This window comes from Pseudophryne corroboree, chromosome 2, assembly GCF_028390025.1.
Source record: "Pseudophryne corroboree isolate aPseCor3 chromosome 2, aPseCor3.hap2, whole genome shotgun sequence".
In the NCBI taxonomy this organism is placed as follows: domain Eukaryota; kingdom Metazoa; phylum Chordata; class Amphibia; order Anura; family Myobatrachidae; genus Pseudophryne; species Pseudophryne corroboree.
In genome coordinates, this window is record NC_086445.1 from 27572834 (window position 1) to 27644922 (window position 72089).

General features: G+C 51.2%; 2 protein-coding genes across 3 annotated transcripts; both read right to left on the reverse strand.

Moving 5' to 3' along the window:
• Window positions 1–8543: 8543 nt before the first annotated feature.
• On the reverse strand, window positions 8544–32172 carry KCNE3 (potassium voltage-gated channel subfamily E regulatory subunit 3). 2 transcript variants are annotated; one of them, XM_063950924.1, is made up of 2 exons: window positions 31842–32172; window positions 8544–9599 (listed from the first exon to the last, which is right to left on the reverse strand). In XM_063950924.1, the coding sequence occupies exon 2, from the start codon at window positions 9538–9540 to the stop codon at window positions 9238–9240; it is 303 nt and encodes a 100-aa protein (XP_063806994.1). In that variant the 5' UTR covers window positions 9541–9599; window positions 31842–32172; the 3' UTR covers window positions 8544–9237. The 2 variants fall into 2 exon arrangements, with proteins under 2 accessions (XP_063806994.1, XP_063806995.1); XM_063950925.1 differs by lacking the exon at window positions 31842–32172 and adding an exon at window positions 30057–30251.
• Window positions 32173–48660: 16488 nt separating this feature from the next.
• LIPT2 (lipoyl(octanoyl) transferase 2) lies at window positions 48661–56037 on the reverse strand. Its single transcript, XM_063950926.1, has 2 exons — window positions 55445–56037; window positions 48661–48945 (listed from the first exon to the last, which is right to left on the reverse strand). The coding sequence occupies exons 1-2, from the start codon at window positions 55887–55889 to the stop codon at window positions 48695–48697; spliced, it is 696 nt and encodes a 231-aa protein (XP_063806996.1). The 5' UTR covers window positions 55890–56037; the 3' UTR covers window positions 48661–48694.
• Between the last annotated feature and the right edge of the window lie 16052 nt (window positions 56038–72089).

Genomic DNA, 72089 nt, shown 5'->3' on the forward strand with positions numbered 1-72089 from the left:
CTAATACTGACCCAGTGCTCATACCTATGTCATACCTCCCAACATGACATCTCCAGGAGGACACAATGCTCTGCTCCTGCTCTTCCCTCTTACTGTATGATTACCATCACCTGTGCTGTACCCTAATACTGACCCAGTGCTCATACCTATGTCATACCTCCCAACATGACCTCTCCAGGAGGACACAATGCTCTGCTCCTGCTCTTCCCTCTTACTGTATGATTACCATCACCTGTGCTGTACCCTAATACTGACCCAGTGCTCATACCTATGTCATACCTCCCAACATGACCTCTCCAGGAGGACACAATGCTCTGTTCCTGTACTACCCTCTTACTGTATGATTACTATCACCTGTGCTGTACCCTAATACTGACCCAGTGCTCATACCTATGTCATACCTCCCAACATGACCTCTCCAGGAGGACACAATGCTCTGTTCCTGCTCTTCCCTCTTACTGTATGATTACCATCACCTGTGCTGTACACTAATACTGACCCAGTGCTCATACCTATGTCATACCTCCCAACATGACCTCTCCAGGAGGACACAATGCTCTGCTCCTGCTCTTCCCTCTTACTGTATGATTACCATCACCTGTGCTGTACCCTAATACTGACCCAGTGCTCATACCTATGTCATACCTTCCAACATGACCCTCTCCAGGAGGACACAATGCTCTGCTCCTGCTCTTCCCTCTTACTGTATGATTACCATCACCTGTGCTGTACCCTAATACTGACCCAGTGCTCATACCTATGTCATACCTCCCAACATGACCTCTCCAGGAGGACACAATGCTCTGCTCCTGCTCTTCCCTCTTACTGTATGATTACCATCACCTGTGCTGTACCCTAATACTGACCCAGTGCTCATACCTATGTCATACCTCCCAACATGACCTCTCCCGGAGGACACAATGCTCTGCTCCTGCTCTTCCCTCTTACTGTATGATTACCATCACCTGTGCTGTACCCTAATACTGACCCAGTGCTCATACCTATGTCATACCTCCCAACATAACCCTCTCCAGGAGGACACAGTGCTCTGCTCCTGCTCTTCCCTCTTACTGTATGATTACCATCACCTGTGCTGTACCCTAATACTGACCCAGTGCTCATACCTATGTCATACCTCCCAACATGACCTCTCCAGGAGGACACAATGCTCTGCTCCTGCTCTTCCCTCTTACTGTATGATTACCATCACCTGTGCTGTACCCTAATACTGACCCAGTGCTCATACCTATGTCATACCTCCCAACATGACCTCTCCAGGAGGACACAATGCTCTGTTCCTGTACTACCCTCTTACTGTATGATTACTATCACCTGTGCTGTACCCTAATACTGACCCAGTGCTCATACCTATGTCATACCTCCCAACATGACCTCTCCAGGAGGACACAATGCTCTGTTCCTGCTCTTCCCTCTTACTGTATGATTACCATCACCTGTGCTGTACACTAATACTGACCCAGTGCTCATACCTATGTCATACCTCCCAACATGACCTCTCCAGGAGGACACAATGCTCTGCTCCTGCTCTTCCCTCTTACTGTATGATTACCATCACCTGTGCTGTACCCTAATACTGACCCAGTGCTCATACCTATGTCATACCTTCCAACATGACCCTCTCCAGGAGGACACAATGCTCTGCTCCTTCTCTTCCCTCTTACTGTATGATTACCATCACCTGTGCTGTACCCTAATACTGACCCAGTGCTCATACCTATGTCATACCTCCCAACATGACCTCTCCAGGAGGACACAATGCTCTGCTCCTGCTCTTCCCTCTTACTGTATGATTACCATCACCTGTGCTGTACCCTAATACTGACCCAGTGCTCATACCTATGTCATACCTCCCAACATGACCTCTCCCGGAGGACACAATGCTCTTCCCTCTTACTGTATGATTACCATCACCTGTGCTGTACCCTAATACTGACCCAGTGCTCATACCTATGTCATACCTCCCAACATAACCCTCTCCAGGAGGACACAATGCTCTGCTCCTGCTCTTCCCTCTTACTGTATGATTACCATCACCTGTGCTGTACCCTAATACTGACCCAGTGCTCATACATATGTCATACCTCCCAATATGACCTCTCCAGGAGGACACAATGCTCTGCTCCTGCTCTTCCCTCTTACTGTATGATTACCATCACCTGTGCTGTATCCTAATACTGACCCAGTGCTCATACCTATGTCACACCTCCCAACATGACCTCTCCAGGAGGACACAATGCTCTGCTCCTGCACTTCCCTCTTACTGTATGATTACCATCACCTGTGCTGTATCCCTAATACTGACCCAGTGCTCATACCTATGTCATTACTCCCAACATGACCTCTCCAGGAGGACACAATGCTCTACTTTTCTTACTCATTAACCTGTTCAACACAGGTGCCTGCAAACAGAGGTGTCACCAGGTATGGTGACACCCGAAGCGCACCCTTCATATGCCAGTGCGCCAAAGGCGCACTTGTGGCAACAGGGGCATGGTCTCAAGGAAAGGGGCGTTGGATTGTGGGTCATCACTCCAGGGGCGAGCCCAGCATCTCCAGAGAGGCAGGGCTGTACCGGGCTGCCCTCGGAGACTGCAGCGCTGTCGGCTCCTCTGCTATGACAGGTGCCGGGTGCTGTAGTAGAATTTCACACTGCAGCACCTGGCTCCTGTCACTGCGGAGGAGCCCACAGTGTGGTGTCACCCCCTTCTAGGTGCCACACACCCCGCACCCGCCTTGTGACGCCACTGCCTGCAAATAATACATTAAGAGGGAAGTCCAGAAGCGCAGCGATCAGGTCCGGACTTTGCATGCGTATGCACTACAATGCGCAGGTGCGTCGTATGAGTGCAAAGCGGATCGGCGCCTAGCGATTGATTTAATTCGCACGGGCGATCGCAAGGTGATTGACAGGAAGAAGGCGTTTGTGGGTGGCTACTGACCGTTTTCTGGGAGTGTTTGGAAAAACGCAGGCGTGTTCAGGCGTTTGCAGGGCGGGTGTCTGACGTCAGTTCCGGGACCGGACAGACTGATGTGATGGCAGCGGCTGAGTGAGTTCTGGGCTGCGCAGAAACTGCACAAACTGTTTTTGTACCACACAAGCATTCGCACACTTGCAAAGCTAAAATACACTCCCCTATAGGCGGCGACTGTCTGATCGCTGCGCTGCAAAAAATTGCGAGTGATTAACTCAAAATGACCCCCCATAGTATATGCAGAAAAACCACAGAACTGTCAGGATTTACTATGAATAAAGTAGAATTATCTGAAATGTTGATTTGCACAGTAGTGGTCATCACCAGAATATATTGTTACATGAGTAAGTCCCGAGAGTGCCGCAGTATTTCTGCCTATAATACCTGTCATCCCACTTGGGCACCCGGGGTATTGTGCAGTATTTTAAACATATATAGATAATGATAGATAGATAGATAGATAGATAGATAGATAGATAGATAGATAGATAGATAGATAGATAGATAGATAGACAGACAGACAGACAGACAGACAGACAGACAGACAGACAGACAGACAGATAGATAGATAGTTAGATAGATACACCCACACACACACATGTATATACAGTATATAGATTCTGGCTGAGCCCAGGTACTTTTCAGGGGCAGTGGCCTAACCACAGGACGCGTGGTCATGCCCCCTTTGAAAAAAATACAGAAAAATTTAATTTTTAAGCGCCACCATGGTCACACTCCAGCCCAGCAGTCAGCAGCGTGTGCTGGGCTTAGGAGAAGAGCTGTAGTTGCTGCTGCTGCCAGTTAAGCGGGAGGAAGCCCGGGGCCCCCACTGGGCTCCTCCATCAGACCTGGGCCCGGGTAATTTGTACCCTCTCCCCTTCTCTCTCGACACCACTGCTTGCAGCTGACCAGGTGTCGCTGGGCGTGACTGAACATAGTCAAAGTGTTCTGGGAGTGTTCCCGTGGGCATGTAGGTAGTATCCAGAGATCCCATATGTCTATCTGATACCCAGATGTATCATTATTATTATCATCCTTTATTTATATGGCGCCACAAGGGATCCGCAGCGCCCAATTACAAAGTACGTAAACAAATAAGCAAAACAAGAAAACAGTGACTTACAGTTGAAGACAATATAGGACAAGTACAGTGTATATAAACATAGTTACATCAGCAGATGACACTGACATAAGTATCAGGGCAGCAGAAAACCGTGGGATGTAGTGCCGTCAACGGGAGTATGGAGTAGAAGATGGTTCAAGTAAGAGAAGGATATACACATGAGGGGAGAGGGACCTGCTCATGAGAGATTACATTCTAAAGGGGAGGGGTAGACAGACAGGGGTGACGCAGATGGGGTAGACAGCGTGGGACAGAGTATTAGGAGGAGAGTTGGCTGGGTTTGGTGAAGAAGTGAGTCTGAGGGGGAGAGGTAGAGAATTCCAGAGAAAAGGTGCAGCACGTGAGAAATCTTGGAGGTAGGAGTGAGAGGAAGTAATCAGAAGACAGGAGAGTCGGCGTGCATTAGCAGAGGGAAGAGGACGGGTGGGAGTGTAAAGGGAGATAAGGTCAGAGATGTAGATGGGAGAGGAGTGGGTGAGGGCTTTGTAAGTTACTGTGAGAAGCTTGAAGAGGATTCTGAAAGGGAAGGGGAGCCAGTGAAGGTCTTGTAGGAGAGGGGAGGTGGGCGTAGTGCGTTTGGTGAGGAAGATGATCCGGGCTGCAGCATTGAGGATAGATTGGAGTGGAGAGAGGCATTTTTCAGGGATGCCAGTCAGGAGGAGATTACAGTAGTCCACTCTGGAGATGACCAGTGAGTGGATAAGAGTCTTAGTAGCGTCCTGGGTGAGAAAGGGTCTGATCCTGGAGATGTTTATGAGATGAAAACGGCAGGTTTGTGAGAGGTGCTGAATGTGTGGTTTGAAGGAGAGGGAGGAGACAAGGATTACTCCAAGACAGTGCACTTGGGGGCTAGAGGAGACAGTAGTGCCATCAATAGATAATGAGATTGTAGGAGGTGAGGTTATGCGGGGGGGAGGGAAGATGATCAACTCAGTCTCAGACATGTTAAGTGTAAGAAAGCGCTGGGACATCCAGGAGGAGATAGCAGAGAGACAGTTGGAGATACGAGTGAGGAGACCAGGGGAGAGGTCAGGGGAGGAAAGGCAGATTTGAGTGTCGTCAGCTCAGAGATGATATTGTAAGTCAAAAGAGCTAATGAGTTCACCTAGGATGTATAGAGAGAAGAAAGGAGAGGACCAAGAACAGAACCTTGGGGGACACCTACAGTTAGTGGAAGTGGAGTCATGAGAGGAGACAGAGAAGGAACGGTCAGAGAGTTAGGAGGACAGCCACGTCAGGGAAAAATCATGCAGACCAAGGGAGTGAAGGATTTTCAGAAGGAGACGGTGGTCCACAGTGTCAAAAACAGCACAGAGGTCAAGGAGAATAAGCAGACAGTAGTGGTCAATGGATTTAGAAGAAAGGAGGTCATTGCAGACTTTGTGGGGGCAGTTTCAGTGGAGTGGAGAGGACGGAAGCCAGACTGGAATGGGTCAAGCAATGAGTGTGAGGAAAAGAAAGGAAGTAAGGCGGTTGTAGACAATATGCTCAAGGAGTTTGGCGGCAAAAGGGAGGATGTATCTTAACTTATCCTAATGCCTCAGGTATTTAATGCATCAGAATCAGTGGACAGTGGGCACCACGTAAAGGCATTCACGTCATGGCACACAGATAAAGCAATGCACAGTATTACAGAATCACCAATCTCAGTATATAACTTTTGGGTCACACAAGCAGCTCCTTGGAAACATCAGGAAATGGGAGAGGGATCTAATAGTAAAGTATCCAGAGATAACGCTGCACTATTCCATAAACAGGGGAACCGCAGCACACAAGCCGCAGCGGCCTTCTGGGAAAAGCAGCATTTAATGCACACATGGGGATGAACCTAAGGAATGTTCTAGGAGCAAGATAAGATTCCAGCCCTGAGGTGTTGTAAATGAGCCCCAGGCGACAATCACCTTGCGGGCAGAACAGAACTGGTGTAACGTGGACAGGTTTATCCTGTAATGTGATTTCACCTTTGGTTTCCATTCATTCATCTTTAATTGTTAAATGATTATGATTTCGGCATTTGGCAGGTTACAGTGTCAGTCCCATATAACCAGCGTAAACTGCCCAGCCGGAAAACTAGATCCCAGAGATTCCTGACTGTGGATAATAATTTACTAATCGCTCAGTTATAAGATGTACAGAGTGTTCTGTAACTGTTCCTTTCCCAAATCACAGTGTTCTCATTCACACAATTACTTATATATATTAATGTCAACCTTTACACCTGATGTTATCTCTACCTGGGACGCAGAGAACCATCAGCGAATTAGTTACAGTATACACTATGTCCCTCCTACTGTGAGCTGAACAGATAAGTACATAAGGGGTCCCCAAACTTGGTCCTCAAGACACCGTAACAGTCCAGATTTTAAGGAAATCCATGTTTGAGCACAGATGGTGTAAGCTCCAACACATGGAACAATCATTGACCAAAAAGTTGTTTTTTAATGCCAACAGGAGACAGTTCAGCGGTATTTTATGGAAAGTCAATAGGTAACAACCGGAACTGTAGAGAACTGGGTTGGGCCCATGTAGTACTGTAGGGGGTGTGGTCTAATTGTGTAGGCGTAGCCACACCCTAGTACAGTGGTTCTCAAACTCGGTCCTCAGGACCCCACACAGTGCATGTTTTGCAGGTAACCCAGCAAGTGCACAGGTGTATCAATTACTAACTGACACATTTTAAAAGGTCCACAGGTGGAACTAATTATGTCACTTGTGATATTGTGAGGAGACCTGCAAAACATGCACCGTGTGGGGTCCTGAGGACCGAGTTTGAGAACCTGTGCCCTAGTACAAAATGAAATTGGAAAAACAGCCTCCCTGGACCCACCACAGCTAAGGAGAGAGGCTGCTGCTGCTGACCGGTAAAACGTGGGTGGGGGGGAGGGAGTGTCGGACCCCCCTCCCTCTCGGCACCCGTGAAAACCACTGCACGCCTTATCCCTCATGAATCTCCTATGGAGAATGGACTTATTGGAGCAAATCTCCCTTCTAAGCTGGCCTTACAGCAAATACTGGAGATGACTGAATTCAGAACTGCACGGGCAGAAGCTAATCTTCTCCTATTACCGTGATGCCACATCTTTGATGATGGCTGTGCTTCCATATACTTTATTAAATCATGGGTGTTTTAACAGAGGAGGGGGTCCATGTACAGACTCTGGGTTAGCTCCCCCTCTACAGGGCGCAGTAGGCCCCCGCCACGTTCCGTAGAGTAATTTCACTACGCGCATGCGCGGCAGCCATTTTTGTTGTGATTTTTTTGCAGTGGCTGCAGCGCCCGACACGGGACCCTGGAAAGGTAAGTATAAAAACATGGGTGCAGTGTGTGCGCCCCGCCTGGGCTCAGGAACCCGTGTACACCGCACACATTACACCCATTGTAGAAACGCCAATGTATTAAATATATTTTTGAGAAAATGGATGTAGGTGAAGAAAGGCATATCTATAATGGGTGCATATAATCTCCAGAGGTGTATCTATAATGGCCGCACGACTTACCCTACGCCATAGGTGCAGTACATTCTGGCGCACTGTCAGAGCCTTCAGTACATGCGTCGCCGCACGGGTCATCACAGACAGTGTGCACAGGCCCCCTCCGCCCCTGGTTACCCTACATAGCATAGTGCCCCCCATGTGCGTGCCTCATTCTCTGGTTTTAAATTGTTAATCCAGAGAACTTTTTTTTCTGCTGTTGTTGAACTACGAGTTCCAGCATGCTCTGCCAGCAGGGCCGGTTCAGGGGCTTTTTGCGCCCCGGGCTGCGATAGGGGCGTGGCTTCATACAGGGGGCGTGGTCAGTTACGCCCCCTGTACTGTAGTAGCGCCGCTGAAATGATGTGTGGTGCACGATAACGTCAGTTCCCTTCGTGGAGAGGACCTTTGCTGTGCGGTGCGCGATGACGTCAACGCGCACCGCACATCATTACAGTAAAGGTCCTCTCCACGAAGGGAAACTAGACGCGTAGCTTCACAGCAGGCAGCGGCAGCGGGACAACGGGCAGCGGCAGAGGACAGAGTGGGCAGCGGGGGGCACAGCAGCAGCGGATCTTGCCATGGTGCGGCGCCCTCCGTGGCAAGATCCGCTACTGTCTGCCAGCCACACAAGTTGACCCGGCATTTCTGTGGCCTAACCAGTCAGTGTAAAGTGTGGTCCCCTGAGTGTTGTTGTATGCTGGCTTGTGTCTAAAAGAATACATGATGAGTTCTCTGCTTTATCTATAGGATGTTACATGAAGAGGTTAATACATCAATCCATAACTGTGCCCTGCTACTGGCTGGGCAGTGCCTGCTGGGACTTGTAGCTCCCCAACAGCTGAAAGGCCTTGTGTTGCCTAAGCTTGCTGTAGATATTTACTAAGGTACAATACTATTTCACAATGAACGCTTGTAGCTCAAAGTTGAAAAGGCAAAAGAGGAGAGGGCTCAACTTCCAGTTCATTATAATTTATTACATTGATTTCAAGTTAGGACATGTCGCCACTAATCAGACTCTTTATTCAGTGAATGCGGGCTCAGGACACGCTATTGTCAAGTAATCACAGCTCTGCTTTCTTGTTGGTCCCTGTTCCTGGGACGGTGACGCAGGAATCTTCTCCCACACAGACGCGTTAGAGGTACGTGATCTCTGGTTCCGCCGGGCACCGTGAGGTATTACAGTGTTAACACATATTGCCGCCTGGCCGCCTATGCTCAGCGTCTCTGTCGGTACGAAGGTGGCAGAGAATGTGCCCGGTACTCAGGTCTGCCTGCTGAGAGTCTTCCCTGGGGGGGACGGAGTGCATAAGGCCTGAGGTGCAGCTAATGCACAATATATGAGTTTGTGCGCGCGTTTAAAGTCCTGGTCATGTGACATGATCTTGGCTGAAACACTGCGTACATCCCATGTGTCATAGGGACGTCAGATCCTCACTACAATGTACCAAAAGTGTCGTTACCCCCTGAGTGCAAATGGACAAGGTCTGCCGGCGCCCGTCTCATGAGGGTACAAGGGTATGAAGTTTGACTCCCATGCCCGCTAACCCTAGTACTAAATCCTGACAGTTCCACATGTAACCTATCCGGTCATGGATCCTCGAAGACCATCATTGGTGTAGCTTCCCACAAACCCGTCTTCCAACCTCGTCATATTACCGAGACGCGACTGTTTTTAATATATACGTGGTATGGGTCACTGCGCTTATCCACTTTCTTAGACCTGGTGTATCCCAGGATTAAACTCCCCACAGTCACAGCGAAGAGAAACATGACGAAGACGATGAAGATGTAGGCGTTGTCATCCTTGTTGGGTTTGTCTAGTTTGGCGCTCGTCTCGTTCAGCTGCGGGTCCTCCGGCTGGTAGGGGGGGCTGTTTAGCGTCTTGTTTATGGCCTGGAGAACAGTGTGGAGGTTCTCTAGCAGCTTCTCCATCGGCCTGGCGGTCTCCATGACTGGGGTTTACCTGGACAGATGGAGGTCACACTTCAATGTTCTCCACTCAGTGGAATCTGGAGACAAGAGGACAAAGTTACCGTCAGTTCAATTTAGCACAGTCAGAGATACTGTCCTACTGTATTTGGTTAATATGTTTCATTTTTGGTGCTTACTTTGGCGATGTCAACTATAAATGTCCTTATTCTGAGCTTACTGCTGAGTTGTATTTACAACAGCAACCCCAGTAAAAAAATGTTACGATCTACACATATCCCTCTGTTTCTCACTTTGTAGACACACACACACACACACACACACACACACACACACACATATATACTTGCCTTGTTTGTTTTCTTCATGCTGCTATAAATGATTTACAGTTTGCTGAGTGTCATGTAGCTACCATGGCAACCACAGTCACATGGCACATGTTATAGAGAGCAGCGAGGCTTTTGGAATGACTTATTCTCAGCGCAATCGTCAGACCCTACTTTCCCATCATGCACATGCAGTCAAGTGACCCTGTACTCGAGAACGAGCTTGGGTGCTGAACTGTAAATGCATTGCCATTTCTAAAAAGCAAAATCTGCACCAAATGACCTTCACCCATGACCAACCCAGAAGCACACAGATTTTCCCAAATCCCACTCACTTTCTGATGGAGCAAGACGCTTTCTGGTTCCAAGAGTCCCAAGAAAGTGGCTATTACAGACAGTAATCGCTGTACGCGCCATATGCCGTAACATGAGTGGTCCTGTCATTAGTCTCCTGAGAATGCGGTTTCTTGCATCAAAATTTGGGACATGCATTTACTAACGCCCCTTATTTGTTGCCACGGAACACATTAAAGCTTCTTCCTGATTTTCTGCTAACCAAGGATGAGAATCTCGTCTCATGGCCGCACAATTCCAGAGGAGTCAGGGATGGGGCGTTGTGGCCCCCAGACTGCGCCCTTCCCCATTCTGCCAGGCACTGTGCTACTTTATCACTGATTGCAGCTGCGGGTGACACCAATCCCCTGCCTTCCTCCTGCGCTTAACGTAGTCGCAGCACACTGCCAGACAGCGCAAGTTCCTTACTAGGCCACATACTACGGTAGACCACACACCTTTCAGATCCAGTTTTACCTGTTCCAGCGGAACATGATTGCAAAAAGGTTGAATTTTTAACCCCGTATCTCTGCGGTATCTAGAAGAATCAATGTCTGGGGTAGGTGGCCCCGAATAACCCTGTTGTGCACCGAAGTGTTAATTTGAAGCCATAAACACTTTCTCTAATAATACCACAGTGTTAACAAACACACAAACATTTCACATGAATGCACCCATTGTCCTACAGCGGAATTACACAATGACATCAGGAATTAACATGACAACAATAAAAAATATGTTGCATGGCAAATAAAACGGGGATATCTGGCGTCTGCTCCGCTAACCTCAAATCTCCAGAGCCCGAGGATAAGTAGAGAACAATGAGACCTGTCACTTAGGTGAGTGCCTGCGCCCTCGGTCGTCACATCACGTACAGTAATACGGCTTGTCTGCGCTTCATCTTAATCCAGCGGCGTTCTCTGGAGAACAGTATGACCATGTTAGGAGGTGCAGACATACTGAGTGTGACCTTCTGCCCCCGGTGGGGTGGTGGCTCTACTGACCGGACTGCTGGGAGAAGCAGTATAGGAAGGGACAAGCATCAGTATGCTGGCACTTGTAGTTCTACAAACAGCAGCATGCAATAATACTAGGGCATGGGCTGTCAGTGCTACCCTGGCACTTGTAGTCCCACAGGAACTATATTTTTGAAGGGGAGCAGTGGAGCTCAAGACTGGGACAATCAAACATTTGATTAGCTAAGGACTGACTAAGTTCGAGGCTATTTAAGAGCCCCATTTTTTGTGATTGGTTGTCAATGACTAAGCAGTTGCTAAGTAGTTTTCAGGGGTCTGGGTAGTTTTCCCATAGGTGTGCTGGCATCAGTGACGAGCGGTGAGGTCATTGGCTGGGGAGGCACTAAGATATATATATATATATATATATATATGTATATAGAGCACCTCCATGTCCCTGCAGCCCAAGTGATCTGGGGATGAGCTGCCCAGTCACTTCCCACCCAATAACCCCCCTTTCTGACCTGGGTGGTCCTGGGCCAGGTCCGGGAGAGTGATGCTGCTGCATGGGAGGGCAGATGAAGAGAAGGGAGAGGTAAGAGCGCTGGCCGCCACCGCACGCTCTCTATCTCTGGGGTTCCTGCTGGCTCCAAATCCGTAACGCCGGGTCCCGCTGGCTCCGGGGCTGCCGCTGCTGTAGTGACAGCTCCACAGTAGCTGGTCCCAGGACCCGCCTCCGCTTCACCACGCCGCGTGATTGGACCAGCGGATCCAGCACTGGATCAGCTGTCCAGTCACATCTGCCTCGCTGACAGGGGCGTGTTTCCCCTGTCAACGAGGCACCTGCAGAAGTGCCGCTTTCCCCTCTGGTTTTAATGGGCTTTTTCAGCCCAGCGCTTTGCCCCGCCCCCCCGCTTTAACCTGTCCCTATTATAAACGGGAGGCACTGCTATCAGTGCCTCCCAAACTACTTTTAAACACTGAAATGGATAGGATAATATAAAGAAATTACTTATGACACAGAATATGTGTCATAGATATTTTCTTTATATTGGCCCTCATTCCGAGTTGTTCGCTCGTTAGCTGCTTTTAGCAGCATTGCACACGCTAGGCCGCCGCCCTCTGGGAGTGAATCTTAGCTTAGCAGAATAGCGAACGAAAGATTCGCAAAATAGCGAAAAGAAAATTCTTAGCAGTTTCTGAGTAGCTCCAGACCTACTCACAAATAGCGATCAGCTCAGGCCGTTTCGTTCCTGGTTTGACGTCACACACACGACCAGCGTCCGGCCAACCACTCCCCCGTTTCTCCAGCCTCTCCCGCGTTTTTGCCTGACACGCCTGCGTTTTTCCGCACACTCCCAGAAAACGGCCAGTTTCCGCCCAGAAACACCCACTTCCTGTCAATCACACTACGATCACTTCAACGATGAAAAATCTTCGTTCGGGCGTGAGTAAATCTACTAAGTTTTGAGCAAAAATACTTAGCGCATGCGCACTGCGTACCATGCGCATGCGCATTTTTGCCTTAATCGCTCCGTAGCGAAAATCGGCAACGAGCGAACAACTCGGAATGACTCCCCATTATTTTTATCATTAAAGACAGGGGAGGCACTGCCTCCTACCTCCCCTGCCTCCCCTGACTGCACGTCCCTGGTTGGTATGTCAGTCAGGAATGGTGGGTGTAGGCTTAGGACAGTATATAATCCACAGTCATGTGCCTCAGACTTCCTCTTGCCATTTTTTGGAATGCCCTCCCGCCCATTCGGATGTTTTTTCTTCTGCTTTTTTCTTCAATTTTGTTGGCTATTAACAGCCAGATCGGCGGGAAGTCGCTACCAGCCAGCAGTCAGCTAGGCATAAGTGGTCATTGTGGGGCACCCTCTTTAGAAAGATGGTGAGAGTGTCCTTACCTTATGGGTGGACAATTAGACGTTCCCCTGCGGGAACAGAGTATTTGCCAGAGAAGAGTGGTGAGGCCGGCACAATGCGGGTTATGCAGGGAGGAGGCGCTGTTGTTGTTTAGGCCCCTCCTACAATTTTTGTGGCTACAATCTAAGTGACTGGAGCTGGCGTCTGGTAGCGACTTTTCCTTTGCCATCCTCCAACATAAATTAATTCATTAGCATAATTCTAGTTTAACATCAGGTCAGCCATCAATAAATACCGTCTGACCTTTAACTCCAGCTATCGGTGTCTGTGTCGTTATTTTAGTGTGTCGTTATTTTAGTGTGTCGTTATTTTAGTGTTAGCTAGCTTTAAGTTAATCACAATAAAATTATGGGCGCCTTATTGTATTTGTATCAAAGCAAGGGAGATTTGAGACCTTGCGGTTTATGTTAATGAGATGTGATTTTGACGCAAGACTAAAAGTGAACGCATCACGCGGTTTTCTGCAGACTGCACTTGCAGTGAAAACAGTGAACGCAGTCTGCGCATGAGTCGCTGAAAGCGCACCGATGTGACAAGGAGCGGATCTCGAGTGGACACAGCCGTCTGTGAAATGGGCGTTTCTCCGCAGCAACTGGGCGGTTACCGCGCGGAGGCACGGAATGGGTGCATCGCATGGGAGGGACTTGGCGGTGTAGTGGGCGTGTATCCAGACTTCTGCGCTTCAGATCAGGAGCTTACCAATATACAAGATAAGGGTGAATGTGTTCTGTATGGGTAGTGGTACTGCACTGAGATCCATGCCGGTGTCCCAGGGTCGTTTTAAGACATGAGAGGGCCCCGTGTGCAGATGTGCAACCTCCCCCCGCTCCAGAGCCCCCCAAACCCAACCCCGGAAAAAACTGCACATGCGCAGAAGGTAAAAATGACACTGCTCAGTGTCTTGGTTACTGTCTGCACATGCACCTCTTTGGAAATATGGGGGTCATTCAGATATGATTGCTGGGCTTCGATTTTTGCAGCACTGCGTTCAGATAGTCGCCGCCTACAGGGGAGTATATTTTCGGTGTGCAAGTGTGCAATCCCATGTTTAGCAGAGCTGTACAAACAGATTTTGTGCAGTGCCTGTGCAGTCCAGGACTTACTCTTCCACTACGATCACATCAGCCTGTTTGGAACCGGAGCTGACGTCAGACACCCTCCCTGCAAACGCTTGAGCCCACCTGCTTTTTTCCGGACACTCCTGGAAAACGGTCAGTTGCCACCCACAAACGCCCTCTTCCTGTAAATCTCCTTGCGATCGCCCGTGCGAATGGATTCTTCGCACCATCCCGCCGCAGGGCGTCGATGCCCGTTGCAGCCGTGCAACGCGCCGGGGCAGTGCAGTGCAGTGCATACGCATGCGCAGTTTGGATCTGATCGCCCGCTGTGTGAAAACGCAGCCTAGCGATCAGATCAGAATTACCCCCTATGACGCCAGTTCTATGTCTCCGAGAAATTCTGTAGAAACATGGGCCCTCATTCCGAGTTGTTCGCTCGTTCTTTTTCTTCGCATCGGTGCGATAAGTCGCAAATTGCGCATGCGCAATGTTCGCAGTGCGTCTGCGCCAAGTAAATTAGCACAAAAGTTTGGTATTTTACTCACGGCTTAACAAAGAATTTTCATCGTTCTGGTGATCGTAGTGTGATTGACAGGAAGTGGGTGTTTCTGGGCGGAAACTGGCCGTTTTATGGGTGTGTGTGAAAAAACGCTGGCGTTTCTGGAAAATACGTGGGAGTGTCTGGGCGAACGCTGGGTGTGTTTGTGACGTCAAACCAGGAACGAAAAGGAGTGAACTGATCGCAGTGTAGGAGTAAGTCTCGAGCTACTCAGAAACTGCAAAGAAATTTCTATTCGCAATTCTGCAAAGCTAAGATTCACTCCCAGTAGGCGGCGGCCTAGCGTGTGCAATGCTGCTAAAAGCAGCTAGCGAGCGAACAACTTGGAATGAGGGCCATGGCACGGGCATGGTCTACAAAAGCCTGTCACATAAGCCAGGCTGGCCTAGCAAGTGACGGACAGATGGTACATATATATGTGTGTGTGTTTTCCTGTATATGGTGCACATGTGCAGAGGGAGCAGGGAGTGAGTTACTGTTCTCAGAAGGAAGCCCCCCCCCCCCTCCCCACACCTCCCCTTGCGTCATTGCTAATAACAGGAAGATAGTGACAGGAGGCAGATTCTGCAGTCTTCCCTAGCTACTAAACCAGCGCTCCCCAAACCGAGCTCTTGCCCGGTAAATTCTTTCTACACCTGGGGAAGTTTCCAATAGCTACCAATCAGCATCTACCTATCATTTTATAGACTGTACTTGGTAAATGCTAACTAGAAGCTATTTGGGCTACTTCTCCACTTGTCTATTCTTTGGAAGACTTGATAAATCTCTCCCTCTCGCCCCGGCACAGTCACTCATACCATATGTTGTTTCCCCTGACCAACGCCATGTGCAGAAGAGCGGAGGTGAACGGGGGCCGCACAATGAGTAGTTTAGACACAACCTTTGGCATGGCCCTGCCACCCTGGTGCCATGACTATGACCCTCACCACAACATGGACACGCCAGCTCCCATTAAGGCTTGGCCACGTCCCCCGTCCTGATTTCCCAGATGGGAAATGTTGGGATATCTGAGATGAAGCAGAACGTCAGTATGTCCATATGAGCAGACATTTCTTCTAAATCAATACAGAAGAATAGATCCAGCGCCAGGAATGTGAGATGTAACAATTTAGGTAGAGAAAGTTACAGATTAGAGCGCGAGCCTCCCAGCCATTCCTAGCACACAGGAGCGCGAGCCTCCCAGCCATCCCTAGCACACAGCAGCGCGAGCCTCCCAGCCATTCCTAGCACACAGGAGCGCGAGCCTCCCAGCCATCCCTAGCACACAGCAGCGCGAGCCTCCCAGCCATCCCTAGCACACAGGAGCGCGAGCCTCCCAGCCATCCCTAGCACACAGCAGCGCGAGCCTCCCAGCCATCCCTAGCACACAGGAGCGCGAGCCTCCCAGCCATCCCTAGCACACAGGAGCGCGAGCCTCCCAGCCATCCCTAGCACACAGGAGCGCGAGCCTCCCAGCCATCCCTAGCACACAGGAGCACGAGCCTCCCAGCCATCCCTATCACACAGGAGCGCGAGCCTCCAAGCCATCCCTAGCACACAGGAGCGCGAGCCTCCCAGCCATCCCTAGCACACAGGAGCGCGAGCCTCCAAGCCATCCCTAGCACACAGGAGCGCGAGCCTCCCAGCCATCCCTAGCACACAGGAGCGCAAGCCTCCCAGCCATCTCTAGCACACAGGAGCGCGAGCCTCCCAGCATTCCTAGCACACAGGAGCACGAGCCTCCCAGCCTTCCCTAGCACACAGGGGCGCGAGCCTCCCAGCCATCCCTATCACACAGGAGCGCGAGCCTCCCAGCCATCCCTAGCACACAGGAGCGCGAGCCTCCCAGCCATCCCTAGCACACAGGAGCACGAGCCTCCCAGCCATCCCTATCACACAGGAGCGCGAGCCTCCCAGCCATCCCTAGCACACAGGAGCGCGAGCCTCCCAGCCATCCCTAGCACACAGGAGCGCGAGCCTCCCAGCCATCCCTAGCACACAGGGGCGCGAGCCCCCCAGCCATCCCTAGCACACAGGAGCGTGAGCCTCCCAGCCATCCCTAGCACACAGGAGCGCGAGCCTCCCAGCCATCCCTAGCACACAGGAGCGCGAGCCTCCCAGCCATCCCTAGCACACAGGAGCGCGAGCCTCCCAGTCATCCCTAGCACACAGGAGCGCGAGCCTCCCAGCCATCCCTAGCACACAGGAGCGCGAGCCTCCCAGCCATCCCTAGCACACAGTAGCGCGAGCCTCCCAGCCATCCCTATCACACAGTAGCGCGAGCCTCCCAGCATTCCTAGCACACAGGAGCGCGAGCCTCCCAGCCATCCCTAGCACACAGGAGCGCGAGCCTCCCAGCCATCCCTAGCACACAGGAGCGCGAGCCTCCCAGCCATCCCTAGCACACAGGAGCGCGAGCCTCCCAGGCATCCCTAGCACACAGGAGCGCGAGCCTCCCAGCCATCCCTAGCACACAGGAGCGCAAGCCTCCCAGCCATCCCTAGCACACAGGAGCGCGAGCCTCCCAGCCATCCCTAGCACACAGGAGCGCGAGCCTCCCAGGCATTCCTAGCACACAGGAGCGCGAGCCTCCCAGCCATCCCTAGCACACAGGAGCGCGAGCCTCCCAGCCATCCCTAGCACACAGGAGAGCGAGCCTCCCAGCCATCCCTATCACTCAGGAGCGCGAGCCTCCCAGCCATCCCTATCACACAGTAGCGCGAGCCTCCCAGCCATCCCTAGCACACAGGAGCGCGAGCCTCCCAGCCATCCCTAGCACACAGGAGCACGAGCCTCCCAGCCATCCCTAGCACACAGGAGCGCGAGCCTCCCAGCCATCCCTAGCACACAGGAGCGCGAGCCTCCCAGCCATCCCTAGCACACAGGAGCGCGAGCCTCCCAGCCATCCCTAGCACACAGGAGCGCGAGCCTCCCAGCCATCCCTAGCATACAGGAGCGCGAGCCTCCCAGCCATCCCTAGCACACAGGAGCACGAGCCTCCCAGCATTCCTAGCACACAGGAGCGCGAGCCTCCCAGCCATCCCTAGCACACGGGAGCGCGAGCCTCCCAGCCATCCCTAGCACACGGGAGCACGAGCCTCCCAGCATTCCTAGCACACAGGAGAGCGAGCCTCCCAGCCATCCCTAGCACACAGGAGCGCGAGCCTCCCAGCCATCCCTAGCACACAGGAGCGCGAGCCTCCCAGCCATCCCTAGCACACAGGAGCGCGAGCCTCCCAGCCATCCCTAGCACACAGCAGCGCGAGCCTCCCAGCCATCCCTAGCACAGAGGAGCGCGAGCCTCCCAGCCATCCCTAGCACACAGGAGCGCGAGCCTCCCAGCCATCCCTAGCACACAGGAGCGCGAGCCTCCCAGCCATCCCTAGCACACAGGAGCGCGAGCCTCCCAGCCATCCCTAGTACACAGGAGCGCGAGTCTCCCAGCCATCCCTAGCACACAGGAGCGCGAGCCTCCCAGCCATCCCTAGCACACAGGAGCGCGAGCCTCCCAGCCATCCCTAGCACACAGGAGTGCGAGCCTCCCAGCCATCCCTAGCACACGGGAGCGCGAGCCTCCCAGCCATCCCTAGCACACGGGAGCGCGAGCCTCCCAGCCATCCCTAGCACACGGGAGCGCGAGCCTCCCAGCATTCCTAGCACACAGGAGAGCGAGCCTCCCAGCCATCCCTAGCACACAGGAGCGCGAGCCTCCCAGCCATCCCTAGCACACAGGAGCGCGAGCCTCCCAGCCATCCCTAGCACACAGCAGCGCGAGCCTCCCAGCCATCCCTAGCACACAGCAGCGCGAGCCTCCCAGCCATCCCTAGCACACAGGAGCGCGAGCCTCCCAGCCATCCCTAGCACACAGCAGCGCGAGCCTCCCAGCCATCCCTAGCACACAGGAGCGCGAGCCTCCCAGCCATCCCTAGCACACAGGAGCGCGAGCCTCCCAGCCATCCCTAGCACACAGGAGCGCGAGCCTCCCAGCCATCCCTAGCACACAGGAGCATGAGCCTCCCAGCCATCCCTATCACACAGGAGCGCGAGCCTCCAAGCCATCCCTAGCACACAGGAGCGCGAGCCTCCCAGCCATCCCTAGCACACAGGAGCGCGAGCCTCCCAGCCATCCCTAGCACACAGGAGCGCGAGCCTCCCAGGCATTCCTAGCACACAGGAGCGCGAGCCTCCCAGCCATCCCTAGCACACAGGAGCGCGAGCCTCCCAGCCATCCCTAGCACACAGGAGAGCGAGCCTCCCAGCCATCCCTATCACTCAGGAGCGCGAGCCTCCCAGCCATCCCTATCACACAGTAGCGCGAGCCTCCCAGCCATCCCTAGCACACAGGAGCGCGAGCCTCCCAGCCATCCCTAGCACACAGGAGCACGAGCCTCCCAGCCATCCCTAGCACACAGGAGCGCGAGCCTCCCAGCCATCCCTAGCACACAGGAGCGCGAGCCTCCCAGCCATCCCTAGCACACAGGAGCGCGAGCCTCCCAGCCATCCCTAGCACACAGGAGCGCGAGCCTCCCAGCCATCCCTAGCATACAGGAGCGCGAGCCTCCCAGCCATCCCTAGCACACAGGAGCACGAGCCTCCCAGCATTCCTAGCACACAGGAGCGCGAGCCTCCCAGCCATCCCTAGCACACGGGAGCGCGAGCCTCCCAGCCATCCCTAGCACACGGGAGCACGAGCCTCCCAGCATTCCTAGCACACAGGAGAGCGAGCCTCCCAGCCATCCCTAGCACACAGGAGCGCGAGCCTCCCAGCCATCCCTAGCACACAGGAGCGCGAGCCTCCCAGCCATCCCTAGCACACAGCAGCGCGAGCCTCCCAGCCATCCCTAGCACAGAGGAGCGCGAGCCTCCCAGCCATCCCTAGCACACAGGAGCGCGAGCCTCCCAGCCATCCCTAGCACACAGGAGCGCGAGCCTCCCAGCCATCCCTAGCACACAGGAGCGCGAGCCTCCCAGCCATCCCTAGTACACAGGAGCGCGAGTCTCCCAGCCATCCCTAGCACACAGGAGCGCGAGCCTCCCAGCCATCCCTAGCACACAGGAGCGCGAGCCTCCCAGCCATCCCTAGCACACAGGAGTGCGAGCCTCCCAGCCATCCCTAGCACACGGGAGCGCGAGCCTCCCAGCCATCCCTAGCACACGGGAGCGCGAGCCTCCCAGCCATCCCTAGCACACGGGAGCGCGAGCCTCCCAGCATTCCTAGCACACAGGAGAGCGAGCCTCCCAGCCATCCCTAGCACACAGGAGCGCGAGCCTCCCAGCCATCCCTAGCACACAGGAGCGCGAGCCTCCCAGCCATCCCTAGCACACAGCAGCGCGAGCCTCCCAGCCATCCCTAGCACACAGGAGCGCGAGCCTCCCAGCCATCCCTAGCACACAGGAGCGCGAGCCTCCCAGCCATCCCTAGCACACAGGAGCGCGAGCCTCCCAGCCATCCCTAGCACACAGGAGCGCGAGCCTCCCAGCCATCCCTAGCACACAGGAGCGCGAGCCTCCCAGCCATCCCTAGCACACAGGAGCGCGAGCCTCCCAGCCATCCCTAGCACACAGGAGCGCGAGCCTCCCAGCCATCCCTAGCACACAGGAGCGCGAGCCTCCCAGCCATCCCTAGCACACAGGAGCGCGAGCCTCCCAGCAGTAGCGGATCTTGCCACGGGCAAGCAGGACTTTTGCCTGGGGCGCCGCCTTCTGGAGGGCGCCGGCACCATCCGGAGGGCGCCGCACCATGGCAAGATCCGCTACTGCTGTGCCCCCCGCTGCCTGCTGTGTCCCCCGCTGGTCCCGCTGTGCAGGGAACTCTACTGTACAGGGGGCGTAACTGACCACGCCCCCTGTATGAAGCCACGCCCCTATTTCCCGCCCGGGACGCAAAAAGGGCTAGAACCGGCCCTGCCTCCCAGCATCCCTAGCACACAGGAGCAGAGGAAGAAGCCTGATTGTCTGTATCATCCTGCACTGGGCAGTAACACGTTGCAGTAACAATGTGGATCCACGTGTCACGGTTGGTCGGTACTCGGCCACATTCCGATACAGCGGCTTCTGTTCGTCGCACAGCTGCCGGCCGGTAGTAACTGCCCCTCTCTCTCATTTCCAGCGCTAGCGCTCAGGTTAATAGGGTTAGGAAATAAGTAGGAAAATCAGGAGCAGACTAAGGAGCTCATTTATCAACGAGTGATAAGACTCATTGCGTATGATCAATCAGCTCCCAACTGTCATTTTTCATTTTGACGTCACACAGCCGCCCCAAAGAATATGCTCCCGACATGCCCCCTGTTTTGCCTGCCACGCCCCCACAACACTGTATCACTCCCCCCCCCCCACACACACACACACACACTTCCAGGATGTGGCCGCATGGTGAAGGGTTGCTCATGCGCACTGCGGCCGGTGCACGCCGCTGCATACAGGCACACGGTTGCGTTCGGATCTGAATAGACCCCAAAGTTACTTGCTTTTTTTGCTATACTTAAAAATATTAATCAGGCCCAATGATTTTCCTACTGCGCAGGCGCCGTGATGGATAAAAGGTGACAGTTACTGAGCGTTTGGGGATTGTAACGCGGTGCCTAGTCATATATACTAATACTGCCGCACAGCGCTGTCCTGTAATAAACACTAATACTGCCGCACAGCGCTGTCCTGTAATATACACTGATACTGCCGCACAGCGCTGCCCTGTAATATACACTAATACTGCCGCACAGCGCTGTCCTGTAATATACACTAATACTGCCGCACAGCGCTGTCCTGTAATATACACTGATACTGCCGCACAGCGCTGTCCTGTAATATACACTGATACTGCCGCACAGCGCTGCCCTGTAATATACACTAATACTGCCGCACAGCGCTGTCCTGTAATATACACTAATACTGCCGCACAGCGCTGCCCTGTAATATACACTAATACTGCCGCACAGCGCTGTCCTGTAATAAACACTAATACTGCCGCACAGCGCTGTCCTGTAATAAACACTAATACTGCCGCACAGCGCTGTCCTGTAATAAACACTAATACTGCCGCACAGCGCTGTCCTGTAATATACACTGATACTGCCGCACAGCGCTGCCCTGTAATATACACTAATACTGCCGCACAGCGCTGTCCTGTAATATACACTAATACTGCCGCACAGCGCTGTCCTGTAATATACACTAATACTGCCGCACAGCGCTGCCCTGTAATATACACTAATACTGCCGCACAGCGCTGTCCTGTAATAAACACTAATACTGCCGCACAGCGCTGTCCTGTAATAAACACTAATACTGCCGCACAGCGCTGTCCTGTAATAAACACTAATACTGCCGCACAGCGCTGCCCTGTAATATACACTAATACTGCCGCACAGCGCTGTCCTGTAATAAACACTAATACTGCCGCACAGCGCTGTCCTGTAATAAACACTAATACTGCCGCACAGCGCTGTCCTGTAATATACACTAATACTGCCGCACAGCGCTGCCCTGTAATATACACTAATACTGCCGCACAGCGCTGTCCTGTAATAAACACTAATACTGCCGAACAGCGCTGTCCTGTAATAAACACTAATACTGCCGCACAGCGCTGTCCTGTAATAAACACTAATACTGCCGCACAGCGCTGTCCTGTAATAAACACTAATACTGCCGCACAGCGCTGTCCTGTAATATACACTGATACTGCCGCACAGCGCTGCCCTGTAATATACACTAATACTGCCGCACAGCGCTGTCCTGTAATATACACTAATACTGCCGCACAGCGCTGTCCTGTAATATACACTAATACTGCCGCACAGCGCTGTCCTGTAATATGCACTAATACTGCCGCACAGCGCTGTCCTGTAATATGCACTAATACTGCCGCACAGCGCTGCCCTGTAATATACACTAATACTGCCGCACAGCGCTGTCCTGTAATATGCACTAATACTGCCGCACAGCGCTGTCCTGTAATATACACTAATACTGCCGCACAGCGCTGTCCTGTAATATACACTAATACTGCCGCACAGCGCTGTCCTGTAATATGCACTAATACTGCCGCACAGCGCTGTCCTGTAATATGCACTAATACTGCCGCACAGCGCTGTCCTGTAATATACACTAATACTGCCGCACAGCGCTGTCCTGTAATATGCACTAATACTGCCGCACAGCACTGTCCTGTAATATGCACTAATACTGCCGCACAGCGCTGTCCTGTAATATGCACTAATACTGCCGCACAGCGCTGTCCTGTAATAAACACTAATACTGCCGCACAGCGCTGTCCTGTAATATACACTGATACTGCCGCACAGCGCTGCCCTGTAATATACACTAATACTGCCGCACAGCGCTGTCCTGTAATATACACTAATACTGCCGCACAGCGCTGTCCTGTAATATACACTAATACTGCCGCACAGCGCTGTCCTGTAATATACACTAATACTGCCGCACAGCGCTGTCCTGTAATATGCACTAATACTGCCGCACAGCGCTGTCCTGTAATATGCACTAATACTGCCGCACAGCGCTGTCCTGTAATATACACTAATACTGCCGCACAGCGCTGTCCTGTAATATGCACTAATACTGCCGCACAGCGCTGTCCTGTAATATGCACTAATACTGCCGCACAGCGCTGTCCTGTAATATGCACTAATACTGCCGCACAGCGCTGTCCTGTAATATGCACTAATACTGCCGCACAGCGCTATCCTGTAATATACACTAATACTGCCGCACAGCGCTGTCCTGTAATATGCACTAATACTGCCGCACAGCGCTGTCCTGTCATATACACTAATACTGCCGCACAGCGCTATCCTGTCATATACACTAATACTGCCGCACAGCGCTGTCCTGTAATATACACTAATACTGCCGCACAGCGCTGTCCTGTCATATACACTAATACTGCCGCACAGCGCTGTCCTGTAATATGCACTAATACTGCCGCACAGCGCTGTCCTGTAATATACACTAATACTGCCGCACAGCGCTGTCCTGTCATATACACTAATACTGCAGCACAGCGCTGTCCTGTCATATACACTAATACTGCCGCACAGCGCTGTCCTGTAATATACACTAATACTGCCGCTCAGCGCTATCCTGTAATATACACTAATACTGCCGCACAGCGCTGCCCTGTAATATACACTAATACTGCCGCACAGTGCTGTCCTGTAATATACACTAATACTGGCGCACAGCGCTGTCCTGTCATATACACTAATACTGCCGCACAGCGCTGTCCTGTAATATACACTAATACTGCCGCACAGCGCTGTCCTGTAATATAAACTAATACTGCCGCACAGCGCTGTCCTATAATATACACTAATACTGCCGCACAGCGCTGTCCTGTAATAAACACTAATACTGCCGCACAGCGCTGTCCTGTAATATACACTAATACTGCCGCACAGCGCTGTCCTGTAATATACACTAATACTGCTGCACAGCGCTGTCCTGTAATATACACTAATACTGCCGCACAGTGCTGCCCTGTAATATACACTAATACAGCCGCACAGTGCTGTCCTGTAATATACACTGATACTGCCGCACAGTGCTGTCCTTTAATATACACTAATACTGCCGCACAGCGCTGTCCTGTAATATACACTAATACTGCCGCACAGCGCTGTCCTGTAATATACACTAATACTGCCGCACAGCGCTATCCTGTAATATACACTAATACTGCCGCACAGCGCTGTCCTGTCATATACACTAATACTGCCGCACAGCGCTATCCTGTCATATACACTAATACTGCCGCACAGCGCTGTCCTGTAATATACACTAATACTGCCGCACAGCGCTGTCCTGTCATATACACTAATACTGCCGCACAGCGCTGTCCTGTAATATGCACTAATACTGCCGCACAGCGCTGTCCTGTAATATACACTAATACTGCCGCACAGCGCTGTCCTGTCATATACACTAATACTGCAGCACAGCGCTGTCCTGTCATATACACTAATACTGCCGCACAGCGCTGTCCTGTAATATACACTAATACTGCCGCTCAGCGCTATCCTGTAATATACACTAATACTGCCGCACAGCGCTGCCCTGTAATATACACTAATACTGCCGCACAGTGCTGTCCTGTAATATACACTAATACTGGCGCACAGCGCTGTCCTGTCATATACACTAATACTGCCGCACAGCGCTGTCCTGTAATATACACTAATACTGCCGCACAGCGCTGTCCTGTAATATACACTAATACTGCCGCACAGCGCTGTCCTATAATATACACTAATACTGCCGCACAGCGCTGTCCTGTAATAAACACTAATACTGCCGCACAGCGCTGTCCTGTAATATACACTAATACTGCCGCACAGCGCTGTCCTGTAATATACACTAATACTGCTGCACAGCGCTGTCCTGTAATATACACTAATACTGCCGCACAGTGCTGCCCTGTAATATACACTAATACAGCCGCACAGTGCTGTCCTGTAATATACACTGATACTGCCGCACAGTGCTGTCCTTTAATATACACTAATACTGCCGCACAGCGCTGTCCTGTAATATACACTAATACTGCTGCACAGCGCTGTCCTGTAATATACACTAATACTGCCGCACAGCGCTATCCTGTAATATACACTAATGCTGCCGCACAGCGCTGTCCTGTAATATACACTAATACTGCCGCACAGTGCTGTCCTGTAATATACACTAATACTGCCGCACAGCGCTGTCCTGTCATATACACTAATACTGCCGCACAGCGCTGTCCTGTCATATACACTAATATTGCCGCACAGCGCTGTCCTGTAATATACACTGATACTGCCGCACAGCACTGTCCTGTCATATACACTAATACTGCTGCACAGCGCTGTCTTGTAATATACACTAATACTGCCGCACAGCGCTCTCCTGTAATATACACTAATACTGCCGCACAGCGCTGCCCTGTAATATACACTAATACTGCCGCACAGCGCTCTCCTGTAATATACACTAATACTGCCGCACAACGCTGTTCTGTAATATACACTGATACTGCCGCACAGCGTTGCCCTGTAATATACACTAATACTGCCGCACATCGCTGCCCTGTAATATACACTAATACTGCCGCACAGCGCTGTCCTGTAATATACACTAATACTGCCACACATCACTGTCCTGTAATATACACTGATACTGCCGCACAGCGCTGCCCTGTAATATACACTGACACTACCGCACAGCACTATCCTGTAATATACACTAATACTGCCGCACAGCGCTCTCCTGTAGTATACACTAATACTGCCGCACAACGCTGCCCTGTAATATACACTGATACTGCCGCACAGCGCTGTCCTGTAATATACACTAATACTGCCACACAGCGCTGTCCTGTAATATACACTAATACTGCCGCACAGCGCTGTCCTGTAATATACACTAATACTGCCACACATCACTGTCCTGTAATATACACTGATACTGCCGCACAGCGCTGCCCTGTAATATACACTAATAATGCTGCACATCGCTGCCCTGTAATAAGACACTGATACTGCCGCGCAGCGCTGCCCTGTATTATACACTAATACTGCTCAACGCGTTGCCCTGTACAGTAGCTTACACTAATACTGCAAGATATGTACCAAGTGATCTGTAACATAAAATATATCACTAAGTGTTTACACAGGGGACAGAGTAATGTTAGACAGAACTCTAAAGAGGTCAGTAATAATCTGCAGAATGTATCTCTATGTATCAGGAGTTAGATGGAACAGAGCAATGCTCTGCAGATCTACAGATAGATCAGCAACTAATAATCTTCAGGATATATCACTATGTACCTGTCAGGAGTAGACGGAACAGAGCAATGTTCTGCAGATCTATTGAGAGACCAGCACTAATAACCTGCAGAATATATCCCTATGTACCTGTCAGGGGGTAGATGGAACAGAGCAATGTTCTGCAGATCTATAGAGAGATCAGCAGCTAGTTACCTGCAGAATATATCCCTATGTACCTGTCGGGAGTAGATGGAACAGAGCAATGTTCTGCAGATCTATAGAGAGATCAGCCGCTAGTTACCGGCAGAATATATCCCTATGTACCTGTCAGGGGGTAGACGGAACAGAGCAATGTTCTGCAGATCAGTAAGAGGGCAGTAATGGAATACTCTGCAAAATATATCCCTATGTACCTGTCAGGGGGTAGATGGAACAGAGCAATGTTCTGCAGATCTATAGAGAGATCAGCAGCTAGTTACCTGCAGAATATATCCCTATATACCTGTCAGGGGGTAGACGGAACAGAGCAATGTTCTGCAGATCTATAGAGAGATCAGCACTAATAACCTGCAGAATATATCCCGATGTACCTGTCAGGGGGTAGATGGAACAGAGCAATGTTCTGCAGATCTATAGAGAGATCAGCACTAATAACCTGCAGAATATATCCCTATGTACCTGTCAGGGGGTAGATGGAACAGAGCAATGTTCTGCAGATCTATAGAGAGATCAGTAACTAATAACCTGCAGAATATATCCCTATGTACCTGTCAGGGGGTAGATGGAACAGAGCAATGTTCTGCAGATCTATAGAGAGATCAGCAGCTAGTTACCTGCAGAATATTTCCCTATGTACCTGTCAGGGGGTAGATGGAACAGAGCAATGTTCTGCAGATCTATAGAGAGATCAGTCGCTAGTTACCTGCAGAATATATCCCTATGTACCTGTCAGGGGGTAGATGGAACAGAGCAATGTTCTGCAGATCTATAGAGAGATCAGCCGCAAGTTACCTGCAGAATATATCCCTATGTACCTGTCAGGGGGCAGATGGAACAGAGCAATGTTCTGCAGATCTATAGAGAGATCAGCACTAATAACCTGCAGAATATATCCCTATGTACCTGTCAGGGGGTAGATGGAAAAGAGCAATGTTCTGCAGATCTATAGAGAGATCAGCACTAATAACCTGCAGAATATATCACTATGTATCTGTCAGGGGGTAGATGGAACAGAGCAATGTTCTGCAGATCTATAGAGAGATCAGCACTAATAACCTGCAGAATATATCCCTATGTACCTGTCAGGGGGTAGATGGAACAGAGCAATGTTCTGCAGATCTATAGAGAGATCAGCAGCTAGTTACCAGCAGAATATATCCCTATGTACCTGTCAGGGGGTAGATGGAACAGAGCAATGGTCTGCAGATCTACAGAGAGATCAGCCGCTAGTTACCTGCAGAATATATCCCTATGTACCTGTCAGGGGGTAGATGGAACAGAGCAATGTTCTGCAGATCTATAGAGAGATCAGCACTAATAACCTGCAGAATATATCCCTATGTACCTGTCAGGGGGTAGACGGAACAGAGCAATGTTCTGCAGATCTATAGAGAGATCAGCCGCTAGTTACCTGCAGAATATATCCCTATGTACCTTTCAGGGGGTAGACGGAACAGAGCAATGTTCTGCAGATCTATAAAGAGATCAGCAGCTAGTTACCTGCAGAATATATCCCTATGCACCTGTCAGGTAGTAGATGGAACAGAGCAATGTTCTGCAGATCTATAGAGAGATCAGCACTAATAACCAGCAGAATATATCCCTATGTACCTGTCAGGGGGTAGATGGAACAGAGCAATGTTCTGCAGATCTATAGAGAGATCAGCAGCTAGTTACCTGCAGAATATATCCCTATGTACCTGTCAGGGGGTAGATGGAACAGAGCAATGTTCTGCAGATCTATAGAGAGATCAGCAGCTAGTTACCTGCAGAATATATCCCTATGTACCTGTCAGGGGGTAGATGGAACAGAGCGATGCTCTGCAGATCTATAGAGAGATCAGCACTAATAACCTGCAGAATATATCCCTATGTACCTGTCAGGGGGTAGATGGAACAGAGCAATGTTCTGCAGATCTATAGAGAGATCAGCAGCTAGTTACCTGCAGAATATATCCCTATGTACCTGTCAGGGGGTAGATGGAACAGAGCAATGTTCTGCAGATCTATAGAGAGATCAGCCGCAAGTTACCTGCAGAATATATCCCTATGTACCTGTCAGGGGGTAGATGGAACAGAGCAATGTTCTGCAGATCTATAGAGAGATCAGCACTAATAACCTGCAGAATATATCCCTATGTACCTGTCAGGGGGTAGATGGAAAAGAGCAATGTTCTGCAGATCTATAGAGAGATCAGCACTAATAACCTGCAGAATATATCACTATGTACCTGTCAGGGGGTAGATGGAACAGAGCAATGTTCTGCAGATCTATAGAGAGATCAGCACTAATAACCTGCAGAATATATCCCTATGTACCTGTCAGGGGGTAGATGGAACAGAGCAATGTTCTGCAGATCTATAGAGAGATCAGCAGCTAGTTACCAGCAGAATATATCCCTATGTACCTGTCAGGGGGTAGATGGAACAGAGCAATGTTCTGCAGATCTATAGAGAGATCAGCCGCTAGTTACCTACAGAATATATCCCTATGTACCTGTCAGGGGGTAGACGGAACAGAGCAATGTTCTGCAGATCTATAAAGAGATCAGCAGCTAGTTACCTGCAGAATATATCCCTATGTACCTGTCAGGTAGTAGATGGAACAGAGCAATGTTCTGCAGATCTATAGAGAGATCAGCACTAATAACCTGCAGAATATATCCCTATGTACCTGTCAGGGGGTAGATGGAACAGAGCAATGTTCTGCAGATCTATAGAGAGATCAGCCGCTAGTTACCTGCAGAATATATACCTATGTACCTGTCAGGGGGTAGACGGAGCAGAGCAATGTTCTGCAGATCTATAAAGAGATCAGCCGCTAGTTACCTGCAGAATATATCCCTATGTACCTGTCAGGTAGTAGATGGAACAGAGAAATGTTCTGCAGATCTATAGAGAGATCAGCCGCTAGTTACCTGCAGAATATATCCCTATGTACCTGTCAGGGGGTAGATGGAACAGAGCAATGTTCTGCAGATCTATAGAGAGATCAGCCGCTAGTTACCTGCAGAATATATCACTATGTACCTGTCAGGGGGTAGACGGAACAGAGCAATGTTCTGCAGATCACTAGAGAGGTCAGTCATGTAATAATCTGCAGAATATATCCCTATGTACCTGTCAGGGGGTAGTACGTAGGGAATAATCAATGGTGGAAGTTAATATAAGTTCATAAGAAAACAGATACTTTGTGACACTCACCAGTTCATGGCTGTCAGGCATAATATTAAACAGTGTTATCCAATACACATCACAATTACATATAGTATCACCTGGAGGAGGGACAGGGCTGTAAATAAGCAGCGGAATAAAAAGAAGATGGATATTCTGTACATGATAAAAGATCAGCTTCCTTCCACTTACTATTACACTAATTGTACTTGTGTCTGTTTATTTCCAGCGACAATTCTTACTGTAATGACATCACTGATGCTACTTCCAGCCCCGTCACTGTAACCAGACTGTACTCAGGATACCACAGGCGTATCCATAGGAATCTCTGAACGCGGAGATATTTACAGCTGCCGCGCAGTCCGGGGATGTGGTGACACCTGCACATCCCAGTGTGAGAATTCTCCTGCAGGCAACAAGTGCTCAGTGGCAGCTGTGACGGTGATTATATATATAATGTACATCACTCAGACCCTCTGTCTATATAACTAACAGGCTATATACAGCTGAGTACGCCAATAGCATCCAGGTGTCAGGTCCACCCCTCCCTTACGTAGAGCCTGACCTTGCCACTTGCTAATTGCCATAGCACAGCGGACGCTTACTGGGAACTGAAGTCTCTTAAACTGGAAGGAAGAGTTATTGGGAAGTAGAGGAATTGGAGGAATAAATACATTTTCACCATTACCGCGTCCTGACAATACAGCGGCCTCTATAACGTTGCTTTGGAGAGATTTAACTCTCAGTACCTCTCGCATTGATGATGCCAATACATATTGTTTTTATTATTACTCAGCTGTAACTTGGCGGATGGAGATGAAAGTAAGTGCAGGTTATTTTTAGGATATTCCGCTACAAAAAGTTGCAGTTTCTTCAAAATCGGTTCAGTAGTTTTTGGAACAAACTGACAGACACAATGTCCTTATACTACAGGTTGAGTATCCCATATCCAAATATTCCGAAATACGGAATATTCCGAAATACGGATTTTTTTGAATGAAAGTGAGATAGTGAAACCTTTGTTTTTTGATGGCTCAATGTACACAAACTTTGTTTACTACACAAAGTTATTAAAAATATTGTATTAAATGACCTTTAGGCTGTGTGTATAAGGTGTATATGAAACATAAATGAATTGTGTGAATGTAGACACACTTTGTTTAATGCACAAAGTTATAAAAAATATTGGCTTAAATTGCCGTCAGGCTGTGTCTAGGGTGTATATGTAACATAAATGCATTCTGTGCTTAGATTTAGGTCCCATCACCATGATATCTCATTATGGTATGCAATTATTCCAAAATACGGAAAAATCCGATATCCAAAATACATCTGGTCCCAAGCATTTTGGATAAGGGATACTCAACCTGTATTAGTATAGATTACAATTGAAAGTTCTGAAACATTTCAACGGGATTCCGACGCCAGTATCCCAAACGGTGAATAGCCCGACAGCCGGCATGCCGACTAACAGAGAATATTCCCGCTCGTGCGTGTCCACGACACCCGTCTAGTGGGAACAGAACCTGTGCTATCTATGAGAAACGTTTTTGCATGTGATCTGTAGATTAATAACACAAACTGGCAACTGGATGACAAGACGAGACGTCTTGTGAGAGGAACGTTGTGTAATAAGATGTGAATTCACAGACCTGCAGCTAATGTGAATTATAAGCTCATTGCAGGATTACAGCATGGTCAGATATCATTAGGCAAATATGGAACAGACTCACATAGCGCAATCATTAATTCTTCTTATAGATATATCAAATAGACTAGGACTTAGCTTGGATATTAAATGTGGAGAACGCTGACATGTAAGTGTACCTGTCTCCTTCAGGTAACACAATACCTGTGGGATACCACAAGGCAAGATTAGGAAACCACAGGATGAACGCCAAATGTGGAACAACAAGTTCCAGCATGCCCTGCTGGGCATGCTGCAACTTCTAGTGACACTTCAGCATGCTCTGGCTGGTTTGTTGGTAGAGTTCATCCCCCAGTTTACCCTGACTCCTGTATCTTACCTTGGTACATTGTCATCCTGGGGAACAGACATTTATAGTGAGTCTCCAGCCAGTGGATGCTCTGAGGGTCTGTGACCGTCCTGTGATCAGCACAGACAATGGTGCGTCCCTGAGGGGAGGTCTGCTCACTTCCCCAAGTGTCAGTCCTGTGTCTGATGACATGAAGTGTGAGCAGTGAGACAGATGACTCCTCTCACTTCTCATTCAGTTCCTTTACTCGCTGCTCCTCCTTTGACTCTTGTGGCTGCTCCACCTCTGCCTCTGTAATTCTGCTGAGTGAAGTTATGAAATGCCTGCAGTCTATGATAGATCTCTCCGTCTCTCTCTGCCCCCCCCCCTTTCTCTCTTCCCATCCTCTCTCTCTCTCTCTCTCTCTCTCCCCTTCCTCTCTCTCTCCCTTCCTCCCCATCCCCCCCCCCCCATTATATCTTCCTCTACCTTGCACTATTTCTCTCTCTTTTTCTCTCTGTCCCCTCCTCTCTCTCTATCCCCCCTTTCTCCTTCCACCATCTTCTTTCTTCTTCCCTACCCCTCTTTCTCTCTCTCCTCTTGTCTCTCCACTCTTTCTCTCCCACTACCCTGTTTCCCTACATCTCTCCACCCACTCTTTGCCTCTCCCTCGCACTCTCTCTCCCACTATCCCTACATCTCTCCACCCACTCTCTGCCTCTCCCTCGCACTCTCTCCCACTATCCCTACATCTCTCCACCCACTCTCTGCCTCTCCCTCGCACTCTCTCTCTCCCACTATCCCTACATCTCTCCACCCACTCTCTAACCCTAACCCTCCCTTCCCCCCCTGCCTAACCCTAACCTCCCCGCTTGGTGCCTAACCCTAACCCTCCCTTCCCCGCTGCCTAACCCTAACCCTCCCTTCCCTGCTGCCTAACCCTAACCCTCCCTTCCCTGCTGCCTAACCCTAACCTCCCTGCTTGGTGCCTAACCCTAACCCCCCCTCCCCGGTACCTAATCATACCCTTCCCATCCCTGCACCCTAACCTCCCTTCTGCTGCCTAAACCTAACCCCCACCCCCGCGGCAGGACGCAGCGTCCCACTGAACGATTGGGATTCTGGGCGTCAGTATTTTGACGCCGGCATCCTGTCCGTTGGGATTTAGACGCCGTTCTTATGGCATCCTTTGGGATTCAGGTATTGGTATTTCGACCGCCGGGATCCTGTCCTTCGCCAAATTAACTACACCTCTAACCAAAAAAATTTTCTTATTATTTTTAAAGTCACCATATGCCAACAAATAATAAAATGCAAAGACGATTTTGGACTACGCTGTTAGTGGGTGGCCACTGTGACAATGGGCGGTCGGCTTACCGCCCGCACACAGTGCCAGACATGCCGACAGGCTTTGATATGTCGGCTGTTCAGTAGAACGGCCGACATATCACTCAGTGCGTACCCAGCTTTAGAGCAGTTGCCAGCGATTATGATTCTTATCTCAGTCGCTTACCGCCAACGGCTGTGTAGGCATTACACATAGGAGAAGACTCCCATGGGCGTGTACCCCCGACTTGTACCCCATTCGTATGGATTGCACTCCCCCCTTTCTCATCTTCTGCACCCACCATGGGGTACAGTAGGTGTAAGTGCCACTACTAGTGATGGTGGCTTCTCTTGTGGCCTGATGGCTGGGGACGCGGTGTGGTCGCACAGGTGCGTATGATGATATAGAATATAGGGGGTCATTCCGAGTTGTTCGCTCGGTAGCAGTTTTTAGCAGTCGTGCAAACGCTATGCCGCCTCCCACTGGGAGTGTATCTTAGCTGAGCAGAAGTGTGAACGAAAGGATCGCAGAGCGGCTACAAAATAATTTTGTGTAGTTTCAGAGTAGCTTCAGACCTAGTCAGCGCTTGCGATCACTTCAGACTATTCAGTTCCGGATTTGACGTCACAAACACGCCCTGCGTTCACCCAGCCACGCCTGCGTTTTTCCTGGCACGCCTGCGTTTTTCCGAACACTCCCTGAAAATGGTCAGTTGACACCCAGAAACGCCCACTTCCTGTCAATCACTCAGCGGCCAGCAGTGCGACTGAAAAGCTTCGCTAGATCTTGTGTAAAAAACCATCGGCCGTTGTGAAAGTACATCGCGCCGCATGCGCATGCGCAGAAGTGGCGTTTTTTTGCATCATCACTGCGCAGCGAACATTTTCAGCTAGCGATCAACACGGAATGACCCCCTTAGTCACTACGAAAGCTGTAGGTGACCGGAATTGTGACCACGGTAAGATATTACACTTCTCCATTTCTCTATTTAGTACTTTATGGTAATTAATGAAAAATCACAACTGCAGTGAGTCATTGAGAAATTAAATGGAGATAACTTTCCCAGAAGTGAGTAAATCAGATGCATTCTCTACTGGAAATAAGTGTCTTACTATCATACACATGTGACAGCTGTTCCGATGCAACAGATACAAAGGCGCTCACTGGATGGTACACGCTTTCTAAAATGTAACCTTTGTTAGCTATATGTTATAAAAGGATATGAAAATAAAAATCTATATGTGTACCTATATCTGCTCTCAGGACAAACTAACCAGATGGTTGTTCTGATATAACAGTACAGTAGAGCCAGTGGGGATCTATGAGGGTACCGGTAAAGAGGTCAGTTTGGCACCATAACTGGAAAGACACGCGTTTCGCCGACGCTTGTTCCTTGTTACCTACCCTCTATTTCCTTCACACGTAGAATCGTCTGCAAGCAGCCAATAGAGAAGAGTCTGTGTCACAGCAGGATAGAAGATACATCTGATCCACTGCATTCTCCCTCTGGCCTGTTACCTAACTGCAGCAAACGGCACACAGATCCCCCGCCTGCAACATACCAGAAGGATTACCGCTGCCCTGCAGCATGTCTGCCTCTTTCTACATAAATACCACATGTGGGATAAAGGAAAGTATTACTTATTTCTCCGGAGACACCGTGTCTCACTGCGGAGGAAAGGGAACACGTCTTACAAAGAGCGCATCTTACAGCTTATCTGGTTCAGAGGAAATTCTGGTCTCTGAACAGGTGATGAAACACTGTATGTGGGAGTGGTAGGCTCAGTGAGTGCTTATGAAATGCATCAGCGGACTCGCAATTAGAAATACTATTATATATATATATATATATATATATATATTATTTTTTTATTTTATTTTATTTACACTACAATATGTTGCAGTTCATCCAACTGTGCAAAAACAACCTTTCCCGATACTCTGTAACTTCTACAAAGTCTCCATCATTAAGCCCAAAGAGCCAATTATATATATTAGCTGAATAATATACATGAGCTATTGGGAGAGGATGCAGTTTAGTTCCCGAAGGACGGGATCCCAGTGGTCAATATACCGACGGCGGGATCCCGTAGGACACCACAAGCCCAACGTCTAGATACCGACGTCGCTTGGAATACCGGCGTCAAAATACCAACAGCTGGAATACCAAACGTCCTTCCAACGGGACGCACAGGTGTCCTGCTGCTGGGGGGGGGGGCCTAGGGGGTTAGAGTTAGGGTAGGGGGCAGGGGAGGTTTAGGGTACTTTACAGGGGGCTGTCGGGATTCTGATGACCAGTATGCCACTGTCGGTATTCTGACCGTCGGGAAATCATACTGAGCCCATGGGGAATATTTAGGAGGGAGGTGACGAGGTGTCTCTCTACCACAGCAGAGAATGACTGACAGCCTGGCAAACTTGTTGCAGAAATATGATCTGCGGAACAGCTTTGTTACACGCATGGGCAGGACCTGTGGTATCACAGTAATGCTGGGTACACGCCAGACGATGTGTGTACACAGCGATATCGATGGCGACAGGACCCGGGATACACACCTGCTGATGCCGGCAGCAGACAAACGACGAGAGAGGCCAGGGCCATGCTGCATTTGGGAGCATGGCCCTCACTGGCGATATTGCTGTACTGACCTGCATGCACGTCCAACAGGCGATGTCGGTGACGACACACGGGAACGCACATCATCGGCGACATAGTGCATACACAGTAGACGATATCGTGAACAATGTGTCAGAATCGGGCACATCGTCCACTAGTGTGTACCAAGCTTAAGTCACGGCAACGCTGATCGGTGTATTTTACCTCAGCAATCTCTGAAAAAAACAAACAACAGTTTGGAGATTTGATGATTCTTTAATTGGTGAAAGTGTCACTAACACAAATGTTATTGTTATTGAGCAGTAGCGGATCTTGCTCCGGGCACACGGGATTTTTGCACGGGGCGGCGTCTTCTGGAGGGCGCCGCGGCCATCCGGAGGGCACCCCCGCCGTGGCAAGATCCACTACTGGTGGCGCCCCCCGGTGCTGGCTGTCACTGCTGTGCAGTGCGCGATGAAGTCATCGCGCACCGCACAGCATTGTGAAGCAGCACATAGACACTAGGGGATCATGATTGACCTCTAGTGTCTATATGGTGCTATGGGAGAGACGTCATGACGTCTCTCCCATAGATCAGAGGAGCGGCGCCGGCGGCCGGAGACGGAGACAGAGGGCAGCAGGCAGCAGCGGTCGGGAATCAGGAGCGGGGATGGTGAGTATTATTTTTTTTTTTTTAAGTTTTTTTATTTATTTATGTTTTTGCAAGCGGCGCAACTAGGGGGCACAAACGGGGGCACAACTGTACTGGGGGCAATACCACTGGGGGCACAAACGGGGCACACCTCTACAGGGGGCATAACTGACCATGCCCCTTTATGAAGCCACGCCCCTATTTTCGCCCGGGGCACCACAAGGGCTAGGACCGGCCCTGTTAATGAAACAACTACAGCACGGATGAGGTAATGGTTAGCATTACTGCCTCACAGCACTGGGGTCATAGGTTTGATTCCCACCATGGCCAAGGCAAATTACATTGTTTAACCCAAATGGTTTTAGCATTTGCCATGTACAAAATAATTCCCACTGAAGTGATCTATGATCTAACTTTGGCCAATGGACCCACTATAGTGACTCCCTAATGCGGGGATGGGGAACCTTCGGCGCTCCAGGTGTTATTGAACTACACATCCCAGCATACCCTGCAACAGTTTTAGCATAGCAAAAGTGTAACAAGGCATGCTGGTATGTGTAGTTCAACAACAGCTGGAGCGCCAAAGGTTCCCCACCCCTGCGGCCTAATGGGTGCCAGAGGGGCAGGCAGCGATGCTTTGGCGTTTTAATGAGATATGTGACATGCCAAAATCCTGCCCAGCATCCAGAAGAAGATTTCACTTTTTTGGGGGTCCCCAATACGATTTGTTTGGGTAAAAGACACAGGATCTGAGTAGAGAGTAGACTTTGCGGCCTCCCAGAGATTACAAAGATCAGTTACCCAAAAGCAGGCTCAATTTGGGCCAACAATGATTTATGATCTCCCTACAGAACGGGTTCAGACAAATGTAATTAACTAAATTGAGTAACCCAACAACTATAAAGTGAATCCCAGCTTGTGTCCAATCATCCTGCAAAAGTCTAGATATTGAGGTGACGCGCTTAAAATTGATGAAATAAGCTCCACCCACCCGTCCTTCGATCTCGTTATCCACTTCCTGTTGGGGAGACCCCGGGGGTCTGTGGAATAAAAATAACAGACACCCGGAGAGTATAACGGGACAGATTCCTGCGCAGCCAGTTACCCATGTCATGTGTGGTGCAGACATCAGTACCGACGCTTGCTCTAGTGGGTTCATGTGGACAGACAGTACCGGTAAGAACTTAAGAGTGTGTAAACTCTCACTGCTTCTAGCAGTTGCCACTGGATCCTTTGGGAAAAGAGAGTCCAATGTGTCTCCTAATGGACAGGGCAGGAGGGTAACAAGTAAAGCCAGACTGGAACTGAGCAATATTTGAGGACTTTTGAAGATGACGATGATGAGGTTCCACCACAATGTTTGTGCGAGAATCACAGGTTGGAACATTACTTTATACGTTACGGGCCGCAGGGTAAACACCGGTGCAACAATCAGCAATGAGGCACAGGGAGCGCCAGCTTGAAAGCTTTAAAACTTTATTGATTTCCGTGTCTTCGTAAATTGTTCAGTGGCAAAAGGAAGTCTGTTCCTGCGTGTAATTTCTTACAGAAATTCATCTTCTGCTTCTCCCTGTGACCTGTAGTGCAACCTCCACCGGTGCGCACTTCACTCCTTCTTGGGCTCCGTAGGGATGGTTGTCAATGGCTGGTAACTCTTGATGGCTTGCCACCTATGGTTGATGGTTTTGACATTAATGGCTCTTCTTCATGGATGGCAGAAGTGTAGAGCAGTGCCTCTCTATTTGCGGGTGAGCACCTATTTGTCTGCCGGGTACATGGTGCACACCCAATTTCCGGAACTGCCCCAGGATAATACGTCTGCTCCTTGTGTTACAGGCGCACAACTGAAACCACACACGTGGGACAGAGGGAAAGCATCGCTTCAATATCCGACCCACTGGCCTCCCATAAATTACATATCCTGAAACTAATAGGTGCAAAATGCCCCTGGTTCTCCACCTTGTCTGAAAAAATGAAAAGTATTTTGCTGGAGAGAAAGTAAAGATGCCTCCTACATCCATGTACCTCATGTATCTGTTCTCAGGTCTCTCACATGAAACCCTGTCTTTGCATTTGGGAGCAAAATGCAATACAATTAGCAATATATATCCCAATCCTCCCATCAGACCGGGCAGGTTTTCTGCCTACAGCTTATCCCTTAATGTCACATGCTTCGTCCCTTTAAATTCTCCCTTCCATAAGATCACAGATGGGAGGTAAAAGTGTTGGGTGCAGGGATGGTAGTCCCGCTGGCCACTGCGCAACATCGAAACTTGCAGCATCAGGCGTGTGGCCAGGATGATACACAGAATGGTAGTTGCTCAATCAATGTATTGGCCCAACACAGGCGCATGTAAGAAAGGGGTTAATCTAGACACAAGAAAAAAACAAATTCCCCTAGCGCACTGCAATGGACCAGCAGAAGAGAATTACATCCTACAGCCTACATGCTTCCCAGACTGCCAGCTTTACTAGGGAAGAGACTGGGATCCGGGAGGCTGGTCCGCACTTCCAGGAGAGACGGGTAACCCCCTAAAATTTCTGAGTATCCGGAACATTCAGGAAGACTAGACCATAGGACTTGCTCACCAGTATAAATGGGTGCAATTGCACAACAGTATATTTTACGCATTTCATCTTTTATAAAGCAACATGTCAGAGTACTTTATGAAAAGTAGAAAACTAAATAAAGGTGGGTAATAAACGTATGATCTGTTGCGATATTCAATAAAGAAGGATATTAATGGGGATTCTTTATCATTTAAATACCTATTAAGGTATTGTCATGTTTGAATATATGAACGTACTGATTGCAGGGCTGTGTTATATCATTCACTTCCTCTCCCCTTATCATTTCATTATAATAGCTATTGTCCTTTATACTGACGAACATTAATACAAGTGGCGTTTTAATAATTGAATAGAGAAGTCTCTCACTGACGAGAGGAAGTGATACTACCTACAACCATATTTTGCACCTCTTCCCCCATACTCCCCCCCCCCCCCCCTTCCCCCAACAGGGAATAGACCCCACCTAGAATAGGTAGGGCAGTAAGTCAGTGATTAGGTCAGTGTGGTTGAGGAGGTCATATCTTTATTTAATTACTATATTTTATTATCAGACCCTAATTGGCTGGTGAAAGCACGCACACCGTAGGGGCTCATTCACTCCTTGTGTTTGGATCGGATTATAAGCAGCGCCATCGTGATGTACCGCCAGATTGTCTGCTGGTGATTTTGGTGACGCTCTCCACCATTCACACTATAACGCGTGATAAAGACGCCTGCTTCGGGAAAAGCTCGTAGATACAAGGTCAGCGCAGCCTGGGTGACCCCCTTGTGAAAGAGGTAAAACACTGGCAACAATCCCTTAGCGAATCAACAAACCCTCCTTAGACCTGAGTACTGCATTTACTAGTCACGCACTTGTCACACGCTCCCTTACTAGGACATTGTATAACTGCAAGACAAGAAGGAAATTAAAAATACTGAAAAAGTTGTCACTGTTCCAATATACCTGGCAGGGACTTCAGTGCAGTTCTGAGCATGAATGCAGATGAGTTCTCTTAAAGCAGCAATCCCAGCTAAAAAGTATTTACCCAAAAAATGTGGGATTTTGAATTTTGAATAAGGGATACTCAACATGTATATAGCACCTAAGCATGCATTAAGTTATATGTAATGGCAGAGGACTGTACAGTGCTATCAAAGCTCAGAGGGTGTGCAAAGTCTCTCTGCTCACTACATGTGCCATGTGACTGTGGTTGCCATGGTAGTCACATAACAATGTGGATAATTTGCAATCATTAATAATAACCCGAAGAAAAAAACCAAGGACAAAGTGTAATTACTAATGTGCTACCTATAGCTTGTCACAGTGATGTATGCCTGTGACTGTACAGTATATAATTCACTTTCTGAACACCTGTGGCTCTGTTCCTGCAAGTAGTTTATTATGGGAGCGGAGTCCTTCCTTTATCCTACCTGTGCGGCTGGATTGGCCATTTTTAGAACAGACACAACAGTCCAGGCTGCGCGTGTCTCGCATGCATCTCCCCCTCCATGTGTGACCTCTCAGGAAGGGAAACAGGATGTCATAGACGTGGCACAAACATTTCACTGTTGACTCTTCCGTTTCACCTCCTAAAAGTGAACAAATGACGTTTGCAAAGTGCAGAATTCAGATCTGATTTGCAGGTTGATACGAGATCCCAGTTGTAGGTGAAAAGATTCTTATACTCACGGTACCTGTATAACGTCCATAGATAATTAATCACCCAGGTACAGCAGCCTCCCTCCCCAGCCCTGCACACAACAGTCTCTGCGGGTGTGGATCATACGGTCGAGAGTCATTAGCTCGACCACTATTGGTCGACAGCGACTAGGTTGACACATGAAATAGGTCGACATGAGTTTTTTTAATATTTTTGGGTGTCGTTTTCTCCGTAAAGTGACCAGGAACCCCAATTAGTGCGCTGTGTCCGCTCACCATCCTTCGGACAAGGTGCCTCTCTACCGCTGCGCTCAGCACAGGTTACTATTCCCAATCGTAGTCCACGTGGATCGTAAAGTATGAAAAAGTTTAAAAAAATATATATATTTTTTTTAAAGTTGACATTTTTATGTGTCAACCTAAGTGCTCTGCCGGCGCTGATGTGCTGCTAGAGCCGACTGTTGTAGTCAAGAGGGAAGTATTACAAGGGGGAAGGGGGTGATCGCCCTGCTCTCCCCACCCCTGAATCCACCACTGGACATGCTTATGGTAGCCCCGAACTTGCAGATTTTTCTCAATGGGTAAAGTCACATAACAAGAACATTTTAATACATTTAATCCTTGATATTCCTTAATATTTCCATTTGACAAACGTGAAGTGAAAATAAACAATAAAAGGTGAATTAGTGGCCCTTAGGCTACTAGAGTAACGCCGTCTGGAGATGGCATTATCCTATCGAGATGCTTGGTAAATCCGGCAGCGTAAATGCTGTCGGAAATGCAGGGACCCCTGTAGTATATCTTGGGGATACTAAATATTTGTGGGTAGCCCCTAAAAATGACTGTTTGCAGGGAATATCCCGCATATATGTAATTATAAATAGGCCCAACAGGAAGTTGTCATTTACAGAGGGAGGAACTTATCTGCCCAAGTGTACACACAGTGACTGATAGCTTGGCAACCTTGCTTTAAAGATATTCAACGTATGCAATTAAGTGGTTGGTTCATACACAAGGCCGGGGCTAGTGATGTCACAGCAGCTCAGATGACTGCATTCTCGTTTCACTGACCGATCTGAGATCCCAGATTACATTTTCTTCAGGTTTCTGCAAGAGTGTAGTAGATTTGATGCAGGTTTTTAAGATCATTATCAATGGGGAACTAAACAGGTGAAAAGTTTCAGAGAGAGAACATTTATTGTCTAGCAAAGTCCTCAAGGCACACTAACAGTCCAGGTTTTAAGGCTAGATATACTTGAGCACAGGTGACGTAATAAGCACCTTAGTTATATTGATTTAATCATCTGTGCTCAAGCATGGATATCACGAAAACCTGGACTGTTAGTGTGCCATGAGGAACGAGGTTGGGAAACACTGGCCTAGCGTAACTTTTCCAACGCTACACCCAGCTAGTAACGGTAATTACAAAAATACGTCTCAATGTCAGGAAATAAATGGCTGCGTTTTAGTCATATGACTGGCAAATGGCACACAGAACGTATTTGGCTGGCAGGGAATGATGCTGGGATTTGTAGTATATTGTAGCAGCGTAGAATGTACTCCCCATGCCGTTCCCCTGGTTGCCTCTATATTATAGCAGCCTGTGACCTGCACTTAGGAGAGGTCACTCACAAGCAGAGCCCAGGGATGAGTGGCTGATGCGGGGTTTTCCTATCTTGTGTTATGGATGTGAAGTGGACTCGGCTCAGTGTACTTTTGGATAGCGATCGGGACAGGAAAGATGATCCTCAGCCGATAACCATCTGGTCACCGTATATCATTCCCCCAAATGGAAGAAGTGTAACGTCAAAACACTTGCACGGACTACCTTCCTGCGCTGCAATTTCACCAACGCTGAGGTTAGCGCTCACTCACATGCAGACCCTGATCCGGAGGGAAAGCAGCCTTTGTCAGAAAATAGCACTTTTTTAATTGAATGGGGGCGGCTTGTGAGATCCGGCTGAAGGATTACCGGGAAAAGTACAACATGTACAAGAAAAATAGGATTTTAATTACCTACCGGTAAATCCTTTTCTCGTAGTCTGTAGAGTATGCTGGGGTCCACATTAGTACCATGGGGTATAGACGGGTCCACTAGGAGCCACTGGCAATTTAAGAGTTTGAGAGTGCGGGCTGGCTCTTCCCTCTATGCCCCTCCTACCAGACTTAGTATAGGAACTGTGCCTGAGGAGATGGACAACTTCGAGAGAAGGATTTTACACAGATAGTGGCGAGATTCACACCAGCTCACACACAAGGCAACCCAAGCTAACTAGCTTAAAACATCAGCAACAGCTGAACAAGATTACTTAATCAAATAACAAAACAGTACTAAACCAAGAACTAAGCAGTACTGAACAAAGCATCCTCTACGGGCTACGAGAAAAGGATTTACCGGTAGGTAATTAAATTCCTATTTTTTCTTACGTCCTAGAGGATGCCGGGGTTCACATTAGTACCATGGGGATATACCGAAGCTCCCAGAACGGGAGGGAGAGCGCGGAGGATCCAGCAGAACTGACTGACCAAACATCAGGTCCTCAGCGGCCAAAGTATCGAACTTGTAGAACTTTGCAAACGTGTTCGACCAAGTAGCCACGCGGCAAAGCTGTAAAGCTGAGACACCCCGGGCAGCCGCCCAGGAAGAACCCACCTTACGAGTAGGGTGGGCCTTATCAGATGTAGGACATGGCAATCCTGCCGTAGAATACGCATGCTGAATAGTGAACCTGATCCAGCGAGAGATCGTCTGCTTAGAAGCAGGACACCCAAGTTTCTTGGGATCATACAGGACAAACAGAGTCCGATTTTCTGTGACGAGTAGTCCTCTTCACATAGATTTTCAGAGCCCTTACAACATCCAAGGACTTTGATGAAATTGACGAGTCAGTAGCAACTGGCACCACAATAGGTTGGTTGATATGAATGCCGACACACCTTCGGAACTGCTGACGTGTCCGGAGCTCAGCTCTATCTTCATGGAAGATCAAGTAGGGGCTCTTACAAGACAAAGCCCCCAGCTCCGACACACGTCTAGCAGAAGCTAAGGCCAACAAAGTGATAGCCTTCCATGTGAGAAACTTGACCTCAACCTCCTGTAGAGGCTCGAACCAATTAGATTGGAGGAACTGCAGCACCACGTTAAGATCCCATGGTGCCATAGGGGGCACAAAGGGAGGCTGGATGTGCAGAACCCCTTTCCAAAAGGTCTGACCCTCCGGGAGGGAAGCCAACTGTTTCTGGAAGAAAATGGATAGGGCCGAAATCTGGACCTTTTACGGATCCCAACCTCAGGCCCATATCCGCACCTGCTTGAAGGAAGAGGAGAAACCGTCACAGTTGAAACTCCACCGTAGGAAACTTCTTGGACTCACAACAAGATACATATTTTTTTCAAATACGATGGTAATGTTTAGACGTTACTCCTTTCCTAGCCTGTATCAGGGTAGGAATAACCTTGTTCAGAATGCCTTTCCAAGCTAATATCTGGCGTTCAACCTCCATGCTGTCAAACGTAGCCGCAGTAAGTCTTGATAAGTGAACGGCCCCTGCTGCAGCAGGTCCTCCCAAAGAGGAAGAGTGCCTTGGCTCTTCTAGCAGTAGATCCATAAGATCCGCGTACCAAGCCCCTCTTGGCCAGTCCGGAGCAATGAGGATCGTCTGAACTCTTGTTCTCCTTATGAGTTTTAGAACTCTTGGAATGAGTGGAAGTGGAGGAAACAAGTACATCGACTGGAACTTCCACGGAGTCACTAGGGCGTCCACCGCCACGGCTTGCAGGTCCCTCAACCTGGAACAATTTCGCCAAAGCTTCTTGTTGATGAGACGAGAGGCCATCATGTCTATTTGAGGTACACCCCAAAGATCTGTTACCTCCGTGAACACCTCCGGATGGAGTCCCCACTCTTCTGGATGGAGATTGTGTCTGCTGAGGAAGTCCGCTTCCCAATTGTCTACTCCCGGAATGAAGATTGCTGACAGCGCCAACGCGTTTTTCTGCCCAGAGGATTATTCTTGTTACCTCCGACATTGCAGCTCTGCTCTTCATTCCGCCCTGTCGGTTTATGTAAGCCACTGTCATTACATTGTCCAACTGCACTTGAATGGCTCGATCTCACAGAAGATGGGCCGCTTGGAGAAGACTGTTGTAGACGGCTCTTAGTTCCAGAATGTTTATTGGTAGGCTGGATTCCAGGCTTGACCACCTTCCTTGGAAGGTTTCCCCCTGAGTGACTGCGCCCCAGCCCCGGAGACTTGCATCCGTGGTTAGAAGGATCCAGTCCTGAATCCCGAACCTGAGGCCCTCCAGAAGGTGAGGTAGTCGTAGCCACCAGGAGTGAAATCCTGGCTTTTGGCGACAGACGTATTCTGTATCACCAACGCTTTTTCCCCCGGAAGATACACCCTCTGCACTTCTGCGTCAAGGATCATTTCCAAAAAACACAACCTCCTGGTCGGTTCCAAATGTGATTTTGGAAAAATCAGGATCTTACCGTGTTCCCTGAGCAGATGAGTTGTGAGAACAATGGACTGCAACAACCTCTCCCTGGACGCTGCCTTTATCAGCAGATCGTTCAGATATGGGATTATGTTCACCCCCTATTTGCGGAGGAGAACCATCATCTCTGCCATCACCTTGGTGAACACCCTCAGTGCTGTGGAGATGCCGAATGGTAGTGCCTGGAATTGATAGTGACTGTCCAACAGTGCAAATCTGAGATAAGTCTGGTGAGGTGGCCAAATCGGAATGTGGAGGTACGCATCCTTGATATCCAGGGATACCAGAAACTCTCCCTCCTCCAGACATGAAATTACTACTCTGAGAGACTCCATTTTGAATTTAAACACCCTCAGGTAAGGGTTCAACGATTTCAAGTTCAAAATTGGTCTGACCGAACCATCCAGTTTCGGTACCACGAAAAGGTTTGAATAATAACCGTTGTTTTGCATATAAGGTGGAACTGGGACAATGACCTGTGATTTTCCCAATTTTAGGATGGCTTCCTGTGTCAGCAAAGCTGGCAAGCCTGATTTGAAGAATCGGTGAGGCAGGAGTTCTTAAAACTCCAGTCTGTACACCAGGGACACAATATCCTGTACCCAGGGATCGGGGCTGGATGACACCCAGACGTGGCTGAAACATCGGAGTCTCGAACCCACCAGCCCGTCCTCTGGGCTTTGAGGTCCACCGTCATGCTGAGGATTTTGAGGAACCAGAAGCAGGTCTCTGGTCCTGGGAGCCTGCAGGTGCAGGTTTTTTGGATTTTGCCCGGCCACCTCTAAAGAAAGTGGTAGAAGGCTTGGGCTTTTTTGTCTTAGCGGTCCGAAAGGACTGCTGCACAGCTGAAGAAACTGTTTCTTCGTAGAAGGAGTAGCAGAGGGAAGGAAAGGTGACTTACCCGCAGTTGCCGTGGAAATCCACGCATCCAACACTTCCCCAAATAGAGCCTGACCTGTGTAGAGTAGTTTCTCCACTCTTCTCCTGGATTCCGCGTCAGCAGACCATTGGCGTAGCCAGAGCCCCCTGCGAGATGATACAGACATGGAGGATATCCGTACAGTCAGCGTACCCAGGTCTTTCATGGATTCCACCATGAACCCCGCAGAATCCTGTATGTTACATAAAAACAATTCAATGTCACGTCTATCCATTGCATCCAAGTCCTCTAGTAATGCGCTGGACCACTTTACTATGGCTTTAGAAATCCATGCACAGGCAATAGTGGGCCTTAAGGCCACTCCTGAAGCAGTGTATATGGATTTGAGCGTAGTGTTAATCTGACAATCAGCCGGTTCTTTCAACGCGGTAGAACCGGGGACAGGTAAAACCACCTTTTTAGACAGTCTGGAGACAGATGTGGCATAAATTGGTGGGTTTTCCCATTTTTTCCTATCTTCCTCAGGGAAGGGAAAAGCAACCAGAACTCCTTTTGGGATCTGGATTTTTTTCTCCGGGTTTTCCCAGGATTTTTCAAATATAGCGTTTAAAATCTTTAGACGCAGGAAAGGTTAGCGGTGCTTTCTTATTATCAGTGAAGCCTCCTCAACCTGCTCAGGTGGTGTGTCATTAATGTTTAAACATCTCTAATGGCCTCAATCATGAGCTGCACCTCCTTTGCAAGGGATGCCGCCCCCCTCAGCATTTGGGCAAGTGCACGTTTCTGTGGGAACAGGCTAGAGGATTTTGCAGGAATAGGGACAGAGCCTGAACCAACGGCCATAGACTTCTTCAACACCGGAGTTTCAGTCTCAGTATTAGCTTCAACAATAGGGATCTGAGACAAAGCATTACAATCCTGTGTACATGGAATGGATACCTCCTGAGAGGAAACATCTTCTGCAGCATATGACACAGAGTTCCTAGACATGGCTATGTGAGATAGCAAACATCCATACACACAGGGAAATGTCAGACACAGTTTCCCCCCAAGTATGCCACAGAGATTGGAGCCAACCCGCACACAGCGCTTTTTAAGGTAGCACTAATGAAACTACCAGCGCTGTCTGTATACCTAATAGACTACACAGACTTTACACAGCCTCCCCCTCCCTTCTACAACCCCCTGGTACCGTACAAGATAGCTGGAGTTGACTTGGAGGGACAGCTCTCCGTCAGCGCTTCTGCAGGCAGGAAGATGGCGCTGAACGCTGCTGGGTCAGCTCTGTGGAGAAGCTCCGCCCCCTTTCATGGTGCTGCTTCCCGCTCTCCTGTAGTTTATACTGGCCTGAGGAATTGTGCTGGCAGCGATCCTGGGACCCTGACAGGCTTGCTGGACGGTGTAGGGTGTAGGCGCTGGCTCAGGGCGACCCTCACAGCGCCGCATTATGTACCGCTGAGCCCCAGTGCGCTCCCTACCCTGTTGCCGCCACCTTCACACCGGCTCCCCGCCCGCCAGGGGGGTCGGTGACTAACTCGCCACTGAAGTCTTCTGGCTCTGTAAGGGGGTGGCGGCACTCTGCTGGGGTGAGCGATCCCCTGTGGCGGCGAACGTTCGATCCCCTCAGGAGCTCAGTGTCCTGTCAGCAGAGATAGTGGCTCAGACCCCTCAGGGCGGACACTACTCCCCCCTTAGTCCCTCGAAGCAGGGAGGCTGTTGCCAGCAGCCTACCTGTAAAATAATAAACTCTAAAAAGACTTTTACTAGAGAAACTCTGGAGAGCTCCCCAAGCTGTGACCGGCTCCTCCGGGCACATTTTCTAAACTGAGTCTGGTAGGAGCGGCATAGAGGGAGGAGCCAGCCCACACTCTCAAACTCTTAAGGTGCCAGTGGCTCCTAGTGGACCCGTCTATACCCCATGGTACTAATGTGGACCCCGGCATCCTCTAAGACGTAAGAGAAGGGTTATTCTGCGCACAAATTCTCACCATGTACAGTAACGGAACAGCACGCCAAGTGGCGAAACACTGCAGAAACATGGTAGAAAGCCAGAGCGCCTTATATCAATGGTTCCCAAACTGTGAGCGGTCATGCACCAAGGATACTTGCAGTAGTACCGCCGGCAGCTGGTCCAGTCTCAAATCTAACGATATACAGTATAGGCTGGGCTGAACATCCCCATCTCTCTGCCCCCTTTTTTTCTCTCTCTGCTCCCACAAACAACTGTCTGCTAGCACCATGTCTTCTCCCTCTCTGCCACGCCGTTCCTTCTTACTATTCTGCTCAATGTGATGAGCAAAACCAGAGCTGGTGGCCGCAGACAAAAGCGCAACTGTGTGCCGCACCACATGCCAGAGCCTCAGGATGGCGGGAAGCACATTTCCTGATTTTAATCGTTTTTGCAGAGAATCTCAGTATGAAACTTTTGCATTACGGGTGTCATGGAAATATCACTGAGACACTGCAATAAGAAAGTTTGGGAACCACTGACAAAAATAGTGTGTACTGCACAATAGTCCACGCTGCGTAACTGGCCCGTTGTGCATTTTTTTATGCACAATAGATGAAAACATTCTTGGGCCAGCAGGGGAAGCTGCGCAGAGAGGGCAGATTGAATCCGTGGGTCACAATTAATATACAGACGAGTGCGGCAGCCACTCACGGCGCTGAAGCCTGCTCCAAACATACAAAATCAGCAGATAAATACGTAGAGTCCCTATTTTTATTGCATACAATGATCATTGTAACGCAGCGTCTGCCTGTCCTTGCTTATCGTGGAAATCTAAAGTGCATTTAAATTCCTCCTGAAAGGCGTCCAGGAACGGTGGGATGACCTCTTCCACGGTGACCTCTCTTCCCAATTCTGCCGTCAGGGAAGTGACACCTTTGTCCGGGATTCCGCACGGAACTACGTGGTCAAACCAAGTCAGGTCTGTGTTACAGTTCAGAGCCAGCCCGTGGGACGTTACGTGTCTGGAGCAGTGGACCCCTGGAAGAAAGGAGCGTAGACGAGCATGAGGCTTTAACAGAAAAAACAAATCTATTTAATCCTGTTTTATAACTAATGTGCAACCACAAACCACACTGCTGTTACACTGATTGCGTGACCGGCGCTGCAGGAGTGCCCCCTCCCCCGCACTCACCACGTCTGCCACGGGACGCACGGCCCGGCTCCCACTATGCATTGGCGAGACTGCACATTGCACAGTATCAGATAATTACTGAATGGCTGTAATAGGGATGGTCATAACTGAGGAGGAGGTTGTGATGGAATGTGCTGCTGTATAATATACAGGAGGGGTATACAGGGGGCTGTATAATATACAGGGGGATTAGATATTGTGGCACCACATGTTGAGTTGCTGGAAGGGTCAGTGCTACAGGGTAATAGAAGTGATACAGTATGTGTAATGTGTATACTGATACACTGTATGGGATAAGGAGGGTGTATAATATACAGGGGGCTGTATAATATACAGGGGGGATCAGATATTGGGGCTGATACTGATACACTGTATGGGATAAGGAGGGTGTATAATATACGGGGGGCTGTATAATATACAGGGGGGATTAGATATTGGGGCTGATACTGATACACTGTATGGGATAAGGAGGGTGTATAATATACGGGGGGCTGTATAATATACAGGAGGGATTAGATATTGGGGCTGATACTGATACACTGTATGGGATAAGGAGGGTGTATAATATACGGGGGGCTGTATAATATACAGGGGGGATCAGATATTGGGGCTGTACACTGTATGGGATAAGGGGGGATGTACAGAAGCACTTAGGGTCATGCAGGGGTCAAGTCTGCGATTTAGTTCACGCCTGTGCCGCACTTATGTAGTCCGGAAATCGCACGTTACTACGCCACCTATAGGTCTGCCAACAAACAAATACATTGTTTTTATTATTATTATTATTATTATCATCCTTTATTTATATGGCGCCACAAGGGTTCCGCAGCGCCCAATTACAGAGTACATAAACAAATAATCAAACAAGAAAACAGCAACTTACAGTTGACGACAATATAGGACAAGTACAGGGTAAATAAACATAGCTACATCAGCAGATGACACTGGAAAAAGTATCAGGTGGCAGAAGACTGCTGGATTTGGTGCAGTTGAAGATTATTAAAGTAAGAACAGGGTAAGCACATGAGGGAAGAGGGCCCTGCTCGTGAGAGCTTACATTCTAACGGGGAGGGGTAGACAGACAGGGGTGAGACAGATGGGGTACATAGAGAGCGTGGAACAGAGGTTTAGGATGAGATTTGGCTGGGTTTGGTGTAGAAGTGGGTCTTGAGAGCCCGTTTGAAGTTTTGTAGAGAGGTGGAGAGTCTGAGGGGGAGAGGTAGGGAATTCCAGAGAAGTGGTGCAGCGCGTGAAAAATCTTGGGAGGTAGGAGTGGGAGGAAGTAATCCGTAGGCAGGAGAGTCGGCGTGCATTAGCAGAGCGAAGAGGACGGGTGGGAGTGTAAAGGGAGATAAGGTCAGAGATGTAGATGGGAGAGGAGTGGGTGAGGGCTTTGTAAGCAAGTGTGAGAAGCTTGAAATGGATTCTGAAAGGGAAGGGGAGCCAGTGAAAGTCTAGTAAGAGAGGAGAGGTGGACGTAGTGCGTTTGGTGAGGAAGATGAGCCGGGCAGCAGCATTGAGGATAGATTGGAGTGGAGAGAGGTATTTGTCAGGAATGCCAGTCAGGAGGAGATTACAGTAGTCCAGTCTGGAGATGACCAGTGAGTGGATAAGAGTCTTAGTAGCATCCTGGGTCAGAAAGGGTCTGATCCTGGAAATATTTTTTAGATGAAAACGGCAGGTTTGTGAGAGGTGCTGAATGTGAGGTTTGAAGGAGAGGGCGAAGTCAAGGATTACTCCAAGACAGCGCACTTGGGGGGTAGAGGAGATAGTAGTGCCATCAATAGATAATGAGATTGTAGGAGGTGAGGTTATGCGGGAGGGAGGGAAGATGATCAGCTCGGTGTTAGACATGTTAAGTTTAAGAAAGCGCTGGGACATCCAGGAAGAGATAGCAGAGAGACAGTTGGAGATACGAGTGAGGAGAGTAGGGGAGAGGTCTGGAGAGGAAAGATAGATTTGAGTGTCATCAGCATAAAGATGATATTGGAAACCAAAAGAACTAATGAGCTTACCCAGTGAGGACGTATAGAGAGAGAAGAGAAGAGGACCAAGGACAGAACCTTGGGGTACCCCTACATTTAGTGGAAGTGAGGGTGAGGTGGAGTCATGAGAGGAGACAGAGAATGAACGGTTAGAAAGGTAGGACGACAGCCAAGAGAGGGCAGTGTCACGCAGACCAATGGAGTGAAGGATTTGAAGTAGGAGAGGATGGTCCACAGTGTCAAAAGCAGCAGAGAGATCAAGTAGAATAAGTAGAGAGTAGTGTCCCTTAGATTTATCAGCATGGAGGTCATTGCATACTTTTGTAAGGGCAGTTTCAGTGGAGTGGAGAGGACGGAAGCCAGATTGGAATGGGTCAAGCAGTGAGTGTGAGGAAAGAAAGGAAGTAAGGCGGTTGTAGACAATACGCTCAAGGAGTTTGGAGGCAAAAGGGAGAGAGATGGGTCGGTAGTAGGAGAGAGTGTTTGGATCAAGGGTAGGTTTTTTAAGAATAGGAGAGATGAGTGCATGCTTGAAGGCAGAGGGGACAGTGCCTGATGATAGGGAGAGATTGAGAAGGTGGGAAAGATGGGAACAAGCAGAAGAAGAGAGGTAGCGGAGGAGGCGGGAGGGGATAGGGTCAAGTGGGGAGGGGACAGGAACGAATGAGGGCCATGACTTCCTCTCCAGATGCATGGGAGACAGATGACAGAGTTGGTGCGAGGGATGGGGAGGGTTGGTAAGGGATGGGAGAAAGCTGGTTACTGATGGTCTGGTGTGATGTGATGTCCTGACGTATGGAGTCAATTTTGGATGTGAAGTAAGTGGCAAAGTCAAGAGCAGAGAGTGAGGAAGGGAGACGAGGTTGAGGTGGGCAGAGGAGTGAGTTGAGAGTGGCAAAGAGGCGCCGGGGGTTGGAAGACTGGGAGGAGATGAGGTTCTTGAAGTATGACTGTTTAGCAAGAGAAAGGGCAGCACTGAAGGATGAGAGCATAAGTTTGAAATGGAGGAAGTCTGCCTTAGAGCGTGATTTCCTCCAGTGTCGCTCAGCAGTACGTGAGCATTTTTGCAGATATCTGGTGCATTTGGTGTGCCAGGGTTGAGGTGTTAATTTGCGAGGGTGAATAGTGGTTGGTGGAGCAACAGAGTCAAGAGCAGAAGTAAGGGATGCATTGTATGTGGAAGTGGCTTGTTCATGGCATGAGAGAGAGAGAATAGGAGAGAGAAGTGAGTCAAACAGGGAGGACAGGGATGAGGTGTCAATAGCTTCAATGTTACGCTTAGTGATGGTAGCCTTAGGAGGTAGAGATGGGGAAGTCGAGAGAGATAGGTTAAAGGAGAGCAGGTGGTGGTCAGAGAGGGGAAATGGGGAGTTGGAAAAATCAGAAATATCACAGCGGTGAGTGAAGACCAGATCCAGTGAGCTCCCATTCACATGGGAGGGTGAGGAGGTCCACTGGGAGAGACCAAGTGAAGAGGTGAGGTTAAGGAGTTTAGAGGCAGGGGATTGTGTGGGGATGTCAATAGGGATGTTGAAATTGCCTAGGATAATGGAGGGAATGTCAGAAGAGAGGAAGTGAGGAAGCCAGGAAGCAAAGTTGTCGATGAATTTGGAAGCAGTGCCAGGGGGGCGGTAAATGACAGCTACTCTAAGATGGACTGGTTGGAAGAGGCGTATGGCGTGGACCTCAAATGTAGAGAATATAAGGGATGGTTCTGGTGGTAGGAGTTGGTAGGAGTAACTAGAAGGTAAAAGGACCCCAACACCACCCCCATGGCGACCCCCAGGTCGGGGTGTGTGTGTGAATGTGAGGCCCCCAGCAGAGAGAGCAGCAGCAGAAGTAGTGTCAGAGGGTGTAATCCAAGTTTCAGTAATGGCTAGTAGGTGTAGGGAGTTGGAAATGAAAAGGTCATGAGTGGGGACCAGTTTGTTACAAACAGATCTGGCATTCCAGAGTGCACAGGATAGGGGGTATGTTTTGTTGCACTGGGGGCAATCTGGAGTGTGGTAACACTGCCACAATGGTCAGGTCCCTGAATTTACCCCATACTACAGTTTTCTGGGACTTGTAGTTCCTCAGCTGTAGGCAGTACAGTGTGTGATGCTCAGACTTGTAGTTTCCCAGCTGTAGTACATGATATTATACAGTGTGTGATGCTGGGACTTGTTGTTCCCCAGCTGAAACATATATTATACAGTGTGCGATGCTGGGACTTGTAGTTCCCCGGCTGCAGTACATGTTACTATGGCAGTGTGTGATGCTGGGACTTGTAGTTCCCCAGCTGCAGTACATGTTACTATGGCAGTGTGTGATGCTGGGACTGGTAGTTCCCCCGATGCAGTACTCATTACTATAGTAAAGTGTGCAATGCTGGGACTTGTAGTTCCCCGGCTGCAGTACATGTTACTATGGCAGTGTGTGATGCTGGGACTTGTAGTTCCCCAGCTGCAGTACATGTTACTATGGCAGTGTGTGATGCTGGGACTTGTAGTTCCCCCGATGCAGTACTCGTTAGTATAGTAAAGTGTGCAATTCTGGGACTTGTAGTTCCCCGGCTGCAGTACATGTTACTATGGCAGTGTGTGATGCTGGGACTTGTAGTTCCCCAGCTGCAGTACATGTTACTATGGCAGAGTGTGATGCTGAGACTTTTAGTTCCTCAGCTGTAGTACATGTTACTATGGCAGTGTGTGATGCTGAGACTTGTAGTTCCCCAGCTGCAGTACATGTTACTATGGCAGTGTGTGATGCTGAGACTTGTAGTTCCTCAGCTGTAGTACATGTTACTATGGCAGTGTGTGATGCTGGGACTTGTAGTTCCCCCGCTGCAGTACATGTTACTATGACAGTGTGTGATGCTGGGACTTGTAGTTTCCCCGATGCAGTACTCGTTACTATAGTAAAGTGTGTGATGCTGGGACTTGTAGTTCCCCAGCTGCAGTACATGTTACTATACAGTGTGCAATGCTGGGACTTGTAGTCCCAAGCTGTAGTACATGTTACTATACAGTGTGCAATGCTGGGATTTGTAGTTCCCCAGCTATAGTACATGTTATTTTAGTACAGTGTGTGATGCAGTGGGGATTGTAGTTCTCCACCTGTAGGCCAGATAGGCTGTACAGTGTGCGATGCTGGGACTTGTAGTTCCCCCGCTGCAGTACGTTACTATGGCAGTGTGTGATGCTGAGACTTTTAGTTCCTCAGCTGTGTAGTACGTTACTACATGTCAGTGTGTGATGCTGGGACTTGTAGTTCCCCCGCTGCAGTACGTTACTATGGCAGTGTGTGATGCTGAGACTTGTAGTTCCTCAGCTGTAGTACATGTTACTATGGCAGTGTGTGATGCTGGGACTTGTAGTTCCCCCGCTGCAGTACATGTTACTATGACAGTGTGTGATGCTGGGACTTGTAGTTTCCCCGATGCAGTACTCGTTACTATAGTAAAGTGTGTGATGCTGGGACTTGTAGTTCCCCAGCTGCAGTACATGTTCCTATACAGTGTGCAATGCTGGGACTTGTAGTCCCAAGCTGTAGTACATGTTACTATACAGTGTGCAATGCTGGGATTTGTAGTTCCCCAGCTATAGTACATGTTATTTTAGTACAGTGTGTGATGCAGTGGGGATTGTAGTTCTCCACCTGTAGGCCAGATAGGCTGTACAGTGTGCGATGCTGGGACTTGTAGTTCCCCCGCTGCAGTACGTTACTATGGCAGTGTGTGATGCTGAGACTTTTAGTTCCTCAGCTGTGTAGTACGTTACTACATGTCAGTGTGTGATGCTGGGACTTGTAGTTCCCCCGCTGCAGTACGTTACTATGGCAGTGTGTGATGCTGAGACTTGTAGTTCCTCAGCTGTAGTACATGTTACTATGGCAGTGTGTGATGCTGGGACTTGTAGTTTCCCCGATGCAGTACTCGTTACTATAGTAAAGTGTGTGATGCTGGGACTTGTAGTTCCCCAGCTGCAGTACATGTTCCTATACAGTGTGCAATGCTGGGACTTGTAGTCCCAAGCTGTAGTACATGTTACTATACAGTGTGCAATGCTGGGATTTGTAGTTCCCCAGCTATAGTACATGTTATTTTAGTACAGTGTGTGATGCAGTGGGGATTGTAGTTCTCCACCTGTAGGCCAGATAGGCTGTACAGTGTGCGATGCTGGGACTTGTAGTTCCCCCGCTGCAGTACGTTACTATGGCAGTGTGTGATGCTGAGACTTTTAGTTCCTCAGCTGTGTAGTACGTTACTACATGGCAGTGTGTGATGCTGGGACTTGTAGTTCCCCCGCTGCAGTACTACTATGGCAGTGTGCAATGCTGGGACTTGTAGTACAAGTCATTAGGCTCCCCCCGTCCTCACCGATGGCGCAGATCTTCCTGTCCCGCACCCAGACTCCAGTCTCCGGCGCCCGAGCCGCCTCCACCCCCAGGCTCCGGCACAGGCCTATAGCCGCGGCCTCCAGCCCGTACACATAGCGGCGTAGGGTGCGGCGCAGGCGGCCGAGCTCCAACACCGGGTAGCACAGCAGCTGGCCGGGCCCGTGGAAGGTGATGAGGCCGCCGCGGTCGGTGCGCTGGAAGTCCGCCCCCAGGGCCCGGAGCCTGGCCTCCTCCGCCGCCGGGTACCGGTCCTGCCGGATCCCCACCGTGTAGACGGCCGGGTGCTCGCACAGCAGCAGCGTGCCTGGCCCGCCCGCTTCCCGCACCTCACGCACGAGGCGCTGCTGGGCCCGCACAGCCTCGGGGTACGGTACCAGCCCCAGCCGGAGCACACGCAGCACAGGCCGAGGCGCGGCCGCCGCCATCCCGCGGTCTCACTGAGGCCTAGAGCGGGGAGGAGGGAGAGCGGGCCAGGGGGGAATCCGGGAGAGCGGGCGGCAGAGGAGGAGGGTGAGCTGGCGGAGGAGGAGGAGGGGAATCCGGGTGAGCGGCCGGGGAGGAGGGGGAGGGGGGGGGATTCGGGAGAGCGGGCAGGGGAGGAGGAGGGGGGGGGAGGAATAGGGGGGGAATTCTGGAGAGCGGGCGGGGGAGGAGGAGGGGAATCCGGGAGAGCGGGCCTGGGAGGAGGAATAGGGGGGGAATCCGGGAGAGCGGGCCGGGGAGGAGGAGGAGAATCGGGGAGAGCGGCCGGGGAGGGGAATCCGGGAGAGCGGGCAGGGGAGAAGGAGGGGGGTCCATGAGAGCGGGCCCGGGAGGAGGAGGGGGGGAATCTGGGAGAGCGGGCCTGGGAGCAGGAGGGGGGGGAATCTGGGAGAGCGGGCTTGGTAGGAGGAGGGAAATCCGGAAGAGCGGGCCGGGGAGGAGAAGGGGAATCCGTGAGAGCGGGTCAAGGAGGAGGGGAATCCGGGAGAGCGGCCGGGGAGGAGGAGGGAAATCCGGGAGAGCAAGCAGGCAGGGGAGGAGGAGGGGGGAATCCGGTGGTGCTGGCAGGGGAGGAGGGGAGACTGCGGGAGAGTGGGCCGGGGAGGAGGAGAGGGGGAATCTGGGAGAGCGGGCCGGAGAGGAGGAGGGGGGCTCTGGGAGAGCGGGCAGGAGAGGAGGAGGGGGGGAACCCGGGAGAACGGTCCGGGGAGGAGGAGGCGGCTCCGGAAGAGCATGCCGGGGAGGAGGAGGGGGCTCCGGGAGAGCAGGCTGGGGAGGAGAAGAGGAATCCTGGAGAGCGGGCCTGGGAGGAGGGGAATCCAGGAGAGCAGTCCGGGGAGGAGGAGGTGGCTCCAGGACAGCGGGCTGAGGAGGAGGAGGCCGGGCATGAGGAGGGGTGGAATCCGGGAGGGCGGGCAGGGGAGGAGGGGAATCCGGCAGAGCAGGCAGTGGAGGAGGAGGGGGGAGAGCAGGCAGGGAGGAGGGGGCTCCGGGAGAGCGGGCCATGGAGGAGGTGGGAATCCGGGAGAGCGGGCCAGGGAGGAGGAGGGGGGGAATCCGGGAGAGTGGGCAGTTGAGGAGGAGGTGGGGAGGAATCCGGTGGTGTGGGCATGGAAGGAGGAGGAGGTGGGGAGAAATCCGGGAGAGTGGGGAGGAGGAGGGGAATCCAGGACAGTGGACTGGGGAGGAAGAGGGGAATCCGGGAGAGCGGGCCTGGGAGGAGGAGGGGAATACGAGAGATCAGGCCGAGGAGGAGGAGGGGAATCCGGGAGAGCGGGCAGGGGAGGAGAAGGGGAATCCGGGAGAGCGGGCAGGGGAGGACGAGGGGAGGAATCCGGTGGTGCGGGCATGGAAGGAAAAGGAGGGGGGGCTTCGGGAGGGTCGGCCAGGGAGGAGGGCGAGGGGAATACGGGAGAGTTGGCCGGGGAGGAGGAGGGACGGGCTCCGAGGAAGCAGGCCGTGGAGGAGGAGGGTGGAATCCTGAAGAGCGATCCGTGGAGGAGGAAGGGGCTCCGGGAGAGCGGGCTGGGGAGGAGGGGAATCCGGAAGAGCGGGGAGGAGGAGGGGGCTATGGGAGAGCGGGCCAGGGACAAGGAGGGGGGAATCCGGGAGAGCAGGCAGGGGAGGAGGAGGAGGTGGGGAGGGGAATTCGGGAGAGCGGGCAAGGGAGGAGTAGGGGGGATTCCAAGAGAGCGGGCCATGGAGGAGGAGGGGGGTAATCTGGGAGAGCGGGCAGGGGAGGAGGAGGAGGGGAATCCGGGAGAGTGGGCCGGGGAGGTGGAGGAGGGGAATCCGGGAGACCGGGCAGGGGAGGAGGAGGGGGGAGAGCGGTCAGGGGAAGAGGGGAACAGGGAGGAGGGGGAAATCCAGGAGAGCAGGTCGGGCAGGAGGAGGTGGGGAATCCGGGAGAGCGGGCCGGGGAGGAGGAGGTGGGGAATCCGGGAGAGCGGGTCGGGGAGGAGGGGGCTCCGGGAGAGCGGTCCGGGGAGGAGGAGGGAAATCCGGAAGAGCGGACAGGGGAGGAGGAAGGGGGGAATCCGGTGGTGCAGGCAGGGGAGGAGGAGGGGGAGTCCGGGAGAGCGGGCCAAGGAGGAAGAGGGGGGGGGGGGATCCGGGAGAGTGGTACAGGAAGGAGGAGGGAGCTCCGGGTGAGCGGGGAGGAGAAGGGGGCTCCAGGACAGTGGGCCATGCATGAGGAGGGGTGGAATTCAGGAGGGCAGGCAGGGGAGGAGAGGAATCCGGAAGAGCAGGCAGGGGAGGAGCAGGGGAGGAGGAGGGGGGAGAGCAGGCAGGGAGGAGGGGGCTCTGGGAGAGCGAGCCATGGAGGAGGGGGGAATCCAGGAGAGCGGGCCATGGAGGAGGGGGGAATCCGGGAGAGCGGGCCGGGGAGGAGGAGGGGGGAAATCCCGGGAGAGTGGGCAGTTGAGGAGGAGGTGGGGAGGAATCCGGGAGAGCAGGCCGGGGAGGAGGGTGGGGGGAATCCGGGAGAGCGGGCATGGGCGGAGGAGTAGGGGGGATTCTGAGAGAGCTAGGAGGAGGAGGGGGGAATCTGGAAGAGCGGGCAGGGGAGGAGGAGGAGGGGAATCCGGGACAGCGGACCGGGAAGGAAGAGGGTATTCCGGGAGAGCAGGCCTGGGAGGAGGAGGGGAACCTGGGAGAGTGGGCCGGAGAGGAGGGGGGAATCCGGGAGATTGGGCCGAGGAGGAGGAGGGGAATCCGGGAGAGCGGGCCGGGGAGGAGGAGGTAAATCTGGGAGAGTGGGCAGGGGAGGAGGGGGGAATCCGGTGGTGCGGGCATGGAAGGAGGAGGAGGGGGGGCTCTGGGAGGGCCGGCCGGGGAGGAGAAGGGGCGGGCTCCGGGGAAGCAGGCCGTGGAGGAGGAGGGTGGAATCCTGAAGAGCGGTCCATGGAGGAGTGGGCTCTGGGAGAGCGGGCCGGGGAGGAGGGGCACTGGTACAGCCAGCTGGGGAGGAGGAGGGGGAAGCGGGTTGGGGAGGAGGGGAATCCGGAAGAGCGGGCAGGGGAGGAGGAGGGGGGAGAGCGGGCAGCGGAGGAGGGGGCCAGGGACGAGGAGGGGGGAATCCGGGAGAGCGGGCAGGGGAGGAGGAGGTGGGGGGGAGATTCGGGAGAGCGGGCAAGGGTGGATTATGGGGGATTCCGAGAGAGCGGGCCAGGAAGGAGGAGGGGTTTAATCCGGGCCGGGCAGGAGGAGAGGGGGAATACGGGAGAGCGTGCTGGGGAGGAGGAGGTGGGGAATCCGGAAGAACGGGCCGGGGAGGAGGATGAGAGGGCTTCAGGAGAGCGGTCCGGGAAGGAGGAGGGGTCTCCGGGTGAGTGGGCCGGTGAGGAGGAGGGGGCTCTAAAATTGCGGTCCGGGGAGGAGGAGGGGGCTTCGGGAGAGCGGTCAGTGGTCACCCCGGGTGTTAGTATATGTATTCTTAACATCATTATAATTATATATCACTGCAATTATATATACACGCACACTCCTGGGCAGGAGGGTGGTGCTGGGTGGGAGTAGAGCAGGAAATGCATGTCATGACCTTTTTCGGGGGCCGACCAATAATGTCACCTGCGTTCCCTGCGATCGGAAACATGGCGGCAGTGCCCTTGCCTACGCAGCCATACTTCCTCTATTTGAGGTTTTTGCGATGCGATGGCAATTCAGATGCGATCGCGGGGCGGTGCCACATGCTGGGCGGCCTTGCCCTATGCTGGGCGGCCCCCAGCATGTGAATTTTGTGGTAGCAGATTTTGCTAAAATAGCAAAAGCTGCGACCAACTCTGAATAACCGCCATAGTGCGCCAGGGACACTCCATTACTACGTAGCTGATCAGGAATTAATCTGAAGTCGCAGATTAAGCATCATGTTACTTGGAGGTGACATGGGAGGTCATTCCGAGTTGTTCGCTCGCAAGGCGATTTTAGCAGAGTTGCTCACGCTAAGCCGCCGCCTACTGGGAGTGAATCTTAGCATCTTAAAATTGCGAACGAAGTAATCGCAATATTGCGATTACACACCTCGTAGCAGTTTCTGAGTAGCTTCAGACTTACTCGGCATCTGCGATCAGTTCAGTGCTTGTCGTCCCTGGTTTGACGTCAGAAACACACCCAGCGTTCGCCCAGACACTCCTCCGTTTCTCCAGCCACTCCCGCGTTTTTTCCGGAAAGGGTAGCGTTTTTATCCACACGCCCATAAAACGCCGTGTTTCCGCCCAGTAACACCCATTTCCTGTCAATCACACTACGATCGCCGGAGCGAAGAAAAAGCCGTGAGTAAAAATACTATCTTCATAGCAAAATTACTTGGCGCAGTCGCAGTGCGAACATTGCGCATGCGTACTAAGCAGAAAAACGCTGCGATGCGAAGAAAAATACAGAGCGAACGACTCGGAATGAGGGCCATGGTAAAGTCTCATATCGGAACTCCATCTTTTGCCCCTTTATAATCAGATTTCGTACATGGGGGTTTATTTACTAATATTCGTGTTTTAGCCGTTTTTAAGGGTGTTTGAACTCGAATGGTATCGGGTGCATTTTACGGCAACTTTTTGAATCCTGATACGGTCATTTACTAAGCTGCCGAGTCTTCCACATTCGTTTTTTCCGATGTCGATGTGATTCGTAATGTCAGGCAGTGTTTTACGGGAGTGATGAGTAAAACACTGCCTGACAAAACACAAGGAATCCCGGACGGATCTGTGAGATCCGTGCACGGGTCTCATTGTGTACCTTTAAAAGGTGTTTATAAAGTGTTACAAATTCAGAGAAAATTTGCATGGGGTCCCCCCTCCTAAGCCAAACCAGCCTCGGGCTCTTTGAGCCGGTCCTGGTTGTAAAAATATGGGGGGGAAATTGACAGGGGTTCCCCCATATTTGAACAACCAGCACCGGGCTCTGCGCCTGGTCCTGGTGCAAAAAATACAGGGGACAAAAAGCGTAGGGGTCCCCAGTATTTTTTGAACCAGCACCGGGCTCCACTAGTCAGAGAGATAATGCCACAGCCGGGGGACACTTTTATATAGGTCCCTGCGGCCCTGGCATTAAATCACTAACTAGTCACCCCTGGCCGGGTTACCCTGGAGGAGTGGGGACCCCTTAAATCAAGGGGGCCCCCCCTCCAGCCACCCAAGGGCCAGGGGTGAAGCCCGAGGCTGTCCCCCCCCCCCCCATCCAAGGGCAGCGGATGGGGTGCTGATAGCCAAGTGTAAAAATAAGAATATTGTTTTTTGTAGCAGTACTACAAGTCCCAGCAAGCCTCCCCCGCAAGCTGGTACTTGGAGAACCACAAGTACCAGCATGCGGTGGAAGAACGGGCCCGCTGGTACCTGTAGTACTACTGCAAAAAAAATACCCAACAAGAAAACAGAACACACACACGTGACAGTAAAACTTTATTACATACATGCACACCTACATACACACATACTTACCTATGTTCACACGAGGCTCGGTCCACTTCTCCATGTAGAATCCTCGGGGTACCTGTGAAAATAATTATACTCACATAATCCAGTGTAGCTTGTGTCCTGTTTGTAATCCACGTACTTGGCAAAAAAACAAACCGAAAAACCCGATCCACGCACTGAAAGGGGTCCCATGTTTACACATGGGACCCCTTTCCCCGACTGGCAGGACCCCCCGTGACTCCTGTCAAAGAGGGTCCCTTCAGCCAATCAGGGAGCGCCTGACAGTTAGGCTGCGCACTGAAGATACAATGTAGCGCATAAGCGCTACATTGTATCCAATGGTGGGAACTTTGCGGTCAGCGGTTGAGGTTACTCGCGGTCAACCGCTGACCGCAATGTTCCCATCATTGGATATAATGTAGCGCCTATGCGCTACATTGTATCTTCACTGCACAGCCTCACTGACACTACAGGAGGTCACAGCCAATCAGGAGAGTGCCACGACGTGGCGCGCAGACGGGGAAAGGGGTCCTATGTGTAAACATGGAACCTCTTTCAGTGCGTGGATCGGGTATGCGGTTTGTTTTTTTGCCAAGTACGTGGATTATAAAAAAAGGACACGACACACTGGATTTAGGTGAGTATAATTTTATTTTCAGGTACCCTGGAATCGACGTCGAGACGTGGGCCGAGTCGGCATCTGAACATAGGTAAGTATGTGTGTCGGAATGTATGTAATAAAGTTGTACTTTCAAGGTGTGTGTGTCCTGTTTTTATTTGGGTATTTTTTTTGCAGAAGAACTATAGGTACCAGCGGGCCCGTTTAACCCCCGCATGCTGGTACTTGTGGTTCTCCAAGTACCAGTTTGCGGGGGAGGCTTGCTGGGACTTGTAGTTCTTGTGCAAAAAACAATATTCTTTTATTTTACACTTGGCTATCAGCCCCCCATCCGCAGCCCATGGATGGGGGGGACAGCCTCGGGCTTCACCCCTGGCCCTTGGGTGGCTGGAGGGGGGGACTCCTTGCTTTAAGGGGTCCCCACTCCTCCAGGGTACCCCGGCCAGGGGTGACTAGTTAGTGATTTAATGCCAGGGCCGCAGGGACCTATATAAAAGTGTCCCCCGGCTGTGGCATTATCTCTCTGACTAGTGGAGCCCGGTGCTGGTTCAAAAAATACGGGGGACCCCTACACTTTTTGTCCCCCGTATTTTTTGCACCAGGACCAGGCACAGAGCCCGATGCTGGTTGTTCAAATATGGTGGAACCCCTGTCAATTTCCCCCCCATATTTTTCAACCAGGACCGGCTCAAAGAGCCCGAGGCTGGTTTGGCTTAGGAGGGGGGACCCCACGCAATTTTGTTTACAAGTTTTTACACTAAACACACCCTTTCCCATAGATAACCATGCACAGATCTCACTGATCCGTGCATGATTATCCAAACTCGCCTGGAAAAAGCAGGTCTATTTTATTGCTGCTTTTTTTAACGAATTGCAAAAAAATACACCCGCACTTGACCACTCAGAGACTAACACCCAAATACGAATGAATAGTGAATACCCGTGTTGTATGAAATAACAGCCGCGTTTGACCGATGGTCTATTCATTCTTATTTCTGGACTTTGCCGTTCAAACCATTACGAATGGACCAAACACTGCAGAGATTTGTGCTTAGTGAATTCCCGTGTTGGGACTTAGAAAAAAAAACACAAATCGGGCAAACTCGGATTATTAGTAAATATTGGCCATGGTTGTACATGTAATGCCGACCTCAGTAGTCAGTGTACCCTCGTACATGTAATGCCGGCCCCTGTAGTCAGTGTACCCTCGTACATGTAATGCCGGCCCCTGTAGTCAGTGTACCCTCGTACATGTAATGCCGGCCCCAGTAGTCAGTGTACCCTCGTACATGTAATGCCGGCCCCAGTAGTCAGTGTACCCTCGTACATGTGGTGCCGGCCTCAGTAGTCAGTGTACCCTCGTACATGTAATTCCGGCCCCAGTAGTCAGTGTACCCTCGTACATGTAATGCCGGCCCCAGTAGTCAGTGTACCCTCGTACATGTAATGCCGGCACCAGTAGTCAGTGTACCCTCGTACATGTAATGCCAGCCCCAGTAGTCAGTGTACCCTCGTACATGTAATGCCGGCCCCAGTAGTCAGTGTACCCTCTTACATGTAATGCCGGCCCCAGTAGTCAGTGTACCCTCGTACATGTAATGCCGGCCCCTGTACTCAGTGTACCCTCGTACATGTAATGCCGGCCCCAGTAGTCAGTGTACCCTCGTACATGTGGTGCCGGCCCCAGTAGTCAGTGTACCCTCTTACATGTAATGCCGGCCCCAGTAGTCAGTGTACCCTCGTACATGTAATGCCGGCACCAGTAGTCAGTGTACCCTCGTACATGTAATGCCGACCTCAGTAGTCATTGTACCCTCGTACATGTAATGCCAGCCCCAGTAGTCAGTGTACTCTTGTACATGCAATGCCGGCCCCAGTAGACAGTGTACCCTCGTACATGTGGTGCCGGCCCCAGTAGTCAGTGTACCCTCGTACATGTAATGCCGGCACCAGTAGTCAGTGTACCCTCGTACATGTAATGCCGACCTCAGTAGTCATTGTACCCTCGTACATGTAATGCCAGCCCCAGTAGTCAGTGTACCCTTGTACATGTAATGCCGGCACCAGTAGTCAGTGTACCCTCGTACATGTAATGCCGGCCCCAGTAGTCAGTGTACCCTCGTACATGTAATGCCGGCCTCTGTAGTCAGTGTACCCTCGTACATGTGGTGCCGGCCCCAGTAGTCAGTGTACCCTCGTACATGTAATGCCGGCCCCAGTAGTCATTGTACCCTCGTACATGTAATGCCGGCCCCAGTAGTCAGTGTACCCTCGTACATGTAATGCCGGCCCCAGTAGTCAGTGTACCCTCGTACATGTAATGCCGGCCCCAGTAGTCAGTGTACCCTCATACATGTAATGCCGGCCCCAGTAGTCAGTGTACCCTCGTACATGTAATGCCGGCCCCAGTAGTCAGTGTACCCTCGTACATGTAATGCCGGCCCCAGTAGTCAGTGTGCCCTCGTACATGTAATTCCGGCCCCTGTACTCGGTGTTCCCTCGTACATGTGATGCCGGCCCCAGTAGTCAGTGTACCCTCGTACATGTGGTGCCGGCCCCAGTAGTCAGTGTACCCTCGTACATGTAATGCCGGCCCCAATAGTCAGTGTACCCTCGTACATGTGATGCCGGCCCCTGTAGTCAGTGTACCCTCATACATGCAATGCCGGCCCCAGTAGTCAGTGTACCCTCGTACATGTAATGCCGGCCCCAGTAGTCAGTGTACCCTCGTACATGTAATGCCGGCCCCAGTAGTCAGTGTACCCTCGTACATGTAATGCCGGCCCCAGTAGTCAGTGTACCCTCGTACATGTAATTCCGGCCCCTGTACTCGGTGTTCCCTCGTACATGTAATGCCGGCCCCAGTAGTCAGTGTACCCTCGTACATGTAATGCCGGCCCCTGTAGTCAGTGTACCCTCGTACATGTGATGCCAGCCCCAGTAGCCAGTGTACCCTCATACGTGTTATTCCGGCCCCAGTAGTTAGTGTACCCTCGTACATGTAATTCCGGCCCCAGTAGTCAGTGTACCCTCGTACATGTAATGCCGGCCCCAGTAGTCAGTGTACCCTCGTACATGTAATGCCGGCCCCTGTAGTCAGTGTACCCTCGTACATGTAATGCCGGCCCCTGTAGTCAGTGTACCCTCGTACATGCAATGCCGGCCCCAGTAGTCAGTGTACCCTCGTACATGTAATTCCGGCCCTAGTAGTCAGTGTACCCTCGTACACGTGATGCCGGCCCCAGTAGTCAGTGTACCCTCGTACATGTGATGCCGGCCCCAGTAGTCAGTGTACCCTTGTACATGTAATTCCGGCCCCAGTAGTCAGTTTACCCTCATACATGTAATGCTGGCCCCAGTAGTCAGTGTACCCTCGTACATGTAATGCCGGCCCCAGTAGTCAGTGTACCCTCGTACATGTAATTCCGGCCCCAGTAGTCAGTGTACCCTCGTACATGTGATGCCGGCCCCAGTAGTCAGTGTACCCTCGTACATGTAATGCCGGCCCCTGTAGTCAGTGTACCCTCGTACATGTAATGCCGGCCCCAGTAGTCAGTGTACCCTCGTACATGTAATGCCGGCCCCTGTAGTCAGTGTTCCCTCGTACATGTAATGCCGGCCCCAGTAGTCAGTGTACCCTCGTACATGTAATGCCGGCCCCAGTAGTCAGTGTACCCTCGTACATGTAATGCCGGCCCCAGTAGTCAGTGTACCCTCGTACATGTAATGCCGGCCCCAGTAGTCAGTGTACCCTCGTACATGTAATGCCGGCACCAGTAGTCAGTGTACCCTCGTACATGTAATGCCGGCCCCAGTAGTCAGTGTACCCTCGTACATGTAATGCCGTCCCCTGTAGTCAGTGTACCCTCGTACATGCAAGGCCGGCCCTAGTAGTCAGTGTACCCTCGTACATGTAATTCCGGCCCTAGTACTCAGTGTTCCCTCGTACATGTAATGCCGGCCCCAGTAGTCAGTGTACTCTTGTACATGCAATGCCGGCCCCAGTAGACAGTGTACCCTCGTACATGTGGTGCCGGCCCCAGTAGTCAGTGTACCCTCGTACATGTAATGCCGGCACCAGTAGTCAGTGTACCCTCGTACATGTAATGCCGACCTCAGTAGTCATTGTACCCTCGTACATGTAATGCCAGCCCCAGTAGTCAGTGTACCCTTATACGTGTTATTCCGGCCCCAGTAGTTAGTGAACCCTCGTACATGTGATGCCGGCCCCAGTAGTCAGTGTACCCTCGTACATGTAATTCCGGCCCTAGTACTCAGTGTTCCCTCGTACATGTAATGCCGGCCCCAGTAGTCAGTGTACCCTCGTACATGTAATTCCGGCCCCTGTACTCTGTGTTCCCTCGTACATGTGATGCCGGCCCCAGTAGTCAGTGTACCCTCGTACATGTAATGCCGGCCCCAGTAGTCAGTGTACCCTCGTACATGTAATGCCGGCCCCTGTAGTCAGTGTACCCTCGTACATGTGATGCCAGCCCCAGTAGTCAGTGTACCCTCATACGTGTTATTCCGGCCCCAGTAGTTAGTGTACCCTCGTACATGTAATTCCGGCCCTAGTACTCAGTGTTCCCTCGTACATGTAATGCCGGCCCCAGTAGTCAGTGTACCCTCGTACATGTGATGCCGGCCCCTGTAGTCAGTGTACCCTCGTACATGCAATGCCGGCCCTAGTAGTCAGTGTACCCTCATACGTGTTATTCCGGCCCCAGTAGTTAGTGTACCCTCGTACATGTAATGCCGGCCCTAGTACTCAGTGTTCCCTCGTACATGTAATGCCGGCCCCAGTAGTCAGTGTACCCTCGTACATGCAATGCCGGCACCAGTAGTCAGTGTACCCTCGTACATGTAATGCCGGCCCCTGTAGTCAGTGTACCCTCGTACATGCGATGCCGGCCCCAGTAGTCAGTGTACCCTCGTACATGTGATGCCGGCCCCAGTAGTCCGTGTACCCTCGTACATGTGATGCCGGCCCCAGTAGTCAGTGTACCCTCGTACATGTGATGCCGACCCCAGTAGTCAGTGTACCCTCGTACATGTTATGCCGGCCTCAGTAGTCAGTGTACCCTCGTACATGTGATGCCGGCCCCAGTAGTCAGTGTACCCTCGTACATGTGATGCCGGCCCCAGTAGTCAGTGTACCCTCGTACATGTAATTCCGGCCCCAGTAGTCAGTGTACCCTCGTACATGTGATGCCGGCCCCAGTAGTCAGTGTACCCTCGTACATGTAATTCCGGCCCCAGTAGTCAGTGTACCCTAATACATGTAATGCTGGCCCCAGTAGTCAGTGTACCCTCGTACATGTGATGCCAGCCCCAGTAGTCATTGTACCCTCGTACATGTGATGCCGGCCCCAGTAGTCAGTGTACCCTCATACATGTAATTCCGGCCCCAGTAGTCAGTGTACCCTCGTACATGTGATGCCGGCCCCAGTAGTCAGTGTTCCCTCGTACATGTAATGCCGGCACCAGTAGTCAGTGTACCCTCGTACATGTAATTCCGGCCCCAGTAGTCAGTGTACCCTCGTACATGTAATTCCGGCCCCAGTAGTCAGTGTACCCTCGTACATGTAATGCCGGCACCAGTAGTCAGTGTACCCTCGTACATGTAATGCCGGCCCCAGTAGTCAGTGTACCCTCGTACATGTAATTCCGGCCCCAGTAGTCAGTGTACCCTCGTACATGTAATGCCGGCACCAGTAGTCAGTGTACCCTCGTACATGTAATTCCGGCCCCAGTAGTCAGTGTACCCTCGTACATGTAATGCCGGCCCCAGTAGTCAGTGTACCCTCGTACATGTAATGCCGGCCCCAGTAGTCAGTTTACCCTCGTACATGTGATGCCGGCCCCAGTAGTCAGTGTACCTTCGTACATGTGATGCCGGCCCCAGTAGTCAGTGTACCCTCGTACATGTGATGCCGGCCCCTGTAGTCAGTGTACCCTCGTACATGTGATGCCGGCCCCTGTAGTCAGTGTACCCTCATACATGTGATGCCGGCCCCAGTAGTCAGTGTACCCTCGTACATGTAATGCCGGCCCCTGTAGTCAGTGTACCCTCGTACATGTAATGCCATCCCCAGTAGTCAGTGTACCCTCGTACATGTGATGCCGGCCCCAGTAGTCAGTGTACCCTCGTACATGTAATTCCGGCCCCAGTAGTCAGTGTACCCTCGTACATGTGATGCCGGCCCCAGTAGTCAGTGTACCCTCGTACATGTAATGCCGGCCCCTGTAGTCAGTGTACCCTCGTACATGTAATGCCGGCCCCAGTAGTCAGTGTACCCTCGTACATGTAATGCCGGCCCCTGTAGTCAGTGTACCCTCGTACATGTGATGCCAGCCCCAGTAGTCAGTGTACCCTCGTACATGTAATGCCGGCCCCAGTAGTCAGTGTACCCTCGTACATGTGATGCCGGCCCCAGTAGTCAGTGTACCCTCGTACATGTGGTGCCGGCCCCAGTAGTCAGTGTACCCTCGTACATGTAATGCCGGCCCCAGTAGTCAGTGTACCCTCGTACATGTGGTGCCGGCCCCAGTAGTCAGTGTACCCTCGTACATGTAATGTCGGCCCCAGTAGTCAGTGTACCCTCGTACATGTGATGCCGGCCCCAGTAGTCAGTGTACCCTCGTACTTGTAATTCCGGCCCCAGTAGTCAGTGTACCCTCATACATGTAATGCTGGCTCCAGTAGTCAGTGTACCCTCGTACATGTAATGCCGGCCCCAGTAGTCAGTGTACCCTCGTACATGTAGTTCCGGCCCCTGTAGTCAGTGTACCCTCGTACATGTGATGCCAGCCCCAGTAGTCATTGTACCCTCGTACATGTGATGCCGGCCCCAGTAGTCAGTGTACCCTCATACATGTAATTCCGGCCCCAGTAGTCAGTGTACCCTCGTACATGTGATGCCGGCCCCAGTAGTCAGTGTACCCTCGTACATGTAATTCCGGCCCCAGTAGTCAGTGTACCCTCGTACATGTAATGCCGGCACCAGTAGTCAGTGTACCCTCGTACATGTAATTCCGGCCCCAGTAGTCAGTGTACCCTCGTACATGTAATGCCGGCACCAGTAGTCAGTGTACCCTCGTACATGTAATTCCGGCCCCAGTAGTCAGTGTACCCTCGTACATGTAATGCCGGCACCAGTAGTCAGTGTACCCTCGTACATGTAATGCCGGCCCCAGTAGTCAGTGTACCCTCGTACATGTAATTCCGGCCCCAGTAGTCAGTGTACCCTCGTACATGTAATGCCTGCACCAGTAGTCAGTGTACCCTCGTACATGTAATGCCGGCCCCAGTAGTCAGTGTACCCTCGTACATGTAATGCCGGCCCCAGTAGTCAGTTTACCCTCGTACATGTGATGCCGGCCCCAGTAGTCAGTGTACCTTCGTACATGTAATGCCGGCACCAGTAGTCAGTGTACCCTCGTACATGTAATTCCGGCCCCAGTAGTCAGTGTACCCTCGTACATGTAATGCCGGCACCAGTAGTCAGTGTACCCTCGTACATGTAATGCCGGCCCCAGTAGTCAGTGTACCCTCGTACATGTAATTCCGGCCCCAGTAGTCAGTGTACCCTCGTACATGTAATGCCTGCACCAGTAGTCAGTGTACCCTCGTACATGTAATGCCGGCCCCAGTAGTCAGTGTACCCTCGTACATGTAATGCCGGCCCCAGTAGTCAGTTTACCCTCGTACATGTGATGCCGGCCCCAGTAGTCAGTGTACCTTCGTACATGTGATGCCGGCCCCAGTAGTCAGTGTACCCTCGTACATGTGATGCCGGCCCCTGTAGTCAGTGTACCCTCGTACAAGTGATGCCAGCCACTGTAGTCAGTGTACCCTCATACATGTAATGCCGGCCCCAGTAGTCAGTGTACCCTCGTACATGTAATGCCGGCCCCTGTAGTCAGTGTACCCTCGTACATGTAATGCCAGCCCCTGTAGTCAGTGTACCCTCGTACATGTGATGCCGGCCCCAGTAGTCAGTGTACCCTCGTACATTGGATGCCGGCCCCAGTAGTCAGTGTACCCTCATACATGCGATGCCGGCCCCTGTAGTCAGTGTACCCTCGTACATGTAATGCCGGCCCCAGTAGTCAGTGTACCCTCGTACATGTGATGCCGGCCCCTGTAGTCAGTGTGCCCTCGTACATGTAATGCCGGCCCCAGTAGTCAGTGTACCCTCGTACATGTAATTCCGGCCCCAGTAGTCAGTGTACCCTCGTACATGTGATGCCGGCCCCAGTAGTCAGTGTACCCTCGTACATGTAATGCCGGCCCCTGTAGTCAGTGTACCCTCGTACATGTAATGCCGGCCCCAGTAGTCAGTGTACCCTCGTACATGTAATGCCGGCCCCTGTAGTCAGTGTACCCTCGTACATGTGATGCCAGCCCCAGTAGTCAGTGTACCCTCGTACATGTAATGCCGGCCCCAGTAGTCAGTGTACCCTCGTACATGTGATGCCGGCCCCAGTAGTCAGTGTACCCTCGTACATGTGGTGCCGGCCCCAGTAGTCAGTGTACCCTCGTACATGTAATGCCGGCCCCAGTAGTCAGTGTACCCTCGTACATGTGGTGCCGGCCCCAGTAGTCAGTGTACCCTCGTACATGTAATGTCGGCCCCAGTAGTCAGTGTACCCTCGTACATGTGATGCCGGCCCCAGTAGTCAGTGTACCCTCGTACATGTAATGCCGGCCCCAGTAGTCAGTGTACCCTCGTACATGTGGTGCCGGCCCCAGTAGTCAGTGTACCCTCGTACATGTAATGCCGGCCCCAGTAGTCAGTGTACCCTCGTACATGTAATGCCGGCCCCAGTAGTCAGTGTACCCTCGTACATGTGATGCCGGCCCCAGTAGTCAGTGTACCCTGGTACATGTAATGCCGGCCCCAGTAGTCAGTGTACCCTCGTACATGTGATGCCGGCCCCAGTAGTCAGTGTACCCTCGTACATGTGGTGCCGGCCCCAGTAGTCAGTGTACCCTCGTACATGTAATGCCGGCCCCAGTAGTCAGTGTACCCTCGTACATGTGGTGCCGGCCCCAGTAGTCAGTGTACCCTCGTACATGTAATGTCGGCCCCAGTAGTCAGTGTACCCTCGTACATGTGATGCCGGCCCCAGTAGTCAGTGTACCCTCGTACATGTAATTCCGGCCCCAGTAGTCAGTGTACCCTCATACATGTAATGCTGGCTCCAGTAGTCAGTGTACCCTCGTACATGTAATGCCGGCCCCAGTAGTCAGTGTACCCTCGTACATGTAGTTCCGGCCCCAGTAGTCAGTGTACCCTCGTACATGTGATGCCAGCCCCAGTAGTCATTGTACCCTCGTACATGTGATGCCGGCCCCAGTAGTCAGTGTACCCTCATACATGTAATTCCGGCCCCAGTAGTCAGTGTACCCTCGTACATGTGATGCCGGCCCCAGTAGTCAGTGTACCCTCGTACATGTAATTCCGGCCCCAGTAGTCAGTGTACCCTCGTACATGTAATGCCGGCACCAGTAGTCAGTGTACCCTCGTACATGTAATGCCGGCCCCAGTAGTCAGTGTACCCTCGTACATGTAATTCCGGCCCCAGTAGTCAGTGTACCCTCGTACATGTAATGCCGGCACCAGTAGTCAGTGTACCCTCGTACATGTAATTCCGGCCCCAGTAGTCAGTGTACCCTCGTACATGTAATGCCGGCACCAGTAGTCAGTGTACCCTCGTACATGTAATGCCGGCCCCAGTAGTCAGTGTACCCTCGTACATGTAATTCCGGCCCCAGTAGTCAGTGTACCCTCGTACATGTAATGCCTGCACCAGTAGTCAGTGTACCCTCGTACATGTAATGCCGGCCCCAGTAGTCAGTGTACCCTCGTACATGTAATGCCGGCCCCAGTAGTCAGTTTACCCTCGTACATGTGATGCCGGCCCCAGTAGTCAGTGTACCTTCGTACATGTGATGCCGGCCCCAGTAGTCAGTGTACCCTCGTACATGTGATGCCGGCCCCTGTAGTCAGTGTACCCTCGTACAAGTGATGCCAGCCACTATAGTCAGTGTACCCTCATACATGTAATGCCGGCCCCAGTAGTCAGTGTACCCTCGTACATGTAATGCC

What these genes read in the sequence shown, in the direction of transcription:
- KCNE3 (XM_063950924.1), bottom strand. Translation starts at nt 9,540, where the DNA reads ATGGAGACCGCCAGGCCGATGGAGAAGCTGCTAGAGAACCTCCACACT.
- LIPT2 (XM_063950926.1), bottom strand. Translation starts at nt 55,889, where the DNA reads ATGGCGGCGGCCGCGCCTCGGCCTGTGCTGCGTGTGCTCCGGCTGGGG. An exon ending in CAGGAAGATCTGCGCCATCG is followed by an intron (nt 48,946 to 55,444) that starts GTGAGGACGGGG and finishes CCTTTCTTCCAG; the next exon opens with GGGTCCACTGCTCCAGACAC.